General features: G+C 43.3%; 2 protein-coding genes across 4 annotated transcripts in view; both read left to right on the top strand.

Annotated features, from left to right (window-relative positions):
* ACYP2 (acylphosphatase 2) overlaps positions 1 to 13287 on the top strand; it is a 124456-nt gene extending 111169 nt beyond the window's left edge. For both annotated transcript variants that reach the window (XM_019549300.1, XM_019549297.1), the window contains exon 4: positions 12771 to 13287. In XM_019549300.1, the coding sequence (XP_019404845.1) occupies positions 12771 to 12885 (115 nt within the window). In that variant the 3' untranslated portion in view covers positions 12886 to 13287. The remainder of the gene's footprint in view (positions 1 to 12770) is intronic.
* A 20979-nt stretch (positions 13288 to 34266) lies between these two features.
* CUNH2orf73 (chromosome unknown C2orf73 homolog) lies at positions 34267 to 71264 on the top strand. 2 transcript variants are annotated; one of them, XM_019549296.1, is made up of 5 exons: positions 34267 to 34342; positions 44834 to 45047; positions 46613 to 46766; positions 66346 to 66461; positions 67525 to 71264. In XM_019549296.1, the coding sequence occupies exons 2-5, from the start codon at positions 44865 to 44867 to the stop codon at positions 67966 to 67968; spliced, it is 897 nt and encodes a 298-aa protein (XP_019404841.1). In that variant the 5' UTR covers positions 34267 to 34342; positions 44834 to 44864; the 3' UTR covers positions 67969 to 71264. The 2 variants fall into 2 exon arrangements, with proteins under 2 accessions (XP_019404841.1, XP_019404840.1); XM_019549295.1 differs by lacking the exon at positions 34267 to 34342 and adding an exon at positions 39116 to 39235.
* The last annotated feature ends 825 nt before the right edge of the window (positions 71265 to 72089 follow it).

Below are 72089 nucleotides of genomic sequence, written 5' to 3'. Positions count from 1 at the left end.
GATTTGTCCCCAAAGCCTACCTTAAGATTATCATCGCTTTTCAGGAGGAGTTGGAGATCATTAATGATGTGTCTGAGGTGTTCAAGCTGGCAGCTGTAGGTGACAACCAGAGGGATTCTGTTGTCCTTGGGATTGGTGTTGGAATAGGGGCTGAATCTGTCTCTGTTGATTTGAGTGTCTTTGGCTTTGTTATTGTAGGAATCCCTGCTGCAGATCCTTAAGTTGTGAATCGCAGTCAGTGGGATCGGTGCAGATAGAGTTGTAGCATAGAGCGTTTTTGTAGAGGTTAGAGTTGTGTGCTTAAGATGAGAGATGTTGGCATGGAGGATTCTGATTCAGTGTAATGGTGATATGGCCAGTGGCCACTGCCATGTTTCACAGTTCAGTCCAAGAAAAGTATTTGCTGGGTGCAGTATTCCAGAGTCAGTTTGATGGAGGGGTGGAAGTTGTTGAAATCTTGGTGGAATATCTCAAGAGATTCCTCCCCAGGTATGCATATGAGAAAGATGTCATGAATGTACTTTACGTATACCAGGTAAAGCTCCCCTTTCCCTACCGTTCATATTATAATCACTGCTTAGCATTTAGAAGCTCTGCTGTATTCCATTCATAATATGTGATGAAGCAAGCTGCTGCTTACAAAAGCTCTGATTTAGTTAGTCATTTGACCCCAGTATTCTTTCCTGACGTGGCAGGGGGTCGGACTAGATGATCTGCTCAGGTCCCTTCTGACCCTACAAACTATGAAACTAGGTGCAAATCTACCCCACCTTCTGCCTTAAAAAAACAAGTCAATCTGTGGGGACTGGCTGGGACTAAATGTATTTTTCTCTCTGTTCTAAAACTTCTGCAAATTCCCAAATGGTCAGTTTAAGAGACTGGTGTCCCCTGTTGATGCACAGAGCAATTACAACACAGGCAGTACCAATTCAAGTTTCCCCACACAAATGTATCAGTTCTGTTCCCGAAGAACCACACCAGGCTAGGTGTAAGAGCATCATTTCATTTTCATGCTCATCCAGTTCTTGGCCTTTCTCTTGGGACACCTGGTCCCGGTTGTCAAGATATTTTTGCTTTTCTTTCACTCACTAAGGTGATCTAGTCTGATTTGTGCTTCTGCTTTATACAGCCTGTGGAGCTGTCACCCGAAAAAATGAGTTAAAATTTCACCTCCAGAGAATAGTGCAGTCTCTATCACTCTCTCCCCACCACTTTTCTGTTCCTGTCTCTCTATGCACTGTATAATGAATTCTAATATATTTAGCATATATACAACATACGCTTAATTAATGGCTTTGATCCTGACCTGATGCTTAGTCTGTTGTATGCTCTTCTTTTTTTTTGTTTAGCTCTTTGTGAAACAGCAGGCACAACAATGTCAAATCACCTGACCTACTTTTACTGATTGGATGCATCAGTTTCCATGGCAGGAGCAGCAGAGGGGACCTTAGTTTCAAAGGCTGTGCAGACAGATGCATTCTGCTTCGACAGGTTTCAGGTCCACCCTAAGCTAGAGACCAGTTTTATAAATAGCTTGATAGGATTCTGGGGCCCAGACTGCAGGTAGAACTGAGATTACATTTTCGGGCTGCTTGGACCCTGTCCAACGTGCTTCTCTCCTCAGACTCTTCAGGCATTCCAGATTTTTCCCAGCATTTTGCATTTCAGAGCCTGCCTTTCCCCAGTTTACTACCCCAAGACTTCTCTGACTGCTTCACTCCTACCTGCTAGTTTCTTCAGACCTCCTTTGGATACTCTCAACTTTGCGCCCAGATTCCTCTTTTACTGCTAGACTCAATACAGTAGGCCTCCTAATCACAGCAGTAGATGCTCTGAACATAGGCTAGGTGCAGACATTTGTGGGAGCAAGAGGGGGGTTAGATTAGGTTAAAAACGGCCTCCCAATCTAACTTAGTTTGCCCAAGTGCAAATCTTGCTTAAACACAGTCTCAGTAATTGGAAATCAGTCTACACTGCTAACTGTACAGAAGTTGGCTACATACAGACCGGTCTAAAAATGGCAGAAACCATTCTAAGATAGACTTGGAACAATGTATGCTCAAACTGAAAAGATCTAGGTTAGACTGGTGCATGGAACTTCAGTACAGTTACCTGCATCGCTCCAGGGTTGAGAAATCCCAGCTGCTTGCCCCACCCCTGGGGCTGCACTTTCCCAACCTGCCCCCTGGCATCAGGCTATATTTAGCCCCCTGGCCTCTTTTTAGCCGCCCCCTGTGGACCAGCCAGTTCCCCCCCCCACAAAACTTCCACCCCACAGGCTGCTCTGGGTGCCATTTTTATCAGCATTCAGGTTTTGGGAAAGGAGGAAGTAAATATTGGTGGGGGAAGGGGAGGAAGGGTTGGGGAGGTAGGTTCACTGAGGGTGTCAAGGGCTAAAAATAGCCCCTGCCCCCCCTAAGCTCTTCTGTGGACCCCATCAACTCCCCTGATCCTGCCAAACGTTCTGAACCCCATCAACTCCTTGTGGATCCTGCCTATCCTCCTGATTGCTCTTGTGGATTGTGCCTGCCTTATCCAACACCCCACCCCATGGTTTGTGCCTGCACCCCATCACTCTTGCAGATTGTACTACTTCCCCACACTGCTAGGTCCCCCCCCATCCCAATGTACTTTAGATTGAGTGGCCATTTTTAATGTGAACTAATCTCTCCCTAACCTTCCCCCTGCCCTGCAAATGTCTGCACTTAGTGATAGATCTTTGGGTAGCCTGCAAGGGCCCGCAGAAGGGCCCAACCTTAACCATCAGTGCTGCTGACCCAGATGGTATGTCTACCTTACACTGTACCTGGCTCCTCTGCAATTCTTCATATAAAACTTAGTACCTTGTGGCTTACCAGAGTAAAGGAAATGAGGCAACAAGAGTGCTATTATAAAAGTTCAGCCTCTAGTTGACTTACTGCATGTGGTTGAGGTTGTGATTAAAATTTCAAGAGTTTAGGCCCATGAAAAGCACTATCCTTCTGGCCAGGCAATCCAATTTTCTCCCTTAATAGCAAAATTATGTTTAAAAACACAACCCTGTCTGACTTGTAGTTACACAGCTTTTGTGGGCATCATGAGTCATTTGTATTTGAGAACAACAATGCCACAGTGGTGCTGTGTCAAGTGTGGTGGATGCACAGATGACTGTAAAGGCCTGTGTACAATAAGCTCCTTATGTCACATAATGTGTAGCACCACTCAAGTCTGCTGCTGCAACTATCACCTCATGTGCTTTTCCTGCCCTAAGGCCTGCTGTTGCTGTTCAAAAAAGTTTATACCTTCCTTTATTTTGGTGCTGTATTGTTGCCTGTTTATAGCTAAAGTTTCCGAAGGGTTAACCAGTAGGTTGCACTTGATGAAATGCACCTTAAGACTGTCCTTCCAGAACATCCCAGAGTAGTGACGCCTCTCCTTGCTCTGTTCCTGTTTACTGCATAGGAGCTGCTTGGGATTTCACCCATTCTCCAGCCAACCATTCTGGGATCTGACCAATCACAGCTGGGTCTCTATTTTTAATGGCTCATTAGAGTCAGCAAACTGAAGGCCTTAGTCATTGGTCAGTTTGTTATACCAGTTCACTTAAAGTAGGGTCTGAAGGTGCCTCTGGAATTTCTGTTTAACTTCTGTGGATGTGCCTTCTGTAAAATATGCAAGACTCAAACCCATCTAAGCAGCATGGTGAGCTTAATAACTTTGTATACTTTTAATTGAGTGGAGATTCATAGATGTAGAGTCAGAAGGGACCTTGTAGATCTTCTAGTCTGACCCCCTGCCATGGGTAGGAGAGAAAACCGTACTCAAATGACCCCAGCCAGGTAGGCATCAAGCCTCCTCTTAAAGACCTCCAGGGTAGGAGCCATCACCACTTCCCTTGGAAGTTGGATCCAGATCCTAGCTGCCCTGGCTGTGACATAGTGCCTTCTAATGTCTAGTCTAAACCTACTCTCTAGCCACTTACGATCGTTATTCCTTGTTGCTCTGGGAGGCGCTCGGGGGAACAAGGTCTCTCCCAAACCCCATTGGTCCCCCCTAGTAAGTTTATAGACAGCCACCGGGTTCTGCCTCAGCCTTCTCTTGTGGAGGCTGAACAGGTTCAGGTCCCGTAGCCTCTTCTCATAGGGTCTGCCCTGCTGTCCCCGGATCATGTGAGTGGCCCTCCTTTAGACCCTCTCAATGTTGTCTACATCCCTCCTGAAGTGGGGCGCACAGAACTGGACACAGTACTCCATCTGTGGTCTGACCAGTGTCGTATAGAGGGGGAGGATCACCTCCTTGGCCCTGGTTGAGGTGCATCTGTGGATGCAGGACAAGGTACAGTTTAGCCCTGACTGTGTTCTCGCATTGTTGGCCCCGGTTCATCTTGGAGTCAGCAATGACTCCAAGATCTCTTTATGCCACTGTGCTCTCAGGAAGGGGTTCCCCAGCCTATAGGTATGCTGCTGGTTCCTACTGCTGAAGTGCAGTACCCTGCACTTGTCAGTATTGAATCCCATCCTATTTTCATTTGCCCACCCCTGTAACCTGTCCAGGTCCTGCTGTAATCTGTCTTTCCCTTCTAGCATGCCCACCTCATGGGATCTTGATTCCATGTTGCCTGCTCACGTTGTTAGCCTGCCAAAAGCCCTATTGGCTTTCTGGATGCAGATTGCTACCTCCCCATCAGTGCTGGTACAGTCATTCAAAACACTGCCGAGGTAAGTCAACTTACAAACACCTGGAAGTACAATTGCATCAGTAGACATAGAAAGAATACTAGTCTGTCTTCCAGTGGTGGTTGAAATGTAATCTCAGTTTTCCCCCAATTGATGTTTAGTTCATAATTAGTTGAAAGGCACCAAAACAGTTTACCAAGAGATGAAGATCTTCCCTGGAGTGGACTATCATTGCATGGTCACTGGCATGTAGTTCCTGTATAGTTTACTTGGCAACCTTTGTCCCACTCCAACAGTATGGAGAGGCTAAATGAGCCTTCTGTATTTTGGAAGTGAATCCTGCCACACCTACCATCACAGAGCTGCCATGTGACTGACAGAAAATTTCTTGGACAGTTGAGCCCTTCCCTATGGCCCCAACATTGAGATCAGCTCACTGTGTCAAATTCTGTCACCAAATTGATAAAAGTTACATACAGGTCAAGCTCTTGCTCTTGGCACTTCTCCTGGATTTGCTGAGCAGCAAAAAATACTAGCAACCACTCCTTGACTGGCCTGGAACTTGCACTGCAATAAGTTTCCATTCTGTAATGATCAACAGCAGTGAGCTAAGAAATCCAAGAGAAGATTTTACCTATTGTAGCCAATAGAGAAATCCTCCTGTACATTCATACTGAACACCAATTCTACTATTGTCAGTCATTACTATAATTATTGTCCATTATTGTGTGAACCACATGTAAGAGTCACTATGGATGAGATGCTAAAAGATGTCTACAACCAGATCAGGTCCAGTCAGAATTTATTCCTTCTATGCCATGTATCGGGGAGCGCTGCTGGACAGCCTCAGAAGTGAATTAATTCTTTCAGTAATAGACATCAAGGTGATTGGCACCTATATGGCAAAGTAACAGGCACACATCTCACATCTCTTTAAGATTATAAGCAAAAAACACGTATTTGAGGAACTGCATGAAGCCATGTTATTTCTACTGAAATCTTAATTAGGACTGTGCAAAAGTAACAATTCAGACATCATTTTCAAATAATATGTTAACAGTAAGGATCTCAGTTGCCAAGGTAACAAGTCAGGTTCACTTGGTAAAAACACTTTTAGTTAATGAAATGATGAGGGAGAAAGAATGACAGATTCAATTGTTTCCTGAATTCCCCAAAATAAACCATCTCCAGTTTATGATCAGAAGGTAAGTGTGGTTTAGAGTTTGAATGGCAAGCTGCTTTAAATACATCATTTTTTTTAAATGTGGCAAACTGTAGACGCTGTAAAGCTTATCTATCCTGAGGATGTTTCCTGATTTAAAGGAAATTAACCCCAGAAACAATCACTATGTTTTAAATGACTGGTCTTCAGTAAGAACTGCTTTAGAGTTGTATGCGTCTTTGAATTCTTGAGCGTTCTTTTGAGGTCATATAGAGCCAGAGCTCGATTAGGAATGGTTTCATGGTATGCGATATTCAGGAAATGGAGTCCTCTAGGGATTAATGTTCTGAGGTTGGTTATTAATCTGTTCCAGAGTTTGTGTCTCAGTTCTTTTTCAGTCTTTTTCTAGAGGACTGGATCACACTGAGTGTGTGTTGTATAATAAATACCGGAGTGCAAGAGTTGTCAGCTGGGGGCATGCATATCCCTGGGGGTACTTGGGAAGGCCCTGGGGGTACACACACGGGTGGGCAGGGGCAGAGCGCCACCACCCACCACCCCACACTCGCCGCTGTGTCCAGCCACACACTGCCGCACCTCACCCCTGGCCACCAGAGGTATACTTATTTTAAAAGGTTGAAAATGCCTGCCATAGCAGGATCAGGCCTACTTCTGACACCATGTGATATGAGGGAAACAGAAATACATGCAGCCATAGTGTGGGTTGTAAACTGGCCTGCCCCCGGGAATTGTCCTTTCTTTATTACAGTCCCCCAAGTATAGCCATTCTAGTGGATGTAGAGGGCCAGGGGTCAGTGATCGCTACACAAATATCTATCTAAATATTTAGTATCAAAGAGTAAGTTGCACAGTGTTCTGCAGAACAGTTTATAGCAATGTACTCAACAGATTCTGAATTCTTCCATATGGAAAAAATGTATTGGATTGAATTTCTAGCAAACCCATCAGACATTGCTGAAGACCAGTAGATAACAGCTCGAGATAGTGTAAGAGAGAGGCTCATTCCCTGCTGGTACCACTGGCAAACCTAAAATGTCTAGTACATGTAACTTGTGGCTCCAGTGTATTCTGGCATCAGGAAGGAAAAGTCTGGAGATTGCTGGGCATGTGGGAAAAGAGCAAGAAAGCAGGTAAAAGAACAGAGTGAAGCAAGGAAATGTAGAACAGGGCTATCCAACTCATAGTTGGCAGGTCACATGTGGCCAGTGAGGGATTTATTTGTGGTCCCCCAGGCTCCTACCTGGCCACGATTCCTCCATTGCTCTGTCTGCAATAGGAGATAAGGGCTCCAGGCTCCCCCTCCCTTCACTTTCTATTCCCACCTCTGGGGCAGTACAGGCCATGGCAGCATCCCAGAAAGCTAAGAAGGGCATTGGGGGTCTGCACACATGGCACTGTGTAGTGAGAGTACCTATGCATGATGCAGCAAGGTGCAGCACAGTTTGTAGGGGGAGGGAAGGGGGGACATCCACACACAGGGCAGTAAAGTACTGTCAGTGGAGGGCAGGGGGAAGAGGAAGCATCTGTGTGCAGCATGGTACAGGGGGGCAGTGCACCTACATGACATACAGCTCTGTGTGCATTTGGCCTGCACTTGTGAGGCCTGTGTGGCTTGTGGTCCCTAACTGGTTGCAAGGTGGACTGCCCTGGTATAGAAGCCTTTCCTGGCTTCTCCATCTAGACCCGGGTGTAATTGGCCACCATAAAACAGTCTCCATTTGACAGCAATTTCACTATACAGAGTATTGGAAACAAATGCCTCCCCCCTGTATTTCAGTGAGGAAGTAACTGTAGTCTCTGATTTGCAAATACTGATGTTTTGAAAATGGTAATGACCAGATGCTGCACAACAAAAACACAGTAGCCACTGTCTGATCTGTCTTGGAGTTTTGTATAAGAACCTGGAGAGAGATCCATTGAAAATGTGTGCTGTTTAGCATCCCAGTTGCAGAAAACTTAAAGCACAGCTTTATTGGTGATGATTACAATATCAGAAATGAACTGAATTACCTCGGGACACATTTTCAAGCCAGGGCATAGTGGCTCTACCCAGAACATCACGCACACACTCACTGTGTGCCGTACCACCACTGCATCTCTTTACAAGCGTGATTCTCAAAGTTCCTTCTCTTATTGCCCCATGCCCACTTTGGTGCTGCTTGCACTGCCACGAAGAAGCTACCAACCAAGTGCACAACTCCTGACAAGGAACCCCTTGTTTAAACAAACACACACTTGGTTTCCAAAAAACAGCTGCTGGAAATTGAAGCGGGCATTATATGCAAGGAAATACAGTAAGAACAGTTTCTGCTGCTTACCAGGTGAAAGTGAAAGTAAAGTCTGTGTGCCCTCCACAGAGAGCAGAACAATGAGGAGGTTTGGGTCCCGAGCTGCTGCTCCTCGCTTACTACAAGGAGGGTACATCTCCACTAGACATTTACTGCAGTTGACTAATTAGCTGAACAGTAAATGTCTCACATCTACACGTGCACAGCTGTTAGTCTGCCGTAAACTAATCTGCTCTGCAGCAGGATAGTACTTAGTAAATACAAGTACTATCCTGCTGTGGAGCAAAAAATTCTGCAGCAGTGCACATAGAGTCACTGCCCGGTCTGGCTGAGGCACAAGGGTGCTCCAGCCAGCCCCTCTGCAACACGTTGAGGCAGGGAGAGCAGCCCCGAGCTAGCAGGCTGACTCCCTGGGCCTCCTGCCAGCTGGGGCTGCTCTGCCCTAGCTCAACATGCTGTGATCCCAAGTGCATGTGCAGACGCTTGCTCAGCAGCAATAAGCTCCAGGGCAATGAGTGCCAGGGATTATTGCTGTGCGTTAATAGGCACACATAAATACGCTTACTAAGATCTTTCTTTCTTCATTCTGCCTTTCAAGATCAAGGTATGTATCTTATTTGGGAGCATGTTGTATGTGAAAAATATGGTATGTTTAATAAATCACTCTTCAGGTCCATGACAGTAGCTGATAAGCTTGTCTCCCTGTCAGAATATCCCGTTAACTTGATGAAAGTGAAAATTGCTCCTACTGAAAAGACTAACTTTGAGAATTTGTTTTCCAAGAATCCATACAAAATATTCCCAAGAGGTAGACACTTGTTCATTTTGCTTTTGGAGAATAGGTTTTTTTTAGTGGTATAACATTGAGCACTATCCTGCTTCAAAGAAGTAGATTCTACTAGCCGTTTCTCTTTGAGAGCGAACATGACAATGTATATGCTGCTATTCATTGTGGATGGCATTCACACACACTTTCTAGTTGAACAAAACCTACATAACCTTCAAGATACAACAGGGAGCTGAAAGAATGAACTCTACCTCACACCTAGGTGATGGGCCACTTCACATCAGCTTATCTAAACCAGAGAGCAGTGTCTAGGCACCTAATATATAAGGGTTTATGAGTCTGGAATAGTCTAGGTTTCGTTTAGGAGTCTGGAATAGTCTAGGTTTAGTCTAGGAGTCTGGCCATGCTACTCTGGCAACGAGTAGCATGGCCAGAATCACATCTAGCCACACTGACTCCCAGACCTGCCCGGTCAGATACTCATTCATGGCTAGATCCACCAGAGGCAGCCTTCAGTATGAGCGCTCGGGATAGAGGGTACAGTGGAATTCATGCATCTTGACCACTCTGCCACCAGACCCAGCATATCACAGTGTGCATGGGCTGCTAAAATATTACGTAAGGAGGGATAGCTTTTGGTTAAGATGATATAATAATTTAAGTATCTACTGACATAATTCTGTTTCTAACTGAACATTCTCCAGATATGGTAGAGAATTTTCTGCCAAATGAATAATGGGCTGTACTTTTCCTTGCATTATAGGGGAAAATGTCTGTCTTAAAGCTGTTGCTCTGCATCAGATATATTATTTTTATTATTTACTTATGTGTACAATGGTTATTGACTTATGCCCCAGTGAGGGCCCTGTTGTGTTCATTCCTGTACAAATATATAGGAAGTAAGATTTCATAGAAAGCTTGTGGTAAAGATGGGAACTGAGCAATGAGACAATAAGATGAATATCGTTTATGCCCTGTGTAGCTTTTAGATACAGTATCAGATCTTTGTAAGCCCAGCACTTGCTTTGCTGGACTCTTTACAATATGATATACATATTAATAATTTTTTGTATTTGTAAAGTCCACTTGAAAAGACTTTTTGGCCGTGTTATTTTACTAGGGTTTTTTTGTTTTTGTTCTGTTTTTTATGCACTTGCATTTTTTTCCTACAAAGCACATTAATATATTCATTGAAAATGATTTATACATGACTGTAAATCAACTTTACAAATGATTTAAACCTTGATGTTTTAATCTGTTTTATTATCACGTATAAAGGTCTTAAAGCACATCTTTAAAAAAAAATCAAAGATTTTGTCCACTTCAGATGTGTGACAATTTAATAGATTCCTGGGGTCCGCTCTTCAAAGAGATGTTTGTAAAATTTAAGTTTTGCAATGCAGCAAAGGGGTAAAGAACATGTTTGGTTTTAAAGATAAACTTGGATTTTGAAATTAAGCACAGCAGGTAGGGAGGTCCTACACAGTTCATATTTGGGCACTGAAGCATATGCATTATAAGCACCAGCTTGAAGTAATGGTTGGCAGTATGAAAAAAATTTTGATCACATACAAGTTATCTAGCTAACACCCCACCTGCTTCTTTGGAAATGATCCTTTTTGAGTCTGAAAATGTATAAAAATTCGGTAGAAATTGGATATTTATTAATGTGAGCTACAGCAGAGCCTTGCAATAAAAGAATCAAGGCTTGTTTCTGCAAACCCAATTATTTTCTAACACACACACACACACACACACACACACACACACACACACACACACACACACACACACACACACACAACCATCCCCATTTCTGTTCGTTGTTTTGCAATGAATCTTTCTCTTCCCACATTGGATCCCCCTTGTAGTGACCAAATAGAAAGGGTTCACACTGCACTATCCTGTGTGCCTTGGTCATAATCCCTGGAGTATATTTATACATCTCCTAAAATACTTAAGGATTTGGGGCATATTTACTTTCTTATCCAGATAGAGGAATAATAGTTTTTTGGAACCAGAAATCTGTGCACTGGGCTTCAGGGATTTAGCCTGGTTATGTAGACCCACGAATACAACTATAGATTTGGCCATTTTAGTGGTGAGACTGATGTATAAGTAATATAACTGATGGAAAATGTTGTTGTTCCATACAGTCTGAAAAAGCCTTAGAGGCACTTTTAGATATTACTTTGAAGCATCAGGCATTCTGCATTAAAAGATCTTTCAGCACTTACTCAAGTCTCTTCTTACAGACCCTATTTCCCAGGTGTGTTTCATAACTTGAATCAAGGTCTACAGCCTCTGTACCTTTGTGGATCTCATGTTGGAGATGTCTAGATACATCCCAGTACAAGAGTATTTTATCTGTGTAAAACTGAATGTAACTTTCAGTAGAACAGATTAACAATTTCATTGTTTTAGCTTTTCAAATTAGTATTGGACTGAGTGAAGCCTTTTATTTTAACTAATTCTTTAACAGTTAAGATAGTTTTCTCATGGCTAAAGTGTATGCAGAATGGTTTTTTTCCCACTTAGAAATGAATTCTTTTATAAAGGTGGTACATAGAACATACCCTTTTTGCTGCATTTGTCTTAATGAAGTATATGATGATCCAGAATCTTGTGAAACAATTTGATCCAGAAATGAACCTCTTTTGTAAAATCATTCAACAGTAAAACCCGCAGCAATAATTAAATCTTATATCCATAATTTGTATTATTTTTTGTTGACACAGCTGCACGTTTTTAAGGATACACAGTCACCATTATAAGGGACTGTATTATCATGTCAAATGGCATATTGGATGTGTGCACTATTTTGCGGAACAAAAGCATTCATTTTTGGAAAGAATGTTCAGTGTAGCACAATATTTGGCCTGATACTTTGGCAAAAGCCAGCTTAGACTTTACAGGATTTTACTAGGACAGGTATTTTACAGCAAGCTAAAAATAATGCATTATTTCTTTCAACAAAGCAAAAGAAATTAAGACTTTCAGAAGCTTAAAATATTAATAATCAATTGCAGTTCTATGTGTTTTTAGTAAGCCTGGGAAGGATACATTTATAATATTTTTCTGTACCATATTCTTACAATGTACAGTGAAAACAGAACATGGAAAAAGTTTTCTAATTATTATCTGAAACAAATCATGAAATAAGGGCCAGATTCTACAACCCTAATTTATGATGAATAGTATAAACAGTCCTATGCCTGTGTCCTGTGGAGTTAATAAATCTGACATATAATTAAAGACTGGATTGTAATATGTGGGCATGCAAAAGTCAGATTAATGCACACCACCTCATTCTGGTGTGTTTTAATTCCTGATGTTGCAACCTAATATTCTATATAGGTTTTTTATGTGATATATATTTGAGTTAAGTATTCTTTTACCCTCTCCCCTCACACTATTCAGATCCTTATACTTTCTTGTTACTGTTTTTGTAACATGAACATTTCTTTAATGGTGCCAGAAGCCACACAGTATTGAAGAAACACGGCCCATTTAATTGCGTTCATTTAATAATAAAACTGAGCACTTATTTTAGTAACACAGGCTTAGAAGCCTGCATCAGCCTTTTTTGCTTGTGTTCAGATTTTATTGGACACAAAATATATTCTATAATATATTTTGAAACATTGACTTTTTATTTAAATAATTTTTATTTTAAAAAGAGATAAGGGGAAAACACTGGAGGGAGAGGAGGAGATAAAAATATTTGGATAATGTTAATCAGGAGTCACTGAAAAGCTAAACTCCATAAGGCTCTTAAATAGGAAAGCATAACAGAAGAGCAAATGCCACACATGCAGTTCATTATGGGCTAACCCATTTGCTATTTTTCTTTACAGGAAGGCCTGGTTGAGTAAAGTCGGAAGTCCCAGTTCTCGGATAGCCCGAACAAACTTTTCTAATGAAAAGGAGATCACCAAGCTTGATTTTTCAGGATTTAACACCAGATATTAATGGAGAGAAAAATATTTAAGCAACAATTAATAATGCTTTAGCTGCATAATACTTTCTGTGGATCCATAAAACTATATGACATCTCTAGTGTACAACAGAAATAAAGAAGTGCTAAGTATAAGAATTCCCTATTTATAGAATGCGGGAATGCTCATTTGCTGTGTTAGTAAAGATTGGCTTTGTGAAATTTCTAAAATGCCAATTAAAAATAATCTATTTCACTTACTTTGAGTGTTCTGTACAGAATAATTTAAGATCACTAGTACATACTAGTGCAAACTGAAATATGTAATACTTGACTGTATAGAACCTAATCTTTACCAAGTAAATATACTTATTTTATGCACAAAATAATGTAGCTATCTGTGATGTATTGAAGATGTTTACATACTTCTATTTTTTAACCAAGATCTCAGAATCATTTAATAATGTACTCTAAAAGCTATGAACTGTAAAGCTCTCTTATAGTTGTAGCAATTAAAGCTGTAGCAAGCGCTCTGAAATAAATGCATGTTGCCTCATAGAATAAATGCATCTAGTCACCTCTGATTAAAAGTTTTCTATAATGAGGTCTGGTTAGTTGAGGTTATATGATAATGAGATGCATAGGCTTTTATTCGTAGGTCTCCAACTTCAGCCAAGGACAACACTGCCTAAGCATTATTTTCACTTAAATGTCTTTTTGGTGACTGTGACAGGAGTATTGCTACTGGAGCCTTTCTATTGGTGACTCCGCCCTCCTGTTATGGGCCAACCGTCTGCTTACTTGCTTGCCATGCCTTGATCTTGATTGATTGATTGATGTAATTAGCAGGAGGCTGCCCACTTTACGCACCCCAGTGCCAGGGGGCACTATCTGCTGCTCCTTTTCTTCCCCTACACTGTAGCCCAAGCCTCGCAGATGGTACTGACATGTTTTTGACCTGGGCCCTGCTGTGATTTGGCCCTCTCCTTGTCTTCTCTCAGGGGCTTCTCACTTCCCCGCCTTGCTCTGGGGCTGGGGTCAATGCACCCCAAATGCTGCGCCCTCTCTGGCACCAGGGTCCCCACACTACCGTGGAGCCCCTGTGAGGCCTCCTACAACTTCCAGTAGCCTCACCCAGTCCTCCAGTTAAAACAGCAAACACAAAAGCACAAAGCCCCTGGGCTATAACATAAAAAGCTAAACCATCCGGCCAAACAACATTCAATCCCTACCCAGAAATACTCCAACCCATAGCAGCAATCAGGGGTTGCTCGTGTAGTCAGGGTTCTCCCCTCTGTCTGCACTAGCCAAACTCCTCCTCCCTTGGTCACCAGAGGGGAACTGCCCTCCTGGCCACATGCCTGGACTTAGTCAATTATATCATGTTAAGCACATGAACTTAATACTCATTCTTAAAGTTCAGCACTTGGATAAGTCTGCATAATTGGGGTCTAATTCTTATCTTATGTTCTTGGCAGACAGACCAAAAATAGTCAACACAGACTGTGTCTACATGAGATGCTGACTGCGTAGTAGCTCATTACTACTGCACAGTAGCATCACATGTCACAAAGCGTGACGCAACACTACTGCACAGTAGTAATGAGCTACAGCGCAGTCAGTGTCACCAAAAAGCCATTTGGCAACGCTACTGCGCAGTAACTCCAGTAACTCCAGTTACTGCACAGTCATTTAGTACGTGTGCATACTAAGTAGTAAGTACTTGTGTACTTAGTATGCACACATACTAAATGATTGCATAGTAACGACGACGCGATCAGCATTGCTTGTAGATGCAGCCACTGACTCTGAACAATCTCCTCAGTGCTAGAGGGGTTCCTTCCAAATCAAGATGCAGGAAGATCCACAGGGGCTGTGATGAAGTTTCAGTGCAACTTCTACTAGCTGCTCCAAGCACATTCAAGGGACATATGGAGTCAGTTTGAAGGAGTCTTGTTTTAGCTAAGGACATTACGTAACAGCACACTTAGGATTGTCTGTCACGTTCAGGACAAGATGTACATAGAAAGTTGTATTCCTGCCGACTACCAGATTCATTTTCACTGGGTCTCTTATGTTTAAAGCACTAAAGATTTCATTCTAGTGTTTATAAGAGTTATTTATAAATGGTAGTTCAAACTACACATGGCTTTTGTGATTATACACAAGTGATCTTTGTTGGAGTCGTCATGAATAACCCTTGTTCAATTCAAATAGTAAACCCTAAAGTTCAAGTGTAATAGCATTTCAGCAGTGGATACATCCTGTCTGATAAGTATATCCTCCATTTCCAAGATCTAAATGATTTATAACTTCTATGACAATACCTGGTGTAAAAGACATCCAGTTCAAATCAAAAGCATTTTCTACTAGATTGCCTTGTTATTGTGATGAACAGGAATGGTCACGAGAAGGTCAGAGAGCAGATGGGACAAGCTCAATATAAAACAAGAAGCCATAGATGAAATTAAGTTTCTGATTCTGAAACTGCAACCAGGTAGGAAACCTGTATAGGGACTCCTACAAACTTCAGCGGGGTTGTGCAGAAATGCAAGAGGCCTCCTATGTCAAGCTCTTTTGAAGCGTGGGACTTCATGGGCACTGGGGTTTGTCTTCTTGCGTCCAATGACAGATGCAGGCCTACAAATGGTGGCAATAGTGACAGAGAAGTAAGCAGACAGTAGCTGCTCTGAGGTAAATAGCTCCGTAGTGGGACTGGACTGCCTTCAGGAGATGTTTCTGGGAACTAGTGACTGGTGCTTGAGTGCTTGCCTAGTGCCTGGTGTGTGTATGCATGTGAGGTTTTTTTCCTGTGGGGTGTGTGTATGTTTTTTTCTCCTCCCTGAAGTGACTGATTGACCTGGCTTGCTCTTTGTAGGGCTTGCTTAGCTAAGTGAGGGGTGAAACTATATAAGGTGGCCTTATAAAAGGTGGCCCCCAGTGAAGAGAGGGTAGCAAACGAAGAGTTTGCCCAGGGAGTTCACCTGAGGAGAGAGCCAGGGAGCAGGAGACTGTGTGAGAGCATGGGCAAGGACCCTGGTATGGGTGTTTGGTGTGTGCATTCTTGTGTGGTTTTCTTCCCCACCTTCCTTTTTTTCCAACTCCTTTACAGCAAAGGAGGCACAAAAGGAACATGCATGGAGGAAAAAAGATTCAAATGTTGGCAGCACAAGTATCTACACTGCATTGCATCAAGAAAAAAGATTACTTGGACAGCAGTTACGAGAGACTGGAGCTAGAGAGGCCAAAGGGAAATAAGAAGTGGCAGCATGTGACTACTTGAATGAGGAGGACCCCTACATTTGAAGAGGAACAGACTGAAGGCCGCATCTGCTTTCAAGTATTCTTCAGTGGAACAGGTGAGAAAAAGGCAAAGGAGAGGATATATTCAGACATGATGCAGAGTACCCAGCAGTCTCGAGAGCAGGAAGTGCAAAGCCCTAGGGACAGGGGCTCTAAGACCACTTGAGGAAAGAAGGAAAAGAATCGTGTTGAGGATTGGTGACTCCCTTCTGTGGGGGCAGAGGCACCAATTTGCAATCTGGATTTGGGGTCCCAGGAGGTGTGCTGTCTTCCAGTAGCCTGAATTCAAGACATCAGAAAGAGACTGCCAAAGCTTATCCATCCTTCAGACCACTACCTCTTCCTGCTTGTCCATGTAGGCACAATGATGTTGCAAAGAACAACACTGAGCAGATCAGAGATGACTGTGGTGCTCTTGGCAAGAGAAGTAAGGAGCTTGGAGCACAAGTGGTGTTCTTATTGATTTACCCTGTGGAAGGCAAGGGCCCAGGCAGGGACCATTGCATCCTGGAAGTAAACACATGGCTGAGATGGTGATATCCATGTGAAGCCTTTGGATTCTTCAACAACAGGTAGATGTTCTGGGGAGGAGGACTGCTATCAAGAGATGGGATCCATCTAACAAGAACTGGAAAGAATATCTAGCCAACCTAGCAAGGAGGACTTTAAACTATGTTCATCAAAACCCTCCAGCAACAGACCAAACAATCCAGAGGGGAAAGGGACCAAAGAAGCAACTCTACTTTTGGAAAGAGACCAAAGAACCATAGGATAGCAACAAGTGGCGCTAAAGGGAAGGAAGTAGGTCAAAATGCAAAATATGTCTGAGGTATGTATACAACTATGTGAAGTAGGGGAAATAAACAAGATGGAAGCTGCAGCCTGTGAAAAGAACTATGAGCTGATTGGTAACACAGACCTGTTGGGACAACTCTTACGACTGGCATGTCAAAATTGAGGGTTACACTTTGTTTTGGAAAGAGAGGGTTGGGAGAAAAGGTGGTGATGTCATTTTGTATGTCAAACACGTATTTGTTCCCTGGTTCAGGAGGAACACAACAGCATAGCCAAATGCATTTGAGTGAAGATGATAGGTAAAGGATGCAGTACCAATATAGTGATGGGAATTTATTATAGGCCACCAAATCAGGAGCAGTGTTCAATGAGGTGAAAAATCTATCCAAAAGGTATGGGATAGTATTGATTAGAGACTTCAGTTTTCTGGACATCTGCTGAAAGAGCTATGTACCCAAACATAAAACGTTGAGCCAGTTCCTAACTTGTGGAGAACAAATTTCTGTTCCGGTGGGTGGAGGGTACATCTAGGGAATCATCTATCTTGGAGCTTGTCCAGTAGGGAAGAACTGTTGGAGGATATGAAGGTGATGCACAACTTGGAAAGAAGCAATCAAGATATGATAGATCCTGAGATCTGAGATGGGGAAAGCATGAGGTCAACAAAATTAGGACACTATATTTCAAAAAGGCAGATTTCATCCTACTCAAGAAATTAATACACATGGTGCTATGGGAAGGTGGCCTGCAGAATAAAGGCACCAAGGAGGGCTGGAAGCTTCTAAAGGGCAAAGTTTTGGAAGCCCAACAAGAAACAGTCCCAACATGATGGAAGCACAAGAGGAATGGCAAGAGACCAATGTGGCTGTACAAGGAGCTGCCAGCCAGACACCTAACAAGAATTATTTGAATAAGACAGGCAACAAGCTTAGGGGTGAAATAAGAGATAGTCACAGAGCTTTTGATGAGTCTGAATGAATTCAAGTCAGCAGAGCCTGATGCACTTCATCCTAGAGTATTGAAGGAACTGGCACAGGAGATCTCAGAGCCCTTGCGATGATCTACGTACCAGAGGACTGGAAAACAGCCAGTGTAATGCCCCTCTTTAAAAAAGGCAAAAAGGAGGACTCAGAGAACTACCAACAGATTAGCCTCACCTCAATACCTGAGAAGTTACTGGGGCATATCCTAAGGAAAACCATTCGCAAGCATCTAGAAGAGGAAAGGCTGATCGTAAGAAGCCAGCATGGATTTACTAAGAACAAGTCATGTCAAACAAACTTGATCTCTCTCTTTGACACAGCGACTAATTGGGTGGATAAGGGAATGCTGTGAATATAGTGTATCTAGACTTCAGCAAGGCTTTTGACAAGTTCTCACTTTACTTTCTCATAAATAAATTGGAGAAATATGGGCTGGACAAAACTAAGGTGGACAGACAACTGGCTCAATAACTGCAAGCAAAGAGTAAGCAAAGAGCAATTATTAACAGATCCATGTCTAAATGGCAGGAGGTTTTGAGTGGAGTCCCACAGAGGTCTATGCTGGGCCCAGTGCTGTTCAACATGTTCATTAATTATTTGGATGCTAGCAGAGAAAGCTTTTTGATCAAGTTTGTAGGTGACATAACTGGAAAGGGCTGTGAACACATGGGAGGCTGGGAGTGCAATTCAAAGGCATCTGGACAGATTGGAAAGCTGGGCTGAATCTAACACGATGAAATTCAAAGCTGAGAAATGCAAGGGGCTTTACTCAAAAAGAATAATAAAAAATACAAATATAAAATGTGTGACATCTGGCTAGATGACAGCACTATAGAGAAGGATCTGGGAGTCTTGGGAGTCTATATGAGTCTGCAGTGTGATGCAACAAAAAGCACATGCAGTTTTGGGATGCATCGATAGAAGCATTAGGTACGAGACATGGGAGGCCATAATGCCTCTATACTCGGCACTGGTTTGTAGGGCTGTGCGAAGCTTTGGGTCCTGATTTGATTCAGAGGAGATTTGGAGGCCGAATCTCTGAATCCAAATTGAATCAGGAAACCAATAAAAAGGTCCAAATCGATTCAGAAAAGGTTTGGAGAGATTTGAGTAGTCCCCGCTTGCTGCCACAGGGAGCTGGACCTGGACTCCATGCTGGTAAGTAGAGGTTGTGGGAGGGCCCCCATTAGGCACCATCCCCTGCCTGCTCCCCCTGTCCCCCTAAGTGCCCCTTGACTCCCTGCTCTCCCAGCCCCCCCATGGCTGCTCCACCTACCCCAGCTCTTTAAAAAAAAAAAAAGCCCCTATTCACTGGCTGCTGCCAGGTGGGGAGAGGGGGGCAATCCCTGCTGCCCCCCATTGCCTCATGCTGCATGGGGGGCTCTGCCACAAGCCCCCATCCCCCGTCCACTCTCCTAACCCCACCCCATGGCTGCCCCACCCACCCCAGTTCCCAGTTCTTTAAAAAAAACCAAAAAAACCCCACTCTGCTGCAGCAGTACACAGGGCTTCTGGGGGCTTGGTACAGAGTACCCCCAGGCAGCAGAGGGCAGTGAGGGGCAGCAGGGATCCCCCCTGCCTGGCAGGAGCTGGTGAGTGTGGAGCTTCTTTTTTTTAAGAGCTGGGAGGCTACGGCTGGGCAGGGCAGCCATTGACAGGTCTGGGGGAGTGGGCAGGGGATGGGCCTGTCTGATTCAGAGATTTGGCTGATTCAGCGGCGGCCAAATCTCTGAATCAGATTCAGCCGAATCAATTCGAATCGCCAAATTGAATCACTGTCCCCCAAATCAAACAAATCTGAATCTGAATCGAATACTAGCCACTTTGCACAGGCCTACTGATTAGGTCTCACCTGGAGTACTGTGAGCCCCACATTTGGGCCCCACATTTTAAAAAGGACAGGTGACAAAGGGCTTGGAAAGCATAAGAGGGTCTGAAAGAGCTAGATATGTTCAGCTCAAGGAAAAGGTGCTTAAGAAGGGGACACAATAGCAGTCTTCAAATACTTGAAGGACTGTCACAAAGAGAGAGAACACTTTTTCTCTCTCGCTGCAGAGAGTAGGACATGGACCAATGCAGCAGAGAAGGTTTAGATTGGATATTGGCAAAAACTTCTTCACTGTTAGAACAGTGAGACAGTGGAATAGATGGCCTAGGGGAGTGACGGACTCTCCATCACTGGAGATGTTCATAAAAAGGTTGGACAGCCACTGGTCAGGGATGATCTAGATCAGGGATGGGCAATTATTTCAGGCGGAGGGCTGCTTACTGAGTTTTGGCAGGCTATTGAAGGCCACATGACAGCCAGCCAGGGGCAGATAAATATTAATTTTCTAAATATTTTAGGGGTCCTGTGGGCTGGATAGAATGGCCTGGCAGGCCGCATCTGGCCCGCGGGCCTTATTTTGCCCACCCCTGATATAGATGTATCTATGCCTATGTTCTACTATGGGTATTTCCCATGCTTCTGAGCTTTGCTGGTTGCCGCATGGGGATGGGAGGGAATCCTGCTCCTCACCCCCTCTGTTCTGCTACATGTGTTGGGGGAGTGGGGCTAGGCTTTTTTTAAATGCATTGTGTGATAGCTGCAGCAAAATCTGGGGGTTTTGACTGGGGTGTGCTAGTGCTCCCACTGAGACTTATAGCCAGAGTTTCCTGACTAGAGGGTCTTGCCCCTCTGCTTGGAGACCTATTGACATATTTGTGGCTGGAAAGGAATATTACCCCATGGTCAGATTGATATGGACTGTGGGGGTTTTTGCCTTTTCTGAAGTGGGGGCACGGGATCTCTTGAGCATATATTAACCAGCATTTACAGAAGCAAGACATTAAGTGTCACAATGCTCTAACCTGCCACACAGTCCCCCTGCTTTACCTGTGGCAGGTTAGGGTGTTGTGTTTCATGTCAGGATTGATAGTAGTTTTACTAAGTGTTTAGATTATGGATTTGTATAGGATGGTTTGGATAGGGATGATCCTGCCTCAGGCAGGGGATTAAACTAGATGACCTCTGGAAGTCTCTTCTAGTCCTATTTCTTTATGATTTGTATGATAACAATAGTAACCATAGCAAGAGAAAAGTCACATGCTGCTACTAGAAAACTAGATTATAAGGGCAAAATCAAGAAATAGTCCAGGAAAATGGGAAAGGTGGGTAGAAAGTTAAGAAAAGGAAGTCTGGAGGGAATGGAAAAATCCAATAAGAAATCTGAAAAAACAGTACTGAAGCCAAAGTATCCTATGCCATGAAGTGAGCTCATTTGTTCACAGCTAATTCTTCATTCAAGCCAGACCCAGTATTGAAATAAGATAGTAATCATACTTTAAGCTGTATCTAACACCAAAGAGTTTATGTATTTCTAGAAAACTGGCACCCTGTACTATAGCTTTAGAGGAAATGTGCATTTCACTTACCGTTCATTAGTGCAAAACATTTATAGTTCAGCATCTCCAACTCTTGTCTAAACCAAGTTTTAATATACTCCATTGCAATCAGTCTTTATGGTCCTTTTTCAAATACCCAGTTTAGAGCTTAGACTCTGTACATGTGTATGCATGTAGGTAAAAAAACACATACAGATACTTGATTTGCACATGCAAACTGATAGTGATGCATGCATTACATATGTGCAAGTACAGGCATATAGAACTTTGAATATCTGGTCAAAGTTATCAGCAGTAATAGGCAGATAGGGTTTGGTTCCAACTTCCCTGGATTGTGTTATTTAAATGTAACCCTACTCTCTGACTGGTGGCAGTGGATCCTGGCACTGAACTGGGATTTGATAGACTTTTGCAGTCTGCATCCATAAAATTAATGGAAGCTCCCGAGTCCACCATTGCCCATTCCACACGGTCTTTCATAGTTGGGTGGGAAAGCTGGAGGGGAAACTGGAGTGGGGAGGGCTGTAGGACTGATCCTCCTAGTTTCCTGGGGGGCATAGACAAGAATGCTGAGGTTGAGGCAGGTTCCCTGTGCTTAACTGACAGTGATTTACCCAATGACCAACACCCCTACAGTGTAAACATCAGTCCTGTGTCTGCCATTGCTCTTTTTCCTCTCGTGACAGGAGAGTCCTTGTTGTGTTCACTTGCATGGGTTCAGGCTACTCCTCTGCCACTAGTGTGGGTTCAGGCTGACAGTGGTATCCTGGGGCTGCTGTGGCGGGGCAGAGATCTAGCATTCCTGGGATGAACAGTCCCTTTCTAGGCACCACTGAATTAGCTGGAGATCAGAGAAAATACATATATCAATAAGGGTCTCTAGATTCTGAGGCAGTTGGATTCATGTAAGCTCATCTTTTAACCTCCTCATTCAGCCACTAGTGGAAATGGTACCACTGTACCACTTCATTCCACTGGGTCTCTGCCACCAACCACTGCAATTCAGCAGTACAGGGGGCCCCAGACTGCTGCCCCGGTTAAGGGTCTGAAGGGCTATTTTTGCTGAGCACTTCAAGTAAGGGTTACCATAAAGGACTTTCATGGCCCTTACATAGTCATCATAGTTATCAAACGAAGGGCCTAGTGGGGAGAGGCATCTTGGGTGCACAGGTTTGGCAAGGGCAGACAGCCATGCAAGGTAGCATCCTGCTTCAGGAGTGTTCCCAGCTGTGTCTGCAGGGAGGCAGTCAGCTCACACAGGTGGTTCACCTGGGCCTGCAGGTCAGGAGGGGGTAACAGTGAGAGGCCAGTCAAGCTGTAAGGGACCAGGGCATAGGTGGTCTTGCCTAATGGTTAGGTTGCCAAAGGAAGGCAGGGTCGGGGCCTACGTTGGAGGGGAGGAGCCAGATACCGAAGCCAGAGGCACAGCCCAGGTCAGGATCTGGGGGTCAGATGCCAAGTACCAATTTGGGGGGCAATTCACAGGGTGAAACCAAAAACAAAGCTGAAGTGGGATCAGAAGCCAGGAAACAGAACTGCAGGGAAATCCAAAATCAAAGTTAACCCCCCCACCAAAAACTAGGGTCAGGAACCAGGAGAACCAGAGCGCAGAAACCAGGAGGCTTGCACAGCAGAACTGCTGACTGGCCTGCAGACCCAGGGCCCCAGCTGGTGCTAAAGGGATAGGTGGTACTCCCAGCAGCCAGTCGGGATGCTTGCAGAGTTCATTAGCTCAACTGGGGTTGGAAAAAGAACACATCCGGGAGGCTTTAAGAGTCTGGCTTCCAAATTCCAATGCTTCTGAGCCTTGTTTAGGAACTTGGATACATAACATGTTTTAGTTATTTATGAAATTATGAACACTGTGCAAAAATATGTCCCTGAAAATATATTTCAGGATTTTAATATTTTCTTTCACCCTAAGTGATCCAGCCCTAGAAAAGAGAAAAGACCTTTTTGCTGTAATAATCACATACTACTGTATTATTTTCTGCAAGTACCAAATATAAACAAAATGAGTGGAATGGGGTACACAGACCCTATTATTTTACCTGTCACCAACATCTTTAGGCAAGCAACCTAGCTAAGAACAGACAGTCAAAAAGCTTGAGGCTGAATCAATTAAATCTTTGCAGGTTAGTCTAAACTGAGTAGATTGGACCAATAAGCAAGTGTACAGACACTCACTGTTGATTCTGGAAATGCAGCCACATGCCTGCAGTGGCTCAGGCCAGAAGCCAGGGGGCACTACGGCATGCTTCCCTGCGAGGCTGGAGCAGACAGCTTGGGCCAAGGCTAGCCTGCCTAACTTGCAAGGGGTGGTTGTGCGGGAGGTACAAATCATCATGGGATGCTGGAGGACTGAGTTAACTTGACCCTGAAGGGGATCTGGGACAGAAGTTTAGTAAACCAATTTAACTTAAATCAGTTCAGTCTGATACTACATCCACCCAGGTTTATCTAAACCCATTTTGGCCATTTTGAAAGCAGTTGATGTGCACTGAGCTTCTGTTCTGTTATAGGTTTGAATCACTTTCCAATCATTTATACTGGTTAATGTGTAATTACTGTCCCTAGCCCACATGGTCACAGCCCCCCATATCAATATACAGTACATATTGGTTTCTTAATTATCTAATGCCTGTATTGCCTGAAGATTCCAGATGTTCCCATAAACCAGTGGTCCTCAACCTCAGTAAACTCAAGAGACCCCTTGGAACATTCCAGCTATTAGTTTTCACTTGCTTTTGGGCTATGGTAAAATAATAGCACTATTCTTTTGTTGTAAAGAACAACAGCAGTAGGTCTGAATGTTTTTTGACTCCATGGAGTCCAATTGAAATCTATGGGTTTATCTTGTGAGTTGTGTAGGTGTTTGCACACCTACCAGGGTATCAATTTTGTGCACCCCATGGCAACCTTAAAAGGATTTCATGGCACCGCAAGATGCCACTTTGATTGAGAATCACTGTCCTAAACCTTCAGAAATGTGGAGCTGTACTGTATATAAAACACTAAAGGAAGCTTGCTAAATGCATCAGTCAAAAGGTTATTGAAAAGAGCATTGACCTCAAGGAACCAAACAAATCGGAAACAGTTAAGAGGCCCGGAAAATTATGGCCAATTGGTTAATTAGTGAATCAAAACAGTAAACTGAGGCTCTTTATGTCTATGGTGTTCATGGGCTTAGGATCATTCTCAGTTATAAAAGATCTTTGTTACCCAGTTTGTTAGAAAAAAAATACTGGGTGTGGCAAGAAATGTCATTTATTTTAGCCAGATTCTAAACTGAGTTATTGACGTAAATGGCACAGTTCTTTTACATCAATAGAAGCCTGATTCAGATCTAGACAATCAAACTCTAAATGTGAAACCTCTTTGGTACCTACTAAAAACAAGATTTTTTTTCATTCTCTCCCCTCCTTTATGTGACATAACATAACAAATTTAAACTAACTGTGAGGAAGGGTTTAGGGTAGAATCATAGAAATGAAGGGCTGGAAGGGACCCTGAAAAATAATCAAGTCCAAGCCCCCTGCGCTGGGCAGGAATACTGCTGAGATTACCTTGGGTTCAGTGAGAACAGGCTTTCTCTTCAGCTTCATTCTCTTCTGCCCAGGTATAATCTGAGTCATTGGGTTGCTTAGCATATATCAGGGACAGGCAGAATAATCCAATGTGCATTTCCTTCTAGATTTTGAAAGGTGCTCAGATATGATGGTGATGAATGCCATATAAACAATCAGCTAAAGATACATTAGGAGCAGGCTTCTCAAAAGCATTCAGCATTAGCCTAACTCTGCCCCCCATGACTGCCATGGTGTATTACCTTTGACGTCAGTGAGAGCTGCTAGGTCAACACTGAATGCTTTTGAGATTCCCCCCTCACATAAGTGTTGGAGTCTGGATGTTAGGGGCTTCACTGTTGCCACTCAGTGCTGGGACACTGCAGCAGAAATATAAACTCTAAATGTGTAAATGGTATTGAGACTTCCAATACTAAGATACTATTGCTATACTTGATTAGAGGATAATAAAGTATATTAATATATTTATTAAAGTATACCAATTTATTTTTATAATAAAAACTTGTAATAACTTTGTGGCTAGTTTCTGTCATGCCATTAACTGAATGTGTGGCCAGGTGCACTTCCTGGGTGGGAGACCCATCACCTCACCCATGATCCTGGGCTCCCCCTGCATTGGTGATAAGACATAATGGGATCTGATGAATGATCCCACAATCACACCTCCTGCCATGCATATGTGGAATGGCAGGAGGCATGATTGTGTGTCAGATCCCATTGTGTATTTACCTGTATGTCTGTCAGGGACCTAAAACACCCACCTGAATTATTGTACAACCCACTTCAAACACTCAGGTAAATGAAAGCTCTCTCTCATTGCAGAGAACATACACCAGTCAGTAGGTAAATGTTACGGGGCTGTTCAGGTTGGAAGTGGGAACAGAGATCTGAGGTTGTATAGACAGAGGAAAAACAATGCTGGGACATGTTAGTGGGGAAGAGGCAAAGCAAAATGTTAAATGATGCACCAGTCAGGTAGCCAGGTCAGCAAGACAGTGGTCACATCTATACATGCCATTAATGCCCAGAAAGCTTACTGCTCAGTAAGCTTTCCCTAGCAGCATGTCTACACATGCTCCAATTGGGAGCTACTTTTCTCCCAAGGGGAGCAGTTCAGTTCAGGGCTTCTCCAGCCCTGCTGTCCCACTCTACATCAGCCAGGGGGAGCTCCAGGCTCCCCTGGGTGCCAGCCCTGGGCTGGCAGAGAGCACCAGAGTCAGGGCCTGGTCGGGGGGGAGGGTGGGGTCTATCTCACCTTAATGTCAGGTGCCCCGCAGCCCCATGCCCAATCTGTGGATTGGGGCATGGGGCAGGGAAAATGGGATATCCCACAGCTGCTGCTTCCCAACCACCTGCCCCAATCAGCTGATTGGAGTGGAGAGCTGGGAAACAGTCCCCACCCCCACTGCTGTTTCCCAGTCTCCTGTCCCAGTCGGCCACTGGGGCAGCTGGCAGTGAGCCTCCAGCTGGGAGGGGGGTTCCCCATTTAGCCAGGGATAGCCAGAAGCTGTCCCAATGGTGGGGCGGCTAGCAGCTATCCCCCAGCTGGGTGGGGAATCCTTGCTCAGCCTCCTGGCCACCCCTGGCTGAGCAGGAGTTCCCTGCCCAGCTGGGGGCCCACGGCTAGCTGACTCACCAGCAGGACAGCTCCCACCCAGCCCCTGGATAAGCAGGGAAGGAAATGCTCCCCACTGCTAGCACTGTTCAGCTTCCTGCTCCTGCGGGGAGCCAGAAATCCCACAGTGCCAGAAAGGGGAAAGCGGGGGAGCAGAGAGGGACCCAGACCCCCATGCTGATAGGCTCCCAGCTCCTGCGGGGAGCCAGGAGCTGAGCAGTGCCAGGACCAGGTTCCCTGCTGGTGTGGCTGACTGGGAACAAATTTGACAAGCCCTACTACACAGTATCTACTGCTCAGTTAGTTTAGTACTTGTATTTATAGAGACTGGCTAACTGCACAATAGACAAATTTACTGCACAGTAGCTGATGAGCACGGCTACTAGGTGATGCTTTACTGTGCAACAGATTAGTCTACTGCATAGTAAAGCATCTCGTGTAGACACACCCAGTAGGGGCTGGATTTTCAGAAATGCCGCATGTGAATAACTTTACCTGAAGTCAATGGGAGCTGCTGGTGGTCAGCATTACAGCTTTCCCTCGCGAACCGCAGGGATTAGGTTCCAAAAAGTTCCCGTGGTTGGCAAAACCACGGTTGGTAAAACTAAAGGCTTATGGGGAAAATGGGGTTAGAGGCTTGAATACTATACAGTATAGCGTATAAAAATCATTTTTACTTACCTTTAATACACGGGGTGGTCAACCGGGCATAGGTGTACCCCTAGGGGTATTTAGACAGGTTATAGGGGGTATGTGCTAGTGGGTGGAGACAGAACATGCCCAGGGTGCAGAGGCAGCGTCTCTCCCAGTGCATTCGCCTCTTGGGGCCAGGAGCTGCAGGTCCCAGCGGGGAGCAGGTTGGCTGTGGTTGGCTTGTCTGGGGGAGGGCCACTGCCCTCAGTGCAGCCCCATGTGCAGGAGGTGCATTGCCGAGTTGAGCAGTGGCTGGTGAGGAGATCCCCATGTCTCTTTTCTGCTCGCTGCTGCATCGGGTCACGGGTGAGGGAAGCAGGGTGACAGGGAACAGCAGGCCCGCTCCCCACTGCAACCCACCACCCTGCTTCCCTCCCTTGCGACCCAACGCGGCAGGGAGCAGAGAAGCTGCGCAGGGATCTCCTCTCCTGCCACTGTTCACCCCAGCAACGCGCCTCCTGTGCCTGCTGCTGGTTGGAGGGGTGCAGCCCTGTGCTGCTGCCCTCAGTGTAGCCCCATGTGCAGGAGGCACATCACCAGGGCAGCAGCAGGTGAGATCCCTCTGTGGCTTCTCTGTTCCCCGCCGCACCGGGTTGCAGGGGAGAGAAGTAGGGCAGCAGGGAACAGCAGCGAGTGGGCCTGCTGTCCCCTGCCACTGTGGGTAGGGCAGCCCGCCACCACGTGCACCTCTGGCAGGGCTGGGGGCCACCTTTGGCTGGGGGAGCAGGAGCTATGGGGGGGAGGAGTAGAGGCACGAGCAGGGCCAGGGGGTTGATAGGCTGATACATGGCCACAGAAAACCGTGGTTACTCAGAATTGTATACCGTGGTAGCCAAAATTGTATACAGAATATTAACCATGGATACTCAAAACTGTAGTTGGCAAAACTGTGGTTGGCGAGGGAAACCTGTATTGAAATTTAGGCCTGGGTTTCAAAAAATGAGCAGCAGGAGCAAAAACAGTGGTATTCAAGAACTAGTTGGAGAAGAAGGCCTCAACATGAGCAGCTTAAAGTAATTCTTGAGTCTGAGAAGACATTTTTCTGGAGGAAAGCCACAGGAAATATGTTGGAAGCAGAAATGGAGGGGCCAGCATGGAGTATAAATTTTTAAAAAGGCAAGCTCTAATAAAGGACAGAGGCATCTTGGTGTTCTGGACATATCTGTAGCTACTCAAGGCTTATTATGAGGTCCTTGTAACTACTATAATCTATCACTGATATTTTGTAGTGGCTCTACTCTCCAGTTCAGACACAACTAGGATCATAACATTGCCAAGCAAACATGACCTAAGTGTATAACTTATGCACTACTGGACGACTGTTTGGGGATATTTTCAGCACCCAGCAGGAAAATGCAGAATGCTGGCCCAATTGTGCGTCTGTGAGATGAAGATGGTGTTATAACTGTAACATATTTTATTTATCAGAAATGTCTGCATTTATGCTGGCTGGGAAATAGGCAGCCATAAAATTCTGCAGATTAAGTTAAAACCCATTAATGAGGCACCATGTAACTTAGAGGGAAAGGCGGAAAAAACCTATTCAGTTATCTAAGTTTGCTGACACTTTCAAAACAAAATGATGACTAAATAGTAATGTGTACTCAAAACAATGAGTGATATAGCAGGATGAATAGGACTTTAGGCACTATTTATCACAGTTAAGCCATAGCCTGAATACCATAATGCTGATTACTTAAATTCATTATTCAGGCAGTATAATCTAGCAGGCAGTAATGTGCCTGTGAGAAAGAAGACTATTCTGTCATTTTAAACTGTGAGTTGCAGGCACAAAGTGATTTACAAGATCACACTTTTTCTGATTCCCCAGCTATATAGTGATTACATCTATAATTATTGTTATTTGTCTTAACTGAGGTGCACTAGGCTGGTTTTATGTTCCACTTTCAAAGAGCATTTAGTTAAAAGAATAAAAGTCACAGCTTTGACAAAAGGCCCCTCTTCTACCTTCGGTCTTTCAGTAAAGTCATAATTTTGACTTGGCGTTGACTGAAATTCTCATGAACCGTAAATATACCTTTCCCCATTCCAGGAGCTGAGGTTGGCAGGTATCCCAACAACCTGTTGTACATGGACTGCCTCCAGCTCCCAAATCTGTCTCTTCGAAGTAAGACTAGAAATTATAATAATACCTTGCACCCAGTCCCCAAAGTGCTTCACAAATGTGGATACATGTCATTTCCCCTACTTAACGTATGTGGAAACTGAGGCACTATACCTCTGTGTAGTTCTCCTGAGGTAAATAGGACACTGTTGAGGCAATAGAGCCTACATTAGTCAATATTCTGTAAGGACAAGTCAGAGGCAGAGCTGGAAACAAAACCAAGATGTCTTGATTCAACTGCTTTACATATGGAATCAGTGGAAATGCAAGAAAATCACCATGGAAATGAAAGAAATGACAAAGATATAAATACAAGCCTTGTTTCCACAGCCTAGGAATGCACAAGGCATATACCAGTTATTCTCAACCAGGGTGCCAGGGCACCCTGGGATGCCTTACGATCCTTTCAAGAGTGACATGCAGTGATGGTGCTGTTAGGTGTTGCAAATGTGATTCATAAGATAGACCTAGACATTTCAAATTTGAATCTGTACTGATTCTCAGCTCTTTGCAACAGAAAAATTGCTCTATTTTTTCCACAGTCAGAAAACTAATGAAAACTAAAAGCAGATGTTTTCTGAAGAGTGCCTTTTAAAAAAAGGTTAATAACCACTGGCATATACCTTTGGTTCCTTTCTAGTGACTCCAGCTTTGTACTTGAGAGATTATTCTTCTGTTAGGAAAGGATACATGATCATTCATTTTCCACGTTATTGGACCTCAGTCCTAGCAGTGCCCTGAGCAGATGATGCCAGCTCAGTACTAAAACATATATGATGATTTAATGTAAAAAAACCACATTATATATGCAACTTTGAAGTAAGCTTTCACAGCGATGTGACAGAGGAAAAGCCCAGTACAGTACTGATCTACAGAACGTTTCTTTTGAAATTACAATTGCTTTATGAACACTGATCATTCTAGAAGCAGGGAGTTACCCAGACAAGATAGTAGAAAACAAGAAACAAAAGCTTGTGGGTTTCTGGGCTGAGCGTGTGAAGGCACCTTTGCAACATATACATCCCGAGCCATATTCTGTTGCATGTATTTGGCATGCGAGTGGAATAGAATGCAAATCTGTTATACCCTACTTGAGTCCCTGAAAACTGTAAAACAAAAGGTGGGTGGGTCTTGCTCTTCCTTGCTGCTTTTTTATGACTCAGTCTCATGGGTAAGATTATGGCAGTTAAAAAAGCAGCAGCATGAATGGATTTTCCGGTATGCAGGCAACATGGAGTAAGTCTATTTGCATAGCTAGTAGATGGAATAGAATCTGTTGCTTTGGAAATAAAGGCCCAGTTTCAACCTTAATTCTTTCAATAATCTTAAGGTTATGTCTCCACCTACATGGAGCTGCTCAAAGGATCGGGGCCTTAGAAGAAATAGGGGCTGATTGAGTGAGAATTGCAAAACCAGTTTCACATCTTGTGACCCCTGTGCTCTCCTGGCTAACCCTGTGGGGTGTTTCATAGAGCAAATGCAATGTGAGCAGAAGCCTGCATTAGTTTTGAGAATTTCAGATTGGTCTGAAACATGAATGTGACGCTAAGAACTATTTCAGTGCTTGATGTAAAGGCCAATGAATTGTTTTTGTATTACAGCTGCAAAAATATCATCAGGTTAAACACAGAGGGAGAATGCAGCTGTCACTGACACCTGTGTAACCTTTTAAACTTCATTGTAGCAGGGCAAACTTTAGCCTTCACCTTCCACTTGTAGCTGCTGGTGTGATTTGTCCCTAAAACCATTTCTTTCTGTTCATTAGTTCTGCACATCACCTCCATCATCCAGTAGCAGGAAAATAAGTTAGTAAAGGGCAACAAATCAAACCCCTGCAATAAGCCATCTGCCTTCAGTCTATCTGGAGTTATACTGCTCAGCAGCTGATTAACTTGCAACTGAGCCCTTCACTTGTTGTTTGCCATTATGCTCCGTTAATATAATGTTTTTATAGTTGTGACAATCAAACATGTCCTTTTGGTGATACCTTTTATTTGACCAGCTGTGTATTTGGGAGAGAAGTTAGACAAAATGCCCCTCCTCGGGTCTGGAAAAAGAAGCAAATTCATCCTACGCTAAATATCAGATAAAACAACAGTTTGTGATTAACTCCATATGTAAATAAAACCAGTCATTTAGTGGAGTGGAGGAGGGCTGTAAACTAGGAGCAAAGCAACACTATGAGAAGTTGCTTCAAAACAGGAGAAGTGCAGTTGAATAGATAGCAGAATTATGTAGAAGAATAAGACCAAAAGGGGAAAAGGTCATTATTTCTCTTCTAACATAGAAGTTAAAAGAGACCCCAGTTTAATTATAATAAACGGTGAAACCATTATCTATATTTACTATATAGAGTTTAGTACCTAGTAACATTATGAATTTTTGTTCTCAGGGCCATCTTCTGAAGGTGTTTGGTAGGTTTCCTTTATGTAGAATTACTGCGAGATCAGAAATGAAGTGCTTGTTCTCTGAAAAGTGTTCTCCCTCAAGTCATTGGGTGTTTCTGTCCTTTATCAGTCTTCTGCAATGCTTTATTCTGGAGCATAGTGCTTTTTTTTTTTTTTCACCCACCTAGTTTCCATGAGGGCATTTGGTGCCTCAGATAAAATATACCCTGTCCTGTAACAGACACATATGATCTGTGGATTCTGATGGTTTCATTGCATGAAGTGTTGATTTTGGTGGCAATGGAGATGTACAATTTATACCGTTGGGGTTTGTGCAGTTGGCAGGGAATCCAAATTAAGTACATACCATATGTCCACAGCTGGTCATCAAAGGAAAGGAAAACACACAGGAAATCAGGGAGTATTTAATATCTAGTTTCCTTTTTTAACTCTGATATTTCTATTGATTTATTTGCAGTTTTTCAAAACAGTTCCTCTTATTGAGTGATGAGATTTAAAAAAATGTTAATGTGTTACTCTGATAAAAAGCAATTTAGTTTCGCTTAATGCCAGTTCAGCCCCAAACAATAACTACCCTATGTACTCAAATCCAAGATGAGGTTTGTTTCCTTGTTTAACATGGAGAGAAAAAAAGTGCCTTGTCTTGGATTTGAGTACCAGGGCTGGGGCCAGAGCTGCCACCACTGCTGCTGCCTGGGCAGGGCCAGGGTGGCTCAAGGTGACTTGTGTGGGGGGGAAGGGGGCATGCAGGGGGGAAGCACAAGGAAGTCTGTGGAGCAGCCAGGGATCTGCTGTGGCTCTAGCTCCAGTCCTGACTCAGCCAGGAGCCAGTACTGCCACCACTGCTACCTGGCAGGGACCAGAGCTGGAGCTGGAGTCAGAGCTGGAGCACTGGAGCCACCACATAGGTTAAGCAGCAGAGGGAGGGGTAAGCAATAGGAGGAGGCAAGTGCTGGGGGGAATCAGGTGTCAAGGGGCCAGGCATCAGGTGGGGGCAGGCACCATGGAGTGGGGAGAAAGGTAGCAGGCGGCAGCCACCAGGGGCAGGGGCAGGTGCTGGGAATTGTAGACACCAGCGGGGTAAATGGTGCGGGTGCAATGGGGACAAGGGGTGGGGATCAGGCTGCCTACCCCCCCACTGCTTATTTCCCTGCCACTGCTCTTCTCCTTGCAGTGGTGGGAGGGATGAATTTAAGATGACACACCAAAATTAGATTTTAGACACGGAAATTATAACAAATGTATCATTTGCCCCAAGTTTCTACTCTAACTATTGGGGGTGGGGGGATTTTAAATTCAAAGTCATCCTGGATTCAAGTAAATATGGTGTATTATTTTGGTCCCCATTTCACTCCTTAAAGGAAAAGATAAGAGATACAGTTGTAATTTGTACCATGCTCTGAAGGTTGCCATACCCAAGTTTTGGAGTAAGGAAGAACTTGGGGTTCTCCAGTAAGAATGTTGCTAAGGTATTGTATCTAAGGAATGTTAGCATGACTCTGTTGGCCATTAGCTACTACAACCCAAAACTGAAGTACACAAAAAGAAAAACCCAACAATTGCTGAGATGCAAGAATTCAAAAATTAAGGAATTAGAAAGATGAAAATAAATGATGCAGTTCATAAAAAAAATCAGCTGTATGGATATTTAACAGCTGAAAACTGTGATGACTACAACAGAGGAGATACGAGGGCAAGCATCTTCAGGGAAGGACATCAAAATAGAATTCATATGTGAACATCAGAAGCATAAGCTTTAGTTAAGAGAGTAAACTTAAAGAAAATAAGCAGGGCCTAAAAGCTACAGCTATATGATAAATTACATGGGATAAAAGTCTTGCTAATAAATGACCTGAAGCAACCAATTAAACATATGTAATGAAAACAAATATTCAGCAAAGAAAACAATGCTACAGCTAGCTAGTAAAGAATACATAAATAATTTTTCAAATTACTCAGTTTTTAGTGTCTATTTACCAGACCTTAATGTCAACCCTTATCAATCCTGGACTATCAAATTATATGCATATAATTGTTATACAACATTAGTATCCATAGATTAGATTGCATGTGGCTTTGATTGCTTCACCTGTGTTCTGCCTACTAATTCATCTCTGCTGGAACCACTGCATCCCATTTCAAACCTCAGAGCTCCTTTCAGATACTCTGCCAGAGAGATTTGTTTTCACTCCAGCATGAAATTTCAGCTCTTTTTCAACTCTCATTTTTGTCCACCAAAGACCTATGCAGGTAAGCATATAAAACCTGAAATTTCAAGTGAATCAGTGTGAAAATAGCACCAATAAACAGCTTCAAAGAAGTTCTAAATTTTTCATTCAAAATACATGACTGAACCCAAATCCAGGATGGCTAGGATTAGGGTTTCATGGGCATTAGTTTTAATTGGCTTGCTTGGCTTAATGGAGTCATCCTAAGCATGTGCCGATAAGTCCTTTATGCCAAATATAAACACGGATTTTTTACCCATAAGCATTTTACAAATGACAGTAACATTTATTATCATTATCCCCATTTTACAGGTGGGAGACTGGCATGTGGAGGTCAAATGGTGACTCAGTGACAAAGCTGGAAGAAAAAGGTAGGTCTCCAGTATTCTAATCAATAGACCACACACACACAAACATACATGAGTACACCCTCTCTCCTAAAACAGGTGGTCTTTGATCAATAACTTCCATCCTGCCCTGTTTATTTCCATCTCCTTCCTCTCTGTGCTGTAACTCAGTGAAGAGCTCATTGCTAAACCAAGGCATTAACTCCCTCCCTTCTTTAATCTCTCCTCCTCTGACTCCCTTTCTTCTTAAGTGGGGCTAAGACATCAAGGGGATGAAGCAGAGAGCAGCAGAGCCTATGGACATCTCCCCACTTCCCTTCAGCCAGAAGGCTTGCTTGGCTAGGTGTGCAGTGTGAAATGGGAGGCACTATTGTACTGTCCCCTGGTCACCTCCTCCATGATGCAGCTCAACTCCCCAATACACGGATGGGGCATAATCCACAAATGAGCCCCGAATAAGCCATACTTGAGCCAAAGAAAAAGGCAAGTCATAGTCTAAGACATCCAAATCTTAACCAGGGTTCAGAGACAGGATTTGCATTTTATACTGCATCCAATCTAAGCGGGTAGGCTACACCGTGATAGACTATGCTTCTTTTTACTTGTGATAGTTCCTAGATCTGGGGGATTAGAAAGAGTCTTCAGATTTGGTAACAGTTTGCCTTATTTCATGTAAATGCAGATGACTGTATTGTATCATTCTGAAATACAGAATGCTCTGCTTTGAGCTGCTTTCTTTCTGCTCTGCAATAGGGTTACTTTGCACTAAACTTGATATTTCATATCCTAATGGCATATTCCTTGCAATTCTCCTCTGGCACTTGCCTCTGAATTTTAGTTCAGTCTTTCACCACTGATCAGGATATAACTTCCTTTCTAATGCTGTGCTAAGCAGTCTAAGTTTCTGTTTCCCTAACAACTTCTAGCAATTTTGCTGTAGGTGATAGCAACAGCTAATGTCTTTAGCTACTCACTGGTCACATCTACATGTTTATTAATGCACATTTACTTTAGTACTTGCTTAATGAATTTATTGCACAGTTACATTAGTACTTGCTTAGTGAAGTACTAAGTAAATGCACAGTAACTACAGTTACTGAGCAGTAGCACCAGCGAATGCCTTTTTAGTGACACTACTGTGCAGTAGCTTAATAATACTGCACAGTAATGTATTAGCACTGTCCATGCTGTGACACGTTACCGCACAGTTATTAGGCCACTGCACATTAAGCGTCTCGTGTAGATGCGGCCACTGTAATGTAGTTACAGCTTCTCTATGGATTTCCTGCTTTCACCGTCACACCACACTGGGTATTTGGGGGTGATGTTCCCTGACAGTGTCAAGCCACAGGGGGATTGTGTTAACCAGCCATGCAAAAAACAGAAAGTGTCTGTCTAGCCAAGTAAAACAAACAAGCATGTTGAAAAACACAAGCTGGAGGTAGATATAAAAAGATAAGAAAACTGTTCCTCAAGAACTTCAGTCCCTCCCTTCAAAGTCCTTTCTTTCATGCAAACATTGAGTTTTCTTTATTTTCACATAACTGGTAAAATGCTAGCACCCAACCACTCTGCTTGGATCAGTCCCCTTTTAGTGACATAAGATCCATCTCCTGTCACTCTCCCAGGCTGCTACATTGTAGAGCGAGGTCATAGAGAGGCAAATTGGAATGGCCAAGCTACAAATCCTTTAAACTCTGTGCTTATAAGGAAAGCGCTGACACAGCCATCACTATAGCAATACATGCACCACAACTATAATTATGTAAAGATAAGGGGTAGTTCAGGATAATAACAGCCTGCAAGTGCTGATTTGAGGGAGCTTTGTTTGAAATGGCACACAAGGAGGAGGCGAGCACCTTTCTACCCATTTGAGATGAGTGAAGCCACCATTAATTGATCAGAGTTAGCTCACTTCTATTTGGAGGTCTTTGCATAAGAGCTTGTTTATGATTTTCTTCTGCAGGCAAATAATGAATTTTCATCTGGTCAACCTGTTCCTCCCTATCATTATAAATAAGCATTTAACATCAATCTAAAAAAAATCTTGTGTACACATGGTGGGGGAAAATAAGCTTCTGGTTTGACCAATCAAATTAAGCTTGGTCAAATCAAATTAAACTCCAGAGGCAGGCTGGTTTAACCCAAGAAAAGCAAACTATTAACCTCCTAAATCAATTGCATCCCTTTGTTATTAGAACTTTATTTACAGCTTTGTTATGACTTTATTCCTTCATATTTAGTATCCTGCTCTCTGCAAGTCCATTCATAGCAGATGACTAAGTAGGCTGTAGCCTATGAAAGCTCATGCTGCTCTGATGAGTTGGTTTATAAGGTGCCACTGTGCCTTGCCTTCTCCCATTGTTATTAGATATCTAATACAGCTTCAGGGAGTTCTCCATGCCCAAAAAGAAAACTCTGGATCCATACTCATGTCATTTATCAACTGAATGAATAGCAAATATTTGGGAAAGCAGGTGCTGCAGCCGATTTACCATCCTGCTTTCTCTTGCTAGAAGGAAACAATGTTTGAACCAATGTAACCAGGATGACAACATCCTTCTATAAGGCTATTCTAAATACCTAAGGCTATACCTAAATACTCTGTTAGCTAATCCATTTACTTTTAGTTGTACCACGGTTGTCATAAATGCCTTTTCCTTGCAGATCTCAAGTTGCTAAATTCACATAGTGTGCAGGTTTACAGTTTCCAGAATTTAGATTTTTAATTTGGAGTGAAGAAGGCAGGTGAACTCTAAATCTTAAAATAACAATTCAAAACAACTTTGTCCCAGGTGGAACCGAAATCTGGGTGACCAGGTGAGAGCATCCAATGTTGAATTTAGAGCTGAAGTTTAGTAAAAGGACAAAAGACTCTTGTTACAAGCGAGTGGGGAATCTGCTTAAAAAGCTGGTGCCGTCACCCATCAGGAAACTGAACTGGTGTTGAACATTGGTTTTAGCTCTGGGTTCCCTTGAACTGGTGGTGAAATAACAGTTACTGTCCTACAGTGCTGTTTGAAAGAGTCATCAAACATTAGAAAAACAGGAAAGAATTCCCTCAAGCTGCCTTCAATGCTTTTGTCTGGTCTAGTTGTTTTTCAACACTAGTTCAAGTGACCCATTCAGTTTCCCTGAGAGAACCTAGCTATGAGTCTGTCTCTTCCCTTTTTGGCAGGTGTGTACAGGGGGGGGTTTACTCTGTGGCAATGTCAACCCTGGGGAAATTTACAGTGAAATCCAGCAGGTGAGCTGATAGTGGATCCCTACTGCAAGGCCGACTCTAGGAGCTGGAGTTATTTTTACTTCCTCTGCAGTTAGATTTGTGTTTTTCACGTCTGACTAAAATATTGGCTATAAGACAGGATGCTTATCTATGCTCGGGACCAGATTCTCCTTTCTGAGTAAATTATGGTTGAGGCAGATACTGGGTAGGAATGATGGGGGTGGGGAAATGCTGCCAGTACTTTGACTGTAAGGTGAATTAACCTTAATGCTGATTCAGCCCCCCAAAATAACTACTCTAAGTACACAAATCCAAGATGAGGTTTATTTGTTTGTTTAACATGGAGGGAAAAGTTAGAGCTAAGGTGGTTCAAGGTGACTTGTGTGGCAGGGGAGGGGTAATTTCCTAGGGGTCATTTTCTGCTGGATTTATAGCATCTCTGAGTTAGTTGAGTGATGAGAAAGGAGCCAGATTATGATTGTAAAATCAGAGAATGAAAGACAAGGGGTGTTGGAAGGGACCTCAGGAGGTCACCCAGTCCAAACCCCTGCTCAAGGCAGGACCATCCCCAACTATCTCATCCCACTGAAGACTTTGTCTACCTGAGTCTTAAACACCTCCAAGGATGGAGATTGCACCATGTCCGTAGGTAACCTGTTCCAGTGCTTTATTACCCCCTAGGGAGAGAGTTTTTCCTAATGTTTAATCTAAACTCCCCCTCGCTGCAGCTTGAGACCACTGTTGTCCTGCCATCTGCCACCACTGACAACAGCCCGGCTCCATCTTCTTTCCAGCCCCCCTTCAGGGAGCGAAGGCTGCAATCAAATCCCCTCTCCGCTTTCTCTGGTCCAGACTCAGTAAGCCCACTTCCCTCTGCCTCTCCTCCAGAGGCATGTGCCCCAGCTCCCAAACCATGCTCGCTGCCCTCTGCTGAACTCTAGAAGGATGCTATTAAATGAATCCCCCCTCACTCTTCTCTTCTCCAGACTCTCCTGGCTTGCTCCCAGGGCCCTCTGGCTGAGGGCAAGCAAAACCTGGGGGCATCTGAACCCCAAGCCCAGGGCCTGCAAGTAGGATGCCCACCAAAGGTTTGGGGAACATCTGAAGCCCCAGGTGTGGGTAGTAATGGTTCTGGACTCTTGGATTTGGAATTAATTTTGGCTCATTTGGCCTTGGACACAAATTTAAAAAAAAAATCTCTTCTCCAGACTCAAACCAGTTCCCTCTGCCTCTCCTCATAAGCCGTGTGCCCCAGTTCTGCCCCTGTGCTTTACTCCCCTCCTAGGCAGACTCTGACCGCGGGGTCCCCCTCAGGAAACACCGGCTTGTCACCCGTCCAGGCTTTATTTTCCCTGTGGGGAAAAAAAGAAACCAGCCAGTAGGAAGCTGAGAAGGGACACAGGCAAGTCCCTTTTCCCCCTGGCCCCGCGCTGGGGGAAGCCGAGCACCGGGGGGTGGGACACGACCCGGCATGGCCGAGGGTCCGGGCGGGGCGGGGCGGGGCCCCCGGGGCTCCTAGCAACCGCGCGGCGCGGGTCGCCTAGCAACGGGGCGGTCACAATGGGCCGCGTTGCGAGCTGCCCCGGGCTCAGCGCGCGCCCGCCGCCCACCCCTGCTCCCGCCGCCGCCATGTCCCACTGGCAGCCCCCCGTGATCCCGTCCATCCGCAAGAAGCGGGGCCCGCTGCGCCCGTAAGTGCTGCCTGGACTGTCTGAGAGAGGGAGGATGGTACCGGGGCTGCCCTGCGGGCACCTGAGGGGGTGGGGGGCCGGCAGGCAGCCCTTGCTCCCCTGGGCATCCCCCTGCCAGGCGAGGACCCAACACCCCTCAGGCGCCCCGGGGGAGGTTGCTGGTGTTCCGTGTCCCGTGGGTACCACTGTAGTGGTGTGCAGCCAGGGGGCCTGGTGCCAGGCGCTGTATGAGAGGAGCTGGCCAGATGCAAGGGGTGCACAAGCCTTTTCCCGGTTGTGTTATGGCAGGAGTGGCAAAGGTGCAGCTTACAGGCCCGATTTGTCCCCTGGTGCTGCCCCTGGATCCAAGTTCACCTGGATGCTGCATGTGGCACACATGGGACCATCCACACATGCAGGGCCCAGGATCTGAGCCCCATGCGCCTTCCCTGTGAGGTTCTCCGGGACTGTGTCAGTTCTGGTCAGTCCAGGACATGCGCCCACTCAAGTTGATCCACTCAAGTTGATGCGCCCACTCAAGTTAATCCCCTGATCCTGCATTAGTCTGTGTTTCCGCTACGCCCTCGCACCCTCAAGCTTCCATATACACATACCAAACCTGAAAATGAGGCGCCGAAGCTGCTCTGGGGACACCTCTCAAGCATATCAATCTTTTTATGTCACGCTAAGCACAGCAGTGCTCACCAGTAAAGAAAAATGTTTCTAACTTCAGTCACTTTACCTTACACATGGTGATATTTGGCTTGGGCAGCAGATCTTTGGTAGCAGGGGAAGGCAAGGCACGTAGCAAAGCATGGTTTATCTCTTCCTTTCTTTCAGGTTCTGTTTAGTTCCAGTGTAACCACAAATAATTAGAAGTGTCTGGTTTCACATCCATTTAGGGAGTCCAAGTTGAAGGAGCTTCTCATCCAAGTGACTTCAGTTCTTACAGAATAGCTTTGTGTTGGCCCTGCACCTAGCCTACCACTTTTGAGGCCAACGCAACTTGTTTGTGGAATCTTGAAAGGGTCTGTAATCGGGCTTGCAATGTTCTGGCCCATATTCTGGCAGGTGCGGGCCATAAAAGAAACATTACCAGCCCCAGGAGCAGCCTGAATCTGAGTGGCACAAGCTCACTTAAAGGCCGCTGTTCCTAAAGGTTGCAAGGTTCTCCTGCCACTTTAGCTGCAGCTGCTTTCAAGCCATAATAACACACAGGTTAGGTGATGGATATCATGAGGCAAAGAATCATCTGCTAGAATATTCATGAGCAGATTATCAACTGGGGTTCCTGTGCTTGATTATCTGCCTTCAAAAGAAGTTGTCACTATAATCCCAATGATTTAAAAAAAGGGAAGAATCCACAAAGTAGGGCAGAATTAGTAAGGCTGAGAGAGACTTTGAGCCCATTCAGAGAATAACCTTCCAGAGTGACTATCCCTGTGCATATGGGTCACAGCTGTGACAGTATTTGTCCTTCCCCTGATTTCTTTGAAGAGCTCCCTGTGGGACAGCTGGGCAGTGGTCAGTTTTCTGTACAGCTGGACTGGCTCACTGAGATACCTACATCAACTCCTCTAGCCTGAGGGATTTCTTTGCCAACGTAATACAGCTCCAAACAATCTGGTCATTCTGCTCTGCTATTTCCTTAGTAGCTGCACTCCAGAAATTGAGGAGTAAGTTCACAAGAACTGGATCATGATTGCTTTTTATCAAAAGTTAATGGATGTGTGGGAGGTATGGAAGTTGAAATCTGCAAAATTTAGCCACATGAGAACCATGTAGAAGTCACTGATGTCTGCAGGACTCTGCGGACTATGAAGACTAGCTACATTGGTGGGGAAAGTGGCCAGTAAAAAGAGGTTATGCAAAGCTTTGGAACAGAAGTTAAAAGAAAGAATAAAGAGCAGAGGTAAACAGAAACAGGACAAAATGGTTCAGCTCTCCTAGCTTTGTGCAATGTCACCTCTAGCTTAGGGACATACTTGAGTTGTGCATCCCTGGTGTAAAAGGTGGTAACCATATCCAGAACCAGATCAGACATCTGTTATATCACAGCCTTATATACACAGCCTTTCTTCCATCATATGGCACACATTAGTCTGTAAATATAAAATCCCCTGGAAAATTGAGTGTTGGGGTACTTATTAAATTTTTCAGAAGTTAGGGGGTACTTACTACTCAAAAGGCTGAGAAACACTGCTCTAGACAGAAGAAATATGATAGACCCATACGGGATTTGGTATAACATTTAATACAGCAACACAAGGGAAATTATTATTTAAACTAAGAAGGTAGGAATTATGAGCTATGTGAACGTGCTGACTGTGCACATGAGAATCTAAAGTTATTTTTTGTTGAATCTGTTAATGGCAATCCCTGTATAGCTTGTACACTTTTAGTTGGAGTAATTTTATTTCAGAATGTCCTTGGATAAATATAACAGGGTCCGGTACCAGAATTTTAAGCTGAATAAGGAACTAGTGAAAGGGGAGGCAATGCAGGATACTGAAAAGAGGAGTGTTGTGTTGGAGGGAAGTTCTCAAGTGGAGGACTCAAGCACTGGTTTTGCCAGAAATAATCTTATGTAATGTTTTCATTAGTGACATTGCACAGAAAGTAAGAATGTGTTAATGAAATTTGCTGAGGACACTAAGTTGGGAAGTATCACCAGGACAGAGGATTGGGAATACCTTACAGAAAGAATCACATAGCCTTGAAAGCTGAAGTAGTAGAAGTGGGATGAATTTAATGCTACAAAATGCAAAGTCAAACACAGAACTAACAGCAGTGTAGCCCCACTACTGTGGTGATGCCAGCAGGCTCGTACACACTGCTTCTCAGCTAAGAGAGAAGAGCAGAGATTGTTAACCAGAATGTAGTCCGGCACTAATGCAGTGACTTTACTTTTGGTCCTTCACTGAGCATACAGTTCTAGTCACGCTGTTTAAGAATGGGGAATTTGTACTGCAGCAGGGTTGGCAAAAATGACTAGGATTACCAGGGGAATGAAGAGCCTGAAATTAAGGCCATACTTACATAGTAAATTTACTGTGCCAGGCAGTGGCACCCTCAAAGATGCTGCACAGCTCCAAACAGCGACTCTATGGCTCAGTAGGCAGGTGAATTAGCACTGAAGAATGACAGTGCCAATCAGAGCAGCTCTGTGCTAATTAGCCCATCCATGGAAAGAACTGTGTTGCTTCTGGTTTAGTCTGCCTGAAGCTGCACAGTGACTTGAGGGCATCACTGCCTTTCACAGTAAGTTTATATCAGGATGTTAAAATCCAAGGAGAAAGAACAGCTCTTTCAACATAAAGACAAAGTTTAGATGCAAAGAAATAGGAATAAACTGGCCATGAATAAATTTAGGCTGGAAATTAAAAGAAGGTTCCTAACTATTTGAGGAGTGACTGGGGCAAGAAACCTAATTAGTTTTAAAATGATCTTGAAAGGGATTATATACCCTCACTGCCTATGATAGCAGGATACTGTACTCATTGACTCAAGTAGGGCTGTTGAGTTCTATGTTCTTAAATGAAGAATTGTGCAGGAAAGGAAGGAAAGATCTAATCCTGATTCATTTTTGTTATACATTAAACGCACCTAAATCAGCCTTAAGCAAAACTACTTGAATTTATAAACATGGGTACTCAGTAAACACAGCCCTAAACTGCTAAGTGCTGCTAAAGTTACAAGTCAGTAGGTTACCAAAGTAAAGGCTGCACTCCTCCAGTCTAGTAACCAATTAGTAAATAAATAAAATTACAGAAATTGTTGGACAGTAAATGGATGAGATGCTTAGTATGAAACTAGGCTGTAGACACCTCAGACTACTGAGCTAACTCCAGCTGTAACCAATGGAGAAATTGTCACTGAGTTCTGCAGAAGCTGGGTCAGACTGCAGGAGAGAGACTGTCTTTTTGTTCTGGGTTTGTACAGTACCCAGTACATGGTAAGCTTGCAATACACAGAACAGTAGAGTATCATCACAAACTCCTCTGTGAACATTTCAGGCTGGACATAAGGAAGAAGTTATTTACTGTCCGAGCCCCCAAGGTTTGGATAGACTGCCGCTAGAGGTGGTTCAAGCACCTACCTTGAACACCTTCAGACTATCTTGCTGGGATCCTGCTGACTTTGTGCCCTTTGGGCAGGGGGCTGGACTTGATGATCTTCCAAGGTCCCTTCCAGCCCTAATGTCTAATGTCTATGAAATCCTGTGTAGGACCTTAGGCAAAGCCATAATGCTAACAAAATTATTAGTAGTACTGTTTCAGTGGAAAAAGGGAGATTTTTTTAGTGCCCAAATGCCATGGCTTCTCATTGACTCCTTATGTATTGATTGCCCTGAGTCCACTGATTAATTATATAAGTGACTGACATAATTTGGTATCATTACCTGTATTTGGCAGCTTATTTCCTGTTCAAGACCTGAGGCTTTGATGTGAGTAAGGTTAATATTACTTCTACTGGAAATGGATAGTTTTAGTTTCCAAGAAGCCATTTTTATGTCAAAATATTGGTCATATCAAGTCTATATGTCACTTCTCTAATAACGTACCAATCCTTATATCATAGAACTTTTTCTGAGGTACTAGGGCAGGTTTTTGTTTTTGTCTTAATAGAATGCTATTTTGTTTTATTATTTTCATGTTTAATTAATGATAATTTGCCTTTCTGGAAATAGAGGTGAAACTGGCAGGAGCAGAATGAAACACTACAGGGAGAAAAGGAAGGAAGGAGGGGAGTGTAACTAAGGTCATCAGCATGTTAATGATATTGTTGGCTGTGATCAGAGATAATATCACCAAAGGGAGAGCATAAACAGAGAAAAGTAGGAGACTCAGAACAGAATGTTCTGGAGCAGCCACTGAGAAAGGAGTCAGGAAGGGAAGGTGATTATCCTAAGATGCTACAGAAGATTGATTAGATAAGTTGGAAAAAAACCCATTGGAGAGTAGAATAAGGAAAAAAGAATGTGCCAAGGTGATAGAGACGTAAGTGAGCTACTGATTAGTTGAGAGGGATAAGAATAGAAGTCAGCCGTTTGGCATTAGCTACGAACAAATCATTAAGAATGCTGGGAGGACTGTCCTGGTAGACTGGCCAGAGCAAAAACCGGATTAGGAAGGATCAGGAATAGAAGGTAGAACATGTAAAGGAGCTGGCCTCAAGCATTTGCAATACATAATAGTTTTGTGCAGACTGTAACAAGTTAGAGACATCAGTAAATATTTAAAGGGAAGCAGACCTGAGATGTCAACTTTCATATTGCAACAATTTAATGTACAAATATTTGACCAGCCAATTCTGATTTCTCCAGCATGCATTGGGACTAACACTGAGTTACGCTAATCCAAAACTAGTGAGTGAGAAGAAGCATACCATAGAAGTTAAATTCTGCTGCCGTGTATACTCATGTAATCCCGCAGTAGGTGCAGTGAAATCAGATCCTGCAGTTACAATACTGAGTGAAATGGGATTTAAGCCTGCTTAAGTTCTTAGCAGATACTATTTTCTTATCCTGTTTTATGTGATATAAATAGATTAACTACTAACACGTTATAGGGTATGTATGTGAAAATAGTCATGTCTTTGTCTTCTTTTGTCTTCCAGCTCAGATACCTCGAGAGTATTTTATCTTGATATGCCAGAGCCAGTTAAGAGGCTAGAAAAGCTCAATAGAGAAAACAAACCGCGTGAGCCACCGTGTTCACCAGAGCGACGCAATCATCCGTACCCACGTTATGCAAAAGTCATTGACTGTGATGTTAGGTTCTTAAATGAACCAATAGTCTATATGGAAACCAAAAATACTATGCAAAAAGAGGTGGGATCATTTGGCATTATCTTTCCAACTAATATCATACTCTAAATAATATATACCTCTATGCTGCATGAGAGAACTACATTAAATAGCACTAAGGATCTGAATTGAACCCCATAACAGTAAGAAAGCTCAGAATTAAGCCTTAAAACTCTCTAACTCACTCTGCTGTGCCAAGGAATGGCAGTGCATATGGCATGAAGATCTGTCACTGCATGAAGATACCTGCAATAGTCAGGCACAAAGAGGTGTTAGGAAAATCATAATTAAAGCTTGCTTTTGTCAGATTCGGTCAGTCTTAGAATTACTTTATCACACAGTAGTTTCTGGTTTGATTTGTTTTGTGTATTACAGTTAAAGGAAATTGATTTAAAGGGGTTATTGTCTATTTCATTTCTAGGAAAGTGACCCTTAGACAAGGTGAGCACAAAGCTGATGTACCTCTTAAAACATAGCATTAATGGGTAACATGGTAACAGTGTATGGGCTCTTTGCACAGGTGGGAATTTTACTCTAATCCAATGATTTAATGTTGCGGGGGATGGATTGTGGAACCTTATCAATGCTGGAGTGCTTTGGTCTGTGAAGTGTCCCATTTAAGTAAGGTGCCTCTCAGCATCAGAAAGTGTGTCACAATATGGTAAGCTAAGCAGCCATGTTGGAAGAAGGTTAGCTGTTTAAACTGTTAAATAGCATGTAGGAATAGGCCTTCCTGTCCAATGCAGGGAAATGAGATGCTTGAACTCTAGAAGGGAGAGAACAAGCCAGGTGTTGTCTTGCTTGATAGTTTAGATGACTGTTCTAACATGGCAGCTTTGCAAATGTACTGCATTTTTGTTCTTTCTGCATAGGTAAAATGGTTCTGATCAGTCCTGCGGCCTGTACGAATGGCAGATAACATTTTATAACGAGTGTGGTTATGGAATCCTTTCTACGTGAGCCCTCTGATAAAATGCATTGAGTCTCTCCATAGTGCCAGGAAATAATCAAACACTCTCTGTTTGGTTTAGCAAAAGGGTGGTTCATTTTGGGTGAAATTTACCCCCAGTCAGAGTGTCTGCATAGGCACTCTGCTACAATAGTGACTATCCTCAGCTTGTTAACATGAGCTCTTAACATGTTAGACAGGTTTCCCTCTGCACTGGGGATGTTGTTGCCAAAAATGTGAATGTTAGAAACATTTTTTTTCCAGCTTTGGTTCTGATGTGCCACGATGGCCTCTTGTAAGAGTGGTGTGAGAAGGCAGTTTGTACATAATGATATACCTGACATCTCACTTTCCTAGATCACCTGGGGAAACCCCAGAATCTGAGAGACAGTTACATGGTGTTTATATGAGGGAAGAATAACAGTGCAAGACAGAAGAGGGAAAAATAATGAGACTGTAACATATTTAAGAGTAGCCTGCTTAGGGTCAGTGTTAGGAGCCAAAGTAGATAAAGCAAACATGGAGCTAGCAGGAGAATTAAAGCTCTGTGAGATCTGAGAAGATGTTACAGACAATGTAATGATAGTACACACTTAAGGGCATGTATAGATTTTCATTTCTCTTTCCTTTGCCTTTAAAGGATCATTGGTGGCCAACTGGTAAATCCCATATACAACATTATAATCCATCTTATGACAGACAGACCACCCAAAGAAGTGATTTCCAGAACCCAGCCTGTAAGTTAACTTGTCCACCTAAATACATCTGTAAAATACCGCCATCATGTGGAATAGGTAAGTACCTGTAAGGCAGCTCCTTTTACTAATATACCAAGTTAGAAACTGTTATCTTATCAAGCTAAGATTGAACAATGTACACCTTTAAATAGCATTTGCAAGTAGGTACATCCCTGTGGTATGACTAGTTTTCTCAATACTCAGAATAGGAAAAAATAAAGGTATTTTGGTATGAGGTACCATACAACAGTATGATATGTGTCAGTGAAGTCCACAGATTTACTTTGGGTTTACAGTAGTGTAACTGAAAACTGAGTCTCTCTGATTATCCAGCTTTTCATCCACCCATCCTATTTTCTTGGCCATGAAATCTGAATAGAATGATGACCATTGAAGAACAACCACTATTTGTAATGCATGCAAATGCATGCTGACTTTGGCCACCTCTCTTCAGTGCAAAAACATGGACTCTTTCAGGATATGGAAATGATGAAAACTTATAGTTTTTTAAATATGTGTTTGGAAACTGTTTAAATATGTGTTTGAATTATTCCCATTATTTGCAAGTATATTTTGTATTTGTAATTTGGGTAAATACTTCTATTAGAAAAGAGCTGTCTGCTCTGTATATTCTTTATTTGTTATTTGATCACCTGGCTCTTCCCCCAAGGAGTTTTTTTGTTGTTGTTTTTGCTGCTCCCTGAATGACTACACCTTTATCAATAGGAGAGCAGCAAAGAGCAAATTAAATGGAGGGCTGTTGCAACTGTGCTCAAAAACTGAAGTAAATATCTTCACTTCTCAGCCTTTTGGCCCAGATTAAGCGTAGTTCTTGGCATCTTGTGGTGGCATCCGAATCTCAAGACCTCCAGACTTGGGTCTGCACGTAGGATGCCTGCGAATGGATTTGGGAATATCTGAAGTCCCAGAGCGAGAGCCTGGGATGAAGGATGCTCGCTGGCTGTAGGACTATCATGGTGTCTAGAACAATTGCGTTCTGCCTGCTCAATTGATATTGTTTTTGGAATGATAGAGTTCTGATCAATCAATATGATTTGGAACTGATTTGGATCTGGAACACAAAATACTTCTTTTGTTTATTATTATTAATAATAATATATCTTCCTTTCCCTTTTCTCCATCTGTCTCTAGAACAATTTAATAAAAAAGTCTAGACCAAATGTTCAAAAACTGCCTGAATGGACTCTGAAGCTACCTCAGGTCACATCATCATAATGACTGGTGCTTTATTCTCTGGCCACAGGGTGAATAGGGTTCTAAGACCTCCATAAAATCAGTCTTAAACTGAGGAACAAAAGACAATCCACAGTGTGCTTGGTACAGAATAGGAGGCCTGCAGTAAACTGACTGGATTTGAGAGCAGTTGTTTGTTTTGGGGCTGGGTCTATATGCTCAGTAGTACTGTGGTAGCAGTGGCAGAGCTGTCCTGCTGTTATGATTAAGGTCACTTATTTTTACTCTGACGGTGCATTTAACACCAGCTGCCCTATTACATTTTCTTATTCCATCCATATTTGTTATAAAGGCACAACTGGTCCACAAACCAACACCCTGACTGAATATTCTAGGATCCAAAGAGATTGCTGCTTACAGCTGGATGGTATTAAAAGGCACCGTAGACACGAACGACAAGAATTTAGCAGAAGTCTTGAAGAACAGTGATGTCAAAGTGCTACAGCTGAACTGTATTGTTTTTCACTAGCAAAGACCAAAAAAAGCCACTTCAATGCCAATTTAAATGTCATAAAACAACAAAGTATTTTCTGCTTAACAAATCAGTGCTTTCACTCTACTGACCTTGCTAATGTTACTGAAAGACTTGCATGAAGTAAAATATATATTGGCCCAGAAGTTATGCTTTACAGAGTTTCTATAGGCCAGTGAGATACCAGGACCTGAGTAGTCATTAAACATGGTGAGGGGATTTGCCACTTGCAGAGTCACAATGGACGTTGCCCTCTGTACATAGACTCAACAGCATACGTCAAGAATCGCTCGCTTTAGCTTAACAGAGCACTGAAAAACTACAAATCCCTCTGCAAAAAGTCAGAAATTGTAAGAGAAAGCATAGGGAGCATAGTGCCCCTTCTCCACTATTCCCCCTCCACTAAAAGGAGAGAGGCATTTCCTTACTTTTTATCCTGGCATGGGGAAGTACTTCTCACACAGGCATTCCTCTCCTCTCTGGCTGTGGAGATAGACTCAGCAAGAGAATCTGGAGTTGGGGAACTCAGAAAATCTGCTGAATAGATTGAGTTCTCACCAGCAACAAATGAAAGAAGTGGTGTCTTTTTTAGGAATTTCCTCATAATTTTTCTTCTAAAGTGAGATCTGCCAGCCTGCTGGCTCCCGCCCTATAAGGGGAGTGAGAAAAGAGATCTGTAGTAATTGGTCCCTTCTTTCATTTGGAGGGAAACATAAAAAGATAGTATATAATACCCATATGCAAAAATCTGAAACAGTGGATTTCTCTGTCATTGTCAAGTTTTAAAGACTTCTATCTACTGGAACAGTGGTGGGATCAGAAAGCATATACTGTCACCCAGTTTCATGCATGTGACATGCTTACATAAGTACACATGCAAACACACAAACGCTGTCCTTGGCTGGTTATATGCACTTTCTTGGGGTATGAATTATTTTAGGATGCATTTCTTTTCTTATTCCCAGGCTTTTCTCCTTGCCACATTCCACTACCTCCTGATACAACATTGTATCACAATATGACTTCAAAGCCCACAATACCATCCAATCAAATGTGACGGGCTGGCTGGCAGTGACCTGGCCCAGGGGTTTTGAAAGGGCAAAAGATGACTGGAGGATTTAGGATTCCCTTTCCTCACCAGTCTGGTAATGATTTGGCCCAGGGGTTTTGGAGAGGTAAAAGATGATTGGAGGACTTGGGATTCCCTTTCCACACCAATCAGGCCCCAGAGACTCACCCCCCCCATGTCCCCTTATTGGCCCCTTGGGTCACCTGGAGGGGGATAAAAGGAACAGTGTGGGCTGACTCAGGAGAGACCAGTGAGGGACAACAAGGAAAGAGCTTCACAGAGCTGGCAAGAGCTGAGCTAGCGGGGCAGGAGCAGTGCCCCAGAAGAGCCTGAAAGAGCATGACCTTAGCAGTGCTGCTGGCAAGAGAGGCTCCCCACTGGGCTCCAGGATCCCCTGGGAGAGGCTACAGCCAGCAGGAGAGGCTCCCCAGCTCCAGGAAGGATCTGAGCAGCAACCTGAGAGGTTCCCAGCTCTGCTTTCAGCTCCTCCAATCAGAGGTCAGGCAGCTTGACAGGAGGTGGGGGCACCAGGAAGGTCAAGACCCCTAGCAGGTTGGAGCAGTGCTACCAGTGGTGGCTGTGTGGCAGTGTTCCTGCCTGACCATGGGAGGTCAGGGTTCAAGTCCTAGCTGCAATGACTTGGGGTGAGTGAGCTAACAAGAAGCAAATCTATTTGCAGTGGAAAGGGGCCATTGTGTTTTCCCTCCTTTCTCCCCCTCCAGGTACCAAGGTGCTACATTTCCTTGTCATTTGACATTTTGCATTTTGTGCCTTTTTAGATTTCACCAGCCCGTATCGTTTGGTCTGCTGTTTGTGTTTTATATTTTGTTAACCCTGTTTTTTTGTCAGTGATGATAAGTGTCTAACTTTTGTTGAATCCTGCCCCCTTGGGGCATTGTAGTATTCACTATACCCTCTGATTTATGTTCCCGGTATTAAAAAGTATATGGTTAAGTCCCCATTGGTGGTCTGGCTCTAGTCTATAGGGGGAGGAGAGTCCCTACACCTCCCACAGTGCTTGTGCACCTGCTTTGATCCCTTTAATTGGAGAGATGGTACCTCTTGGAGTACGGCCTGGGTTACATAAAGTTGCAAGCTCTCTTGACACATTTGAACTACTTTGTCAAATGCTGTTCTGAAGCATGCTGAACTCTGCTATAGGTACACCACACCTATATAACATAACAAAATCACTTGGGACAAAGAATGAAAATAAATACTTGCTTCTTTAAACAGATTTGCACTGACCAAATCTGGCCAGTACCAAAAGGAAATTGGTACAAGATTTATTCATTTTTAAAACAACATTTTCAGTAAGCTACTGTGCAAAATTTAGCTCAGTGGGGCATAACCCATGGCTCATGGGAAACAGGACATTGCTCAGGACCACAGGAAATTTAAAAATTGATGCTGAGGTCGGTAGGGAGAGCAGCGCATGATATTGCTTCTGCCACATTAGTTGCTCAATGTTGCTGCCCATAGGCAAGTGAAAGTAGGGTACCACCATTTTAACTTGGAAACCAGGTAAGGGAATATATGAGGGTATATTCCCTAGTCTCTGAAGCTTTTGCTGAGAACTGGGGCTGGGGAACTGTCAAGAAGTCAGCTAAAACTCTCTGACTCTCTCTCTTCCTTAGCAGAAGTTGGGGCAACCTAAGAGATTGCTCCAATTTGTACCAGCTAGGCTGGTCTCCAAGGCTAAGTACAGACAGTCAAAAATCCCGAGGCTGAATTGATTCAGTCTTTGAAGATTAGTCTAAACTGAAGAGATTAAACTGCAAAGCAACTGGACACACATTTACTTCTGATTCAGGAAATGCAGCCACATGCTTGCAGTGGCTCAGGCCAGAAATCAGGGAGGCACTAGAGCTCATCTGTAGCTGGCATGGACTGTGTGTTCTATAGGCCAGTGAGATACCAGGACCCGAGTAGTCGTTAAACACGGTGAGGGGATTTTCTGCTGTCCCCAAGGTCTCTGGGATTTGCAGTTCAGAATCACAGTAACAGGACTCTGTAGGGTTGCTCATCACTTCCTCTGTTTCCAGGTGCCTCTGGGATTTGTAGTCCACAGCTGCAGCCAGCAGTAAGTTTCAGTAAATTTAGCAGGGCAGCTCTGTACTCCAGGGAAGGTGGGTTTAACTCCTCTTCCTGGCCCCAGACCCCAGCCCGGGTTTGCCTGGGGTGGCAGTCCCTGCCTCCCCTGGCCCCCAGTCCTTCTCTGCTGGAGCAGACAGCACAGCCCTGCACTAGAAAGCATGCTGGGATGCAAGGGATTGTGATTTAACTTAAATCAGGAAGGGGTCTGGGACAGAAGTTTCATAAAGCAGTTTGATTTAAATCAGTTGAGTCTGATACTACATTCAACCAGGTTGAACCTGGCTGGACAAAGGAATGCTAGCAATGCCCAATTAGTATATGTTCCCTTGGGCTAGGGACAGAAGTTACATATAAACCGGTTTCAGCCATCAGCTCTGTTCTGTTACAGGTTTAAACCAGTTACTGGTGACTTAAACCGGTTCATGTGTAACTTCTGTCCCTAGCCCAAGGGAACATATACTAGTTGGGCATTGCTAGCATTCCTTTGTCCAGCCAGGCAGAACTATGGGAAATTTCTGCTGTGATATAGAGGGAGCAGATTGTCTAATCAAAATTTTAAGAAAGCTCCAAAACAAACACCATTTTGTCAAGTTTTGGGTGACACTGTCTAAATGCCAATATTAACTGAAAATGTGGAGCTGTCTTATTCATTTCGTAGGTGTCCAGAATAAACAGCTAGAAAATGAAATCCCTGATCCTGGTCCCTGCTACACCTGCTTTGTACTGGTGTAAGGTGGCTCTACACAGGTTGGGTCAGGTCCTTGGAGGACTCCCCCTCTGTAGGATGATCATTGGGCAGTGCAGAGTGGCTGTAGCAGCTCTGGGTAACTCCTCCCTTCCCCAGCTGCCAGTGTGGGAGTATGATTGGGGTGAAAGGTTGTGACTGGAACTGTCTGGGCTTCCAGTGCTCCCCAGCTGCTTTAACAGTTCTGTGGGCCATTGGGAGCTGGCACAGTCTACAGTGAGCTTCACCCAGGGACCAGATTTCTAGGGACAAGAATTCCAGAAGTGAGGGACTGCAAAGGGCATCATTGTATCTCTTTACCCCTAAAACTGTACTAAGTATTACTCAGCTGCAGCCGGGGGACAGATCCTCAAAGACAGACTCAGTAACTAGTCTCTAAGAATGTTCATACCAATTTCATTTTATCATCTGATCATTCTGTTCCATCAACCCACTTAATTACCCATGGTCTTTGGTATTTCAGCTATGCTATACCGGGCCAAAAATGAAAGTGCCCTTTGTGTGGCACACCACCCAACAAATGCCTGGCTACCATCCATAGTTAGATTGACAAATATTCCCCCTGCACCAGAGATGTATCTGTTGAAAAATAATTGTTCATGCCTGGTTTTCCAAACCAAAATGAGTTAGAGGCCTTGATTCTTTCATCTTGTACAGCCCATATGTGTTGCATCAAAGGCAAATTGGCTTCTCATCAGCCGTCTAACAGGTTTCATGTGACTCATGATACCTTTAATGTACACAGATAAATCACATTTCTTAGAAAATAGTTTGGCAGTGGAGCCATTCTGTATAATAAAATGTACATTTTTAGGATCACAAATGAAGATGTGTTCTAATGACGTAAGTAGTACAGGAAATAGGAGGAAACTGTGAATCAGTTCTATAGACTAGATACTCACCTGCTATGAATAGGCATAGCTTTAATGAGCCTATGCTAATTTATCCCTATCATACAGGTTTATTTGATATTAAAAAGAATAAGCCAGAACAAGCAAGGCTTGAGTTCATCCAGCTGCTCTTTTAGCAGCCCCTGCTCTTACTGGGTGCATCTACATGTGCTATTAATGTGCAGCAATAAATTCTGGAGCTGTTCAAGCCAGAGTTTACTGCTCATGGGCTCAGCATCTACATGCCCAGGACTGCAGTGATTTGAGCTGGGGCAGAGGGAGTCTGCTTTGCGGGGTGGTGCTGGGTAGCAGAAGGCTGACAGGAGCCAGAGGTCTGGCCCCCGGCTGGCTGGACTGACCAGGTACAATTTGCACCCCACAGTCACTGTCTACACAAGTGCTTGACTGGACTTAATGACTCAGCCATAAGATAGTACTGTCTCTAACAGTACTATCTTACAGTGAAGTTAATTAGTTTACTGTACCCTATTACCTGCACACATGTAGATGGTGACACTTTACTGCTGAGCTAATTAGTCAACTCTGCAGTGCAAGTGCACGTATAGATGCACTGAGTAAAATTATCTTGCTAATTTCATTTGTAAATGTTGTCCAGTTTGAATAAGATCTGTAGAGCCTAGTCATACAGTCTTTATTGGTGTCTATTTTAATCGGTAGCTTCTGTATGGGATGACTTAGAAGGTTGAACACTTAAAGCAACAGAGGGCAGGTCAGTTACATGACTTATCCAGGTGCTAAAACCCTTTTCCACCCTTGGAAAAACCTATCTACCCTGGACCAGGCATCAGTTTGGATTGGTCATGTGTTTTGGAAACTTTTCTAATTTAACAAAGTTACTATAGATCTGTGCTATGGAATTCAATACCTTTGTCAGACATGACAAAGCATTCAGTCTATTTTTGTCATGCAGCAAATCCTTTTTCCTATTGCTGTGCTATTCAGGGCCAAATCCTGCCCTAGATACACTCTCACTACCCTTATTGCCTTATATGGAAGTGTTGGGAGGTGACTGAGGGCAGGATTTGTCTTTAATCTAAACACTTAAGATGCAAATATTTTCCCCACCTTATAGATCTGGAACTGATGCAGATGCTTATAGGCAACTTACCTTGTTAGATACTTACGTCAATTCCACGTGGCACCCATCTGCATCTAGGTGGCTATATACCTTTGCAAGTCTGGACCTTTGCAACTTGCCTAGAGTCTCTCAGGGACTGTATGGCAGGGCTGGGACTTGAACTTCAGTGTGCTGAGTCTGAGTGCATGCAGTGGTTTACTCACAAGGACAGCCTTCACCTGTATATGGGATTTTGCTACAGTTAGTTGTTATGGGGTGTTCTTCCCCATTCAACTTTTCAGAATTCCTGAAAAATAAATTCAATAGATTACAAATTGTGCATCAGACTTCTGACACACCAGATTCTGGGTAACAGTTTTCACAAACTCCTAACTGACTGAGAAATATAAGACCCATTTTCAAAAGTGACTTGAGCACTTGGAGCCTAATTACATGGACATTCAATGAGACTTAAGCTAGGAGGGCCAAAGTTACTTACCTACTTCACTTGGAATAGGTTGCAAGTCTAGCCCTTAGGCCTTTCAGAAATGCCATCCGTTGCCTTTATGGCATTTCGTTTCATCCTGTTACCTTCTTTCAAGAGAAAAGCAGCTTCTGCAAGGCTCCTGGGAAATGCATTTAGTGCACTTCACGTCTGATTCTGAGCTCACAAATGCTGCTCAGGGAATGCAGCAGGGTCAATACTGGAATGTGCAGTTGAAGAATCCAGTCCCGTATGGCCTTCTTGCAAGCTCTTCAGCATTGAGGATGCCTTTGTTTCTCTGCACCATATGGTGCAGATTACCATGTTTGTGCTAAACAAAAGGTTTAAAAAGTAAACATTCCCTGTCTTCTCATCAGGAGGCTTTCTCCCTGCTCCCTTCATGTGTAGTCAAAGCACAGGGTCACACTGTTAACCACACCTTGACAGTAAGGGTCGCTGATTCTTCATGGGCCTTATGCCAGCATAACCTGAAGCAGATGAGGTGACACTGTTATCAAAGCACTGTCATGGGGTGTAACGGCCCAGGATTTATTATTGAATCTTCCTGCCCCACTTCACTTGTTGAGGGGGCAGGAGGTCTCTGGGGGTATCAGCTGGCAGTGCTCCACTGTACAAGTTCAGATCAAGGCTTTAGCCACTTTGATTATCAAGGCCATTGTGTTTAGCAAGAAAACAGCATCAGTGCTGCTCTGTGAAAAGCAGCCTTCTTCTAGAGAAAGGGTCATGCTATGTAAGGCATGTAATGTGGTCTGAACAACCAGTGCTGGCTGAGATTTCTCTTCTGACTGGTTGGAGTGCCAATATTTTTGCTTCTCCTCACAGAGGGGAAGGGCAAAGGGTGTCCAGTCTTTAGGGTTGCTCGCTAACACTTTTTAATACAAACAATGAACTGTTTTGGATGATTGCTTGTGGGGATATTGTCAAATGCCCAAAGCATGTCATCCCCAATCACACTATTGTGCTCATGAGGCAAGCAATGGTTTCCATGTGTTGGCACATTCGTTGTTCTGAAATTGAGCCAGTTGTCTGTCTGGATTCAGACTACAGCATCTAGAAGTGATGGAGGATTATACCTTGGTATGTTAAATGGCTCTATTCCATAAGAGGTTATATATGCTGAACTGTAACCTAGGAAGTAATGTATGGTTCCTATAAGTCTGCCTTTACAGAGACAGAAAAAAATGGTCTTTTTTGGTATGTATATGACAATTTCCCTCTGCCCCCCCACCTCAAGTGTCCAGGAAACAATAGCTAATGCTTTTCTAGTGCATGGGCTGTTGCTTACTGAGGCTGGTAAGAATTCTTTCTGCCTGTTCTACCTCAAAGGTATTTTAACAGTTTACATATTTAACAGGAGGTAGTCTGTCTCTAACTCATAGGTTTGGAGCTCATTTGGTTTCTCCTACTTGCGAGTTTTATTTGTGTAAAGTTCTCCAGCCAGAATGCGCCTCTGTCTTCTGATACCTTTTGAAATATTCTCCATGTTACAGGGGTATAGGTTGTTGCCTTGTTGGTCTAAGGACATAGTAGATAAGGTCCTTTGGGTGAATCTGATATCTTTTATTAGACCAACTTAAATAGTTGGGAAACATTTTTAGCAAGCTTTCGGGTTTAAAAACCCTTCGTCAGGCTGAGGAAGTCTCTGCAGGAGTGTGTGCTCTTTCTGGATGGAATGAAAAGATTCCATCCAGGAAGAGCACACACCAACTACAGAGACTTCCTCAGCCGGATGAAGGGTTTTTAAACCTGAAACCTTGCTAAAAAAAATTTCCAACTATTTACATTGGTCTAATAAAATATATCAGATTCACCCAAAGAACCTTGTCTGCCTTTTGAAATATTCTGCACCCAGATTCCCAACTCCACTCATTTTTTTGCAGAGTGGAAGGTGCGTTTGCTGCACAAATGGATTAGCCAACCCCGTGTTAAGTTGTAGTCACCAGATTCACACATGCTGTACTAATGACTCTTGCTGCATCAAGAGTAGTAGGATTTACCCACTGGAGAGGATAAAATATGTATTTTGCTCCCTGGAGTTTCCATGAATGCCTGTGAAAACCTTGCCAAAGTAGGCAATTTAACATGTGACAGAAGCTGCTGAATCCATTCATCCCCCAGCGCTCCCTATCCACTGATCCCAGTATCACCCATTTCTGAGACCAAGCTTGGCTAGTGAAGAAGGGCTGCAGTCATCTTGTGCTGATGAATCCCTTTTGTGTGGTCTTTCTACCAATTGGAGCCCTTTGCTAGGACCTGTACCAAGTCCTACCAGCAATGAACCTATGATGACTAAAGTACATTGTGAGGCTAAATCTCCATTTGTCCATTTATAGAGTACATAGTTGTGCACATACAGGTTTGTGAAGTATACTCAGTGCCATCTAAATTAATATTGCTCTCCTGCCCAAATCCTTAATTCAAGTCTAAATGTTTGCCTGCATCTTGCTAGATCTTCCCATAAGGTGCTTTGACACGTGATCCAGAGGTGGAGGGGTGTGCTTTAATTTGAATAGCTCCAAAAGGCATTCTGATTAAAGTGCAGCATTTCATATATCAGTGTTCCTGCACTTCAATATGGTGGTGGTGGCACTTTAACTAAAGCTCACTGAATGCTTTAGTGGGGATCAGAGGGATTGGGGGAGCAAGTAGGGTTTGCAGGGGGTGGGGATCAGAGGGTTAAACAGATCCATGGGGAGGATTGGGAGGGATCAGTGGTCAAGCAGGGTTTATGGTGAGGATTGGGAGGATAGGGGGGGCAAGCATGTCTACAGGAGGAGTGGGCAAATTAGGGGAAGCAAGTGGGGTCTCCAGGAGGACTGGGGGGCTTAGCAGGATCCATGGGGGGGTTGGTGGGGACTGGGACGGTTTGGCAGGATTGGGATTGCACTGGGAACTGTACAGATCTGCCTTGCCAGACCCAATCTAAGTTAGAATACCTCAGAGGTACAATTAACTTAGATCAAGTCAGCCATTTTTAGACCAAGCTAACCTTCCTGAACTTCTGTACAGTTCACATTTAGATCCCTAGTTAGGTCAGTCTAAGTGGGCGAACTAAGTAAGATTGGGTGGCCATTTTTAATGCAATCTAACCTTTCCCTAACCTCATTGAATATTCCCTAACCTCTTGGGAATATTTTTATTTAGTGTTTCATTTTCTACAGAAGTATTGTATAATTTATTCTGAATGTAGTTTTACTACCAAATATTCCAGTAGAATATTCATTAAATAGTATACATTTCTCATACAGGACAACTATAATATAGTATTTTACTGTATTAATACTGAAACAAGCAATTTTGAATAATGTATTAAATACATTAGTGAAAAAGTGTGAATACTTTATTTGACAAATACCTTGGTCTCCTGAGTAATGTGTTTGAGGCTCAACTAGAACAAAATTCAACAGAGATGCTATTTATGAATAACATTTTTCTAGTAGAAATTAGATCTTATTACTAGAAAAATGACACCTTTGGGGACTCCAATGAAAATATCCTTTTCATATTTTGTTGGCTAGAAATTAGATAGTAATACAAATAATCTCTTGTTTCTTTGCAGAAATTCTATAGTGAGCTAATATATTAACTTTTGCTCAGTTGTAGCAAGAACACAATCTACTGAATGATGTTATGCATATTCACAGTTATTAGCACCTGAGCTACAAGCATATTCATGCTATGAATGAGCTCCTGTTATCTTAGTCAAGTAGAAAATACCATTTCCTTATATAAATTCGTTTCATTGGTTGAACTCTCAGGTTCAGTTATTAAGTATTACTAAAAGAACCCAGACATACCATTCATACCTACATTGAAACACATAGAGTCTCTTTACCTAAAGAAATTACTATTATTTCTAATTACATAGTGTACTTATGAAAAAGCTCATAGTAAATCCTAGTGAACCTTAAAAACACAGGGATCTGTGGAAGCTACCGCTGTACATGTCCCTGGCAAGTATATCACAAACATTTCCATACATATATTTGCAGTTTCCCCAAATGGACATTTTTTCTGGGCTTCTTCAGAATCTGAAACAAACTACAACAGTGCTTTGCTAGGCATTTGTCACTCATGTGTTAGCATGCTTTACAGGCTCCGATAATTCTCTAAACTTCCAGCATTCCTATGGGGTAGTTAAGTATTGCTTCTCCCGTAGCTAGGGAAAGGATAAGAATCATGGAAAGTTAGGGTTGGATGGGACCTCAGAAGGTCATCTAGTCCAATCCCCTGCTCAAAGCAAGATCATCCCCAACTAGATCACCCTTCCCAAAGTTTTGTCAAGCTGGGTTTTGAAAACCTCCAAAGATGGAGCTTCTACCACCTCTCTGAGTAACCTGTTCCAGTGTTTTACTACCCTCCTAGTGAGAAAAATCTTCCTAATATCTAACCTAAACTTCCTTTACTGCAACTTGAGACCATTGCTCCTTGTTTTGTCAAGAGAAGTTTTGTAACAGACCTAAGGTCACACAGCAAATCAGCAACAGAGCAGTAATAGTCAGTACTATAATGAAGCAGTGTGGAGTAACTGAAATGGAGTTAGGGGGGTCACTCTCTTGCCCCCACATCTCTCCCACACCCTGCATCTGCCCTGCAGTGGCTCTGGCTCCGGCAGGGAAGAGGGCAGAGAAGCAATGGTGGTGCATGATGCAGGAGCAGTTGCTGGTGTTTCACCTCCTATTTTGGCCAATGAAAATGGTATTTTGGCTCTTCAACTTGCATTTTACTGGCAAAAAACAAGTGACATTTCCCCAGCAGCAGCAAACCTCCAGCCGTTGGCCCTGCAGTGTGTGCTGCTGCCTCCCAGGGCACCAAACGAACTGGTTACACCTCTAGGTTCCAGAATTTCTAGGCTCCTAGTCCACTCACATAATTAGTGAAAATCCTTCCTCTTCAGGTCTTCTTAGTATTGCTAACTCATTGCTTTTAGCACATTAATAAACTTCAGTATAGTTGCTACTAGTTTGTGCCAGAACAGTGGATCACTCATGCTAGCTGGAGCCTCTACCCTGCAATAACTAAAATCTAGTTGACAGAGCTGCAGCTTGCAAAAAGAATGGAAGATTCATTTAATCAATAATCTGTATATAATCAGCTTATCAATGCCTGGTGTATCTGGCATCCGAGCACTTAAATATGGACTCAGAATTCACCTTACATTGACCTTGCAGACCAGATTACTGACCTCCATTTCCATGTCTACTCAGTTACATATCTTGTTTCCTTTAATAGGATTCTAACAAAAGACTCTCTGTTATCATCCTTGTGCCAGATTTACCCTTTGCCTCCAAGTGGTGCCTGCGAATGCTATTTTTGCACTGTATAGCATGTTATCGAAGGATAAGTCACTGCTGTAACTGTAACTCATGTAGATGTACCCAAACTAGTTTTAAACTATCTAGCTGAAGTATCGCTAGCAGTCCAGCCATAGCAACGCTAAGCTTGGCACAAGTGAATTCCTCATGTCTACTTGCTTTCTCCAGCAAGTTTTTTAGCCCACACCATTCACCATACTATCATGGCTACACTGCTTAACAATGACTGAGGTAGCTCAGTTATGTTTTCAGCCTTGAAGTCAAAGTAGGCTTAGGGCAAGCCCCCAAATATAATTCTGTTGGTGCGCTCATATAAGTGCCCAGGTGACAGCCCTAGAGACTCTTTTTTTTTTCTGTTTAATCCCCTGAAGTGATACAGTATGGGTAGCATCGGCACAAATTCATTCATACTTCCCTGCTCATATGCTTTGATTATGATGAGAAGGGACTACCTCTAGGTTTGAGAACATAGTTCATCCCCATCACACTATTCATTCCTTTCCCTCTTGTAGTTTTAATCCCTTAGGCCCCTGCCATACATGAACTTAAAACATAATTAAGCAGTTAATCACATCTTAAAGTTGTGATCTGGCCACACATTCAATCAATTAATAACTTGATAAAACAAGGAATAAACCACAAAGTTATTCTGCAGAAAATGTTTAATAACTTTGTAGCCGGTTCCTATCACATCATTAATTGAACGTGTGGCCTGGTGTGCCCCTGTCATTAGCTGAGGGGGCTCCCGGCCATGGGAGCTTGCTACTTGCTGATGCAGGGGGAGCCTGGGATTGTGATTCTGGGCTCTTCCTGCACCATCAATAAGGCATGATGGAATATGATTGCTGTAGCAGAAAGTGCGATGGTGGGATCGCACATCAGATCCTATCACACTTATACCATTACATCTGGCAGGGGCCTTAGGGCCCAATACAACTTGGACCAAACTCAACAGGATTCTTTTCATTAATACAGCAGCCGCTGATCAGGCTCCTATTGTGTTGATGTGCCTGTAACTTTCTGTCTGTGGGCAGAGCTGTACTGCTACCCAGCATGTCCACAAGAAGCAGAATGACCTGCAAGGAAGTTTAGCTGTGAAATAATCAGGGGTAACTTTGTCATGGACGAAGCAGCGGCAGCACCACCAGGATGTGCTGAGGATAACAGATGGCAAAGGTTTTCCTCCTGAAAAGCCACACATATCTTTTGACAGTACTGTGACATGGAAAGTATGGGTCACCACTATGATAAGCCTGCTTATCCCCCAGCCATGAGTCTACAAGTCCCCAGTGGTGGAGCAGGCAGAAGAAGACGTTTGAATCTCAGTGGCTGCAAAGGCAGATGAAAGCTGCAGTGGAACAAGATTCCCGGTTGTCTTGATCTCCTTGCCATTGGATCAAGGTCCTGTTTTGTGAAGAGCCACATGAAAGCTGATGTGCAGCAGCTTCTCCACAATAAAAGAAATCATGCAAAGGTGTCTTTCATGACAACAGGTTTCAAGCACATTCCTCAAGCTCTCAAGCCCCTTGGCAACCAGGTAATGGCGATGGGAACAGGATTGTGAGGTGTGGAACTTCTAGTCATGAATGGACACAAAGGCAGCAGTTACAAGAGGGTTGTTTAGCATTTGGATGTGGCAGGAGTGTAATTTGACAGCTGTAACTGTGACTGAGTAGGCCTCTTGAGGATCCACTTTGCTGACCGCACATGGGGAAGGGACTGGAAGAGGGGCCCTAAAAATAGCCTGTCTGATACAGTATTTTGTTTTCCTTCTTGACTGGATAACTGTGGTCCAGTAGGATCAGTTTTCCTGTGGTCAAAAATACCCACAAAGACACACCATTGTTTTCAGGACCTGGAACATCAGGACCCTCTTGGACAACCCTAATAGTGAACATCCAGAGTGCTGCACTGTAATCATGGCGCAAGAACTCAGGTGGCACAACATTGATGTAGCTGCACTGAGTGAGACTAGGTGAGCAAGAGATGGGCAGCTCAAGGAACATAAAGGCATACCAGATCAAAGAACATACCTTCTTCTGAAAGGGTAAACAGGAAGAATAACTTTGACTTCATGGACTTGGTTTTGCCATTAAGTATGAACTCATAAACCAACTCAATGAGTTCCCAATTGGAATTAAAGTGTGCCTCATGACTCTCTGTCTTAAACCGGTGGGGAGCCAATATGCCACTGTCATCATTATGTATGCCCTGACTCTTGATGCTGCCGATGAAACCAAGGACGAATTCTATGCCAACCTCGACTAAGTCTTTTTTCACATTCTGGAGGGAGACAGATTTATTTTTCTCAGTGATTTCAATGCCAGTCTAACATCTGGGATGCAAGGAAGGAGTTAAAAAGGTCAACTCCAGTGGCATCCTCCTCTTGACCAAATATGTGGAACGTGGACTTACCATCACCAACATCCTGATCTGCCAGAAAAACAGGTACAAGACATCGTGGCAACTCTCATGATTTAAGCATTGACACCTGATTGACTATGTCATTGTCTGTACTTGGGATCACAAAGATGTCTGCATCACCCAAGCTATGCTAGGAGCGTCCAGTTTTGGGCTCCACAATTCAAAAAGGATGTGGAGATGCTTGAGAGAGTCCAGAGAAGAGCCATGCGCATGATCAGAGGTCAGGAAAGCAGACCTTACGACAACAGGCTGAGAGGCATGGGGTTCGTTAGCCTGGAAAAGCGCAGGTTCAGGGGTGATCTGATAAGTTTATCAGGGGTGACCACCAGGATCTGGGGGAATGTTTGTTCATCAAAACGACCCAAGTGATGATGAGGTCAAATGGTCATAATCTAGTACAAGACCATTTCAGACTGGACATAAGGAAGTATTTCTTTACTGTCCGAGCCCCCAAGATCTGGAACAGCCTGCCATCAGAGGAGGTTCAAGCACCTACATTGAACACCTTTAAGAGCAAATTGGATGCTTATCTTGCTGGGATCCTATGACCCCAGCTGACTTCCTGTCCTTTGGGTGGAGGGCTAGACTTGATGATCTTCTGAGGTCCCTTCCAGCCCTAATGTCTATGAAAGCTGATGATTGCTGGACTGATCACTGACTCATCCACTTAGTTATGTCACTCAAACTGGCTCCCAAACAATAGCTGCGGCAGAAGCAGTGCCAATGGAAGATCAATGCTGAAGGACTCAAAGACCTAAGCAAGTCCACCAGTGCCTCAACAAAAGACAGGCAAATTCCAATCAACAACAATGGGAGAATGGCAGCAGTGTTTGGGGTGCTCTCAAAGCCACTGTCATAAGCACCTGTGAAGAGACACTTGGATTGTCTACCAGAAACATCAAGACTGGTTTGATGAGAACAATCAGGAGATCCAAGAGTTGATTGATCACAAGTTCAAGGCCTTTTGTGCTTGGCAAAATTACATCGCCTCAGGGAGGAGCCACTGCCTGCCCCGTGCCACTCTCTCTCACTGCAAGGATGCCGGCATAGTGAGGATTGGAGTGCAACTGAGCGGTAGCTTACCACCAGCCTCAGTGCCTTTGCTGTGCTCTAGGTTTCTAAGAAGCTGCAGCCCAGCTCTTCTCTGGGCAGGTGCATGGCATTAAAAAGTTAAAGTGTGGCAAAATATTTTTTTTTGTGTGCAGCCATGCACATGCGCTGCTTAGAGGGAACCTTGCTTGGAAGCTATCGCTCATAGAAGGCTGACATAGATGAAAAAATCCAACATCACCTCAAATGTGCAAGTGCGGTCTTGGATGCCTGAGGAAACAGGTGTTCAAAGATTGTGACATCAGATCTGAAACCAAGCTCAAGGTTTAACAAGCAATTGTGATCCCCACCTTGTTGTATGGAACTGAGACAGGACAACACACAGGAGACATCTAAAGTTGTTGGAGAAGTAACATCAATGCTGCCTGTGGAAGATCCTCTGAATCCAGTGGGAAGACAGACACACCAATGTTAGTGTTTTCCTGCAAGCAAATACCATGAGTATTACAGCAATGATCATCTGGCATCAACTTCTTTGGGCTGGCCTTGTCATTTGGATGTCTGACTCCAAACTCCTGAAGCAAGTTTTATTCTCCCAGCTCAGTCAAGGTATACACTCAAGAGAAGGGCAGAGAAAGTGCTTCAGGGATATCTTCAAGGCCAGCTTAGAAAAATGCAACATCTCTGTCAACTCGTGGTAGACTATTGCCCAGGATTGTCCCAAATGGAAGAAGAATCTGCTGCAGGGATCTCAGTACTTTGAAACTTTACGACAATAACAGGAGATGGAGAAGTGGGAGCAGCAGAAACAATGTGTCACAGACCAAATCAAGAATCCAGTGCCACCCACTTCGCACAGACACACATGTCCAAGTTGTAGTAGAGTTTGTCTATCCCAGATAGGCCTCATCAGCCATCTTCGGACACACAGGTAAGACAATCATGGAAGATAATCATCCTTGTCTGTGAGGGATCCCCCAAAAATAGCTTTCTCTTTTGTCTTGAAGATACCTTGTGTGTTTGCTCTGTTTTCATATGAGTATGCACAGGTAAAATGCCAGGTGAAATGAGGGATGGAGTGTTAGCAACTTTAGACAGCTGGGCACAATGGGCAGAGTACTGGGCTCTCTTCCCAGCTCAGCCACTGACTGATTGCTAGGTGGTAGTATCAGTGGGGAGTGAACCATTGCCTAGTTGTTTCTAAGTTTTTCTTAGTGTATAACAGGTATCTTCTAAAACACATTTAAAGAATAGAATCATTTTAACACATGCCTGTTAAAAATTAAATGACTTGGTCAGCATAGACTGTGACCCTGCAGTGTATGGCATGAGGTTAGTATTTGCTAATGTGCTCTAAGTTTTATGTTATAGGTCAGTGTAGGGCTAACCCTTTTGGCAGGCATGCCACAAATTATCACCCACCGTCTGCAAGTGCCAACCCATTGCCTTTGTCTTACCTGATCTGCTGCTCTGCTCTCTACTCCCTCCCCTGTACTTCATGCCCAATCTACTCCTCTGCTTTCTGCTTCCTTCCCTATCTGCTGCTGGCTGCCTGTGGCATCCCTGATCTACAATGTGCCACACACAAAGGCTGCCAGTGTCACTCATGGCAGATTGGCCACCCCGGTATGAGTTGTAGTTGTATTTGTGGCGGATTTCAGTTCTGTTTCTGCACTCAGCATTTGTGTGTACTTATGCTTCTAATTTATTTTCCTATATCAATACTGCATACATAGTGTATGGTTTAGTATAGCATTTCCGCCTGTATCACATAAAATATTAAATGCAGAATCATTCCAGTTGGCTTGGAAAAGAATTCTGTTGGAGACAGAAAACTGGCTAAAGAACTGTAAATAAAAGGTAGTGGTAAATGGCAGCATGTCAGGTGCTGGTAAAGTTTCTAGCCAGAGACTGCTGAGGTTCATTTTAGGGCTAGTTTTGATCAGATAGGGAGGCAGTGCAGAATGCAGCCTTCTTCTGGAAAGTGCTGCCTCTTTTCCTGATATGCCAGGCTACTTGTGGGTCAGTGTGGGATGGGGCAGATTAATTGTTTGGGTTTTGTGGAGACTCACAAGAGGTGGAGGGGAAGCTTCATGGTTGTCACGTATGCACATCCATGGGCCAATCTGACCCTAAGAGAAGGCAGAATAGTCATTCTGGTGATAAAGAAGGGTCTAATGTCACTAGGGACAATTAAAACTAAACTAGGGAAAGCAGTAGGAAATGATCTGACAAGAAGAGTTCCATGTGTACTAAATGATTTCATAGGCTTTCTCCTTCTTTCTTCCTCTGTCCCCCACCCCCAAAATGATCCTTGGAATTTTCTTCTGAAGTCTATTTGTCTGGGCTTCATTCTCACCCCATCCAATGTCTTCCAAAAGGCCTGCAGCGCTGCCTATGAAAAACAAGTACATTTACACTCCAAAAAGCCCTTGAATCATCATGGTATGTATGCATGCCTAACTGAGTATCCCTACCATCACATCATTGTCATTAGTGTTCTTCTCTCCTACTGTTCCTGGGAGACATTACATCTGTATCTGACTGTCAGGTTTCTCTAAACAAGTCAGGACAGGCACCTGTCATTTTTCTTTTGTATTTTCATGCAACATCTAACATCTGTGAGTGCTGTTGAATCACAGTATTTTTTTGCTGTAAAACCATGGGGGCCCTTCATGCATCTCTGATTGTTTGATTGATTGATTGATTGATTGGGGTTTTTTGTTTTTGTTTTTAGTTCCACTTGCTAATCCCAAACCACCAGAAAGCCTTCCAAAAATTTTACAGGAACAGATCTCCTTTAGCCATCAGTACAATTCCAGAGTGACTCCTAATGAACCCATTCGAGGAAAGGTAAGACCATGTGCATCCTGTATGATTAATAGTGAAAAGGAAGCTGGAGGTTTAAGTTTATTCCAACACTTCCGACAAACAGGTTTAAAACCAAGAGCTATTGTTACATACCTTAGAATTGGCAGGATTGAAGATATGCTTTTTAATATTACTTCACATGTCATGTTTTTTGTTTGCATGCATTGTATTATCTGGCTTCCTGGAGCTTTAGTGACTGATTACAAAAAAAAAATCCTAATGATATAATTCTCACTAGTTTGGTTCTCCAGTGACTGACTATGCTCATTTACACTCAAGGTAAGTGGAGCAGGAATGGCATGGACAAAATAAGAGCCAGACTCAGTGTGTATTTTGAAGTCACTTCCTTAAATATTTGTTCCAAACTGTTGACAGTTTTTGTATAGTAGGAATTTGGGTCTATAAGTATATGTGTAGATAAGAATAGGTGTGTCTTCTGAGTTGGTGTTGACATATGTAATGTGGGAGACCAATCCAGTAGCTGTGAATCAGGCCCAAAGTGCAGAATTCAATTGTCAGAAGCATTTTGAAGAAGACAGCCTTGTGTTTGTTTTCACTTCTGCTTATTAAAAAGGGGGAAAAAAAATCTTGTGTGACCCTGGTGGACCAAATCATTTGGGATGCCGTCATAAATCTCCAGGCCCACAAAAGCAGCCCTTTAGAATTGTATCCATAGCAACCCATGTAGCAAGAAATGAAATCTGATATGAATAGACTCGCACTGGAGAGCCGTAGGCTGGTCACACACTCTGAGAGGCATAATGGTTGTGAACCAGAGAAAATAAGATGCATTTTCTTTTGCTTGTTGCTCCTTTCCGAATATTCCTGCTGTGCCCCATTTCATGAATAAAATAGGCTGACAGAACAGCCATTATTCCAGGTCCAGCTTTCAGCTATTAGGACGTAGGCTGATGGCCAGTAGAGAGGCCAAGAAACAAGTGAATGCCTTGCCAGCACTTGAGCTAATAAATGAACTCAGCTCACAGCTGCATCTACTAGCCGCTTATGTTCCTCTGGTTAACATCAACCTTGTTTCCCTTTCCAGCGACATGGAGCTTTTGTGTGGACAGAGATAAAACCAGAGAGTGGGCCGATAGTTCCTAAGGGAACAGAAGTATTCCAGAGTGCTAGAGGGTCATGCTCACTAGGACAGCCAAAAACAGAGAAAGGAAACTCAGTGGAAAGCCGAATGACCTCACCCAGTTACTGCCTGCAGAATTCCCAGGGGCCACTAGGCTCTGAAACTCGCTTATCAAAACCAGATGTCAGAGCAGCAGCCAAAGCCTGCCCCAGCATTCCTGCAAGAGGACGGAGGAGTTCAAGCATTTCTCAGACAACAGAGGTGAATGTTATCCATCCTGCTAGGGAGGAGCCTTTATGCCCAATACTGAAAAGTCCCATCAACAAATCTCTGCGTAAGTTACCTACCGCAAATAAAGCCACACAGTCAGTTTTATTACCACCAGTCACCGAATTAAGGAAAGCCTAGAATCACTATGCTAGCCAGTGTTCTTGCCTAGGCTAATATCAATAACACCAAACACAAGCTGACACCAGTGAACTGCTAGAGTGCAAACAATACTCCTTTGACATAACAACAGCTGCACTGTACTTTGATGTTTCTAGAAAACTGTATGCTCATAAGAACTTTTTTATTTTTTTTTTACAGTGGAATTTCATTGCCTTCGTAATGTGAACTTAATGGTCTGGATTGTTTGCATGCTTTTTGTCCCCAATTTGACTTTGAATGACTTTAACACTTTCAGGGCTGGAGGTGACTATGATTCTTCAAAATGTATTTATTTTTGCAAAAATAGAAGGACCAGGCTTTGGTTTTGGTTTTCTTATTGCTGCTTTTAACATATACAGTTGTGATATGTGTTATCTGTTTGCTGCTGCCCCATAGAGCATGATTTCACACACCATATGGTGTCAGCTTGTCATAAATGGCAGCTATTGTTGCTTCGGTAGGAAACAATGACAGCCAAGAGAGACAATTTGCTGCAGCCTACAGGAATGCAAAAATAACGTGTCACTACTGTATACAGCTAACAAGGACAAATTTGGAATGAACTTTTTTTCAAGGACATTGATATTTTCCTATGAGCTCTAGCTTCTTTTTTAGTCCAGAAAACCTGTTAGTCCAGCGACTGATGAGCAAACTTTTACTGAAGTTTGAAATACACTGGAATATTTGGAAAAGATTTCTGGAATATATTCCCCAGCACCCTGCTTTGTTGTTGTCACAGGAAACGCCCCCACCTACTCTTTGTCTCAGGGAAACTCAGAAAGTTTCAACTCCAGTTACGAAGCAGTTTTTCATCAAAGAGATAAAGCAAGTTATTACCTGCGGTTCTTGAATTTGATCCACTAGTGTGCTGGAGAAGTTAATATATGCATTTCACAGCAGTGAGAACAATGGGAGTTTGATTTCCTGCTTGCTATATTGAGTAAGACATTACAACCACTGTAGCTGCAACCATGCTACATGTTCTTTTCTCAAAGGCCATTAACAGAGCCAAGGAAAGTTTTCAGAGTTTCTTTAGAACTTATTTTGAGAGAATTTCTACCTAGTTTTGTCAGGTCCTCCTTACTGGAGCTAAAAATGAAAATACCCTCGGACACACTTAGTCACATTGTGCTGATTTATTTGTTCTGCTTCAGATGACAGTAACATTTCTTAAATTACTCTAGAGGCCAATTTTGGCTTTTTGGATATGCAAACTCAGATTGCACTGATGTAAGAGGGAGCCACAGGCCATATCTGAGAGTAATCTGCCTCTTTATTTTAGTGTACGCACTAGTTATACTAATTACATGTAACTCTGTTTCTACCAGCGTTTCAACGCTGAAGCACTTTGACATTTGTAAATATGGATATGACCAAAACTGTCAGAACTGTATCTTTTGTAATATAGTTTTCCTTTTTGGCTTCTAATTTTATTCATTAAACTTTTGACCAGCATGTGTGAGAGAGTGAAGTCTGTTAGAACTGTACAGTTGGCAAAAAACTGAAGTATTTTGCAAAAAGGCTAATATCTATGTTAAACATAAAAGCCCAGCTTCCAGAAGACTGGATGTCCTTTATGGCTGCTAGCAGGCTCTCACTACAAAGCCATGCCCAGTCTCAGGAGGATTGTCTATCAGGCAAGGTAAATATCACCAGAGGCAGAGAGATTTTTATATCCAGTCATAACATGTTTTCCGTGATACTAGGACACGGGCTTTTCATGCCAGAATAAACGATCAAGATGGATACCATGGTACAAAATAACATGTATATTAAATTATCCAAGTGCATGGTGTATGCAGCTGTCCTTAAAGTCACAGGAACGATTATCACTACCTTCAATAGAAGTTGGACCATGCATATGAGAGCTTGCAATTTAAAATGATAAAAAAATGGATGGTGAGTGAGGGAATGGGATACCCTGTACAAACATAGAATTGACTCTTTAAGATTTGAAAATTACAAGTACTTCTTCTTGATACTGTTCATATTTTAATGTCATAAGGCCAGACTGTGCAGACCTTTCTGCATGTAAATACTTTTTCCCCTTTTTCGTGCATGGAGAATTGTATTAACAGACCAGGAGTTGGGAAGTCCACTCCTGGGCATCTGAATCATTAGTTCATTCTCCTGTCCGTTCAGTTTCTCCTGCTTCTAGCATCTCCACCTTCCACCAAGGTTATTTTGTCATCCCACCTTGAGGAAAAGATAACTTAAAGGACCATAGAAAAAGTTGTTCACAACTTTAAATCCTTACTGGCAATATAGATTTCATGGATTTGGTCTTCCATGTAGATGATGGCATGATGCTTCTGAATCAAAATAATAGGCCAGAGTAACGTGCTGGTTGTTGATCTTGCCAGAAGCTCTCTTGTAGATCAGTTCATTTGTAGATTTTAGATTTGTATAATCTCATACAAGGTACATTTCAGCAATCTGGACACGTTAATTGAAGCTTTTTAAACGTAACTGGTATACCATTGAAGAGCTGATGCAGATAAAGAAGCTGCAATCTTTTGTGGGGCTAAGGCCATTGCTATCTGATTACGCAGGGCAATATGGTTCAGCTAGTACATAACAGTTGCCAGATTTCTGGGCTATTAGGGCATATGAATTTAATGTCCGTACATCTGACTACATTCATTGCAGTAGATGTAAGCTTTTACATAGCTGAGTTTTCTTTGCTCCTTGAGAAGTTTCTTTTGAAACAACAGCTTCCTGAGATGCTTAAGTCTTTTATATCTTTCACCTTTTTAAAAGACTTGGAAACTGATGGCACCTTCTTTGCTACACATAGCACAGAGCAGTGAATTATGTGCAACTGTTTACAAGATCAAATCCATATTTCCTAACTAATATATGTTGCATGCACTGCAGTTCTACACAATTCACATATAGCAGTTGAGCCAGAAGTATGTATTTTTAATGAGTAGTTCACTAAAATACCAGAGCACATATATTTTATTCCTTTTCATGAATTCTTGAGGCTCAGATCTGCCTTTTGATTATGTTCTACTTGTTCTAAGCCTCTCTTGTTGATTGGTTGTGGATTGTGCCTTTGATTGTGTTCAGTTTGAGACTTTTACTGAAGGAGTAGATTTTATTTTCTGTGCACTGCACACTTGTTTCTGTAGCAAATTTCTTGTTCATATTAAGGATGGTTTTTATTTGCATCTATATTAATGAATGCATTTTATAGGCGTTGTACATACTGTTTGCAAACACAATCGTATTTGGAAATTGTCTTTACATTAAGCGCACTGAAATATTTTGAATATATGTATTATTTCCTTCAACGTGACCTCACTGCTATTCATGTCATAGGGCAATAGACAAATGTTTCTAGAAAAGGCCATCTTCCGGCTAAGATGTCTAAATATAGCAGCCCATGATTTGTTAGACGTAGACTCCTTCCTGAGACTTCTGTGAGCAGAGAGAGTAAATTATGTGCATATAGAGATTTAAATCTCACTGAAAAAACTGTTATTTTAGTACAAGACTTTTCAACAGTCTGACAGTGTCAGTGTGACAGAGCTTGGCTTGCTCCTTGACGGTGAGATGGTATTTCAGTGGCAACAGCCATACACCAGCTTAAAAAGGCAATATTTAGCTCTGTGGCACCAGAACAAAAGGTTAGTTTGAATAAAAATGGGAATCATCTGTTTGCCAAAATACCCACTGCAACAGACCAGGTCTGACATGGGGTGATTTTACTTAATGCACTGAGCTTGCTTCCATTTAAGCCAATGGCAAAACTCACATTGACTTCAATGGATGTAACTTTGTAGACCAGCAGTCGACTACACTGCTTCTCCCTGCCATTGCTTCTCTGGGGTGACTGGCTATGGCATTTACAGTAGTATAAATGTAGAAAGAAGTATACCGCACTGTGCATAATGTTGAAAAATGCTACCATGCTGTTTGCTTGATGGTACCCTGAATGCCAGTGTGTAGTCTCTGTATTGTGTATCTTCTATACACATGCACATTCCTGTTAGACTTTTTCCCCCTCCTTTGCTGTTTACTGAGTGACAAAAATCCTTCCACTGAGTACAGGGCTCGCATACTGCTGGTTAGGGGCAGATGGAAGGGAAGGAATG

The sequence above is a fragment of the Crocodylus porosus genome, unplaced genomic scaffold (genome assembly GCF_001723895.1).
Source record: "Crocodylus porosus isolate Cpor-Errol unplaced genomic scaffold, CroPor_comp1, whole genome shotgun sequence".
Taxonomy (NCBI): Eukaryota; Metazoa; Chordata; order Crocodylia; family Crocodylidae; genus Crocodylus; species Crocodylus porosus.
The sequence above is the reverse complement of the archived record's forward strand: the minus strand, read 5'-3'. Positions and strand labels throughout refer to the sequence as shown.

What these genes read in the sequence shown, in the direction of transcription:
- CUNH2orf73 (XM_019549295.1), top strand. Translation starts at nt 39,174, where the DNA reads ATGTCCCACTGGCAGCCCCCCGTGATCCCGTCCATCCGCAAGAAGCGG. An exon ending in AAAATACTATGCAAAAAGAG is followed by an intron (nt 45,048 to 46,612) that starts GTGGGATCATTT and finishes TTGCCTTTAAAG; the next exon opens with GATCATTGGTGGCCAACTGG. An exon ending in ACCGCCATCATGTGGAATAG is followed by an intron (nt 46,767 to 66,345) that starts GTAAGTACCTGT and finishes TTTTGTTTTTAG; the next exon opens with TTCCACTTGCTAATCCCAAA.